The 66,001-nt window shown below is 48.5% G+C and overlaps 1 protein-coding gene and 2 pseudogenes across 1 annotated transcript; all 3 read right to left on the bottom strand.

Moving 5' to 3' along the window:
• Nucleotides 1-5,954: 5,954 nt before the first annotated feature.
• On the bottom strand, nucleotides 5,955-31,827 carry LOC133281902 (E3 ubiquitin-protein ligase RNF166-like). Its single transcript, XM_061477792.1, has 7 exons — nucleotides 31,806-31,827; nucleotides 31,203-31,383; nucleotides 29,015-29,171; nucleotides 22,459-22,571; nucleotides 7,542-7,656; nucleotides 6,929-7,036; nucleotides 5,955-6,020 (listed from the first exon to the last, which is right to left on the bottom strand). The coding sequence occupies exons 1-7, from the start codon at nucleotides 31,825-31,827 to the stop codon at nucleotides 5,955-5,957; spliced, it is 762 nt and encodes a 253-aa protein (XP_061333776.1).
• Nucleotides 31,828-50,935: 19,108 nt separating this feature from the next.
• LOC133281917 (piezo-type mechanosensitive ion channel component 1-like) lies at nucleotides 50,936-54,623 on the bottom strand (annotated as a pseudogene).
• Nucleotides 54,624-64,101: 9,478 nt separating this feature from the next.
• The window catches only part of LOC133281916 (adenine phosphoribosyltransferase-like), a 4,064-nt pseudogene continuing 2,164 nt past the window's right edge, over nucleotides 64,102-66,001 (bottom strand).

Genomic DNA, 66,001 nt, shown 5'->3' with positions numbered 1-66,001 from the left:
TCAGGGCAGGGTGTGGGTGCCGATGTGCGTCTTCAGGGTGCCCAGGCTGCCATACACCTGGGCACAATGCCAGCAACTGAAGCTTTGCCGTGGGAGCAGGTTGAGGGTATGTGTGTCCTTCGGGGGGTGGGGGGTGGGGGGGCAGGCTGCAGGTACCCATTGAAGCCTTTGATGCGCGGATTGACTCCACAACTCGTTAAAGTTGTAAAGTAGGTATGCTTTTTATTCAGTGCTGTGGCGCATGGGGGATAACTCCTCCAAAAGCATGTGTGCCTCAGCGTTGTTTCCCCTTTACATTTATCCTCTAAAGTTATACATATGCATGAGGTTGCACAACACGCCTATACATATTCATGTCCTATTCCCGCTTCATATTATAATGACCTAAGAAGTCCTTTGTGCATGCGCAGTGCCTCCTAGTGGTCGTGAGCGAGGGTCTCGAGATGAAGGAAATGAGTCTTCCTTGAGCCTGAACTTTTCACCTCTGGTCGTTATGCATGCTCCCCGGAGGCTTGGTCTTTGTCCAAAGCGCAGAACCAATTTCAGCCAGCCTAGGCATCCAAAGGACTGGAATCAAGTCACGATCCCTACTTCTTAACAATAGCTATGTCCTTATATCTAGTTCTAGCATACACGGAGGCGTCCAAAGGATGGGAATCAAGACACAGTCTCTACTTCTTGACAATAGCTATGTCCTTATATCTAGTTCTAGCATACACGGAGGCGTCCAAAGGGTGGGAATCAAGACACAGTCTCTACTTCTTGACAATAGCTATGTCCTTATATCTTGTCCTACCATAATCATGAGTGAGCAATGATATTGTTAAGCAAGCAGCCTGATTTATCCCCTTGTACATTGCAAGTATGATAAGCATGAGCAAGCAGTAACATTGTTAAGTGAGCAATTTGACCTATCCCCTTGTACACTGCAAATACCATGTACGATAACCATGAGCAAGCAGTAACATCGTTAAGCAAGTGGCTTAACCCCAACCCCTCTGTACATTTGTTAACCCTTTGCATCACCTTGGCGTTGAGGGGCAGCAGGATGGGGAAGCAGGTGAGGAGGAGGCCACGGTCCTGCAGGTGAGGAGGAGCAGGGGATGTGAGGGGCTGGTGGTGGCTGGGGGCAAGTAGCCCCCCACAGTCACATAATGAGCCACTGAGCACTGTGGGAGCAGGGAAGGGGGTTAAGAGACAAGGGATGACAGCCAGGCTGCCCACCCAGTCCCTGGAGCAGCCCCAGTGGTCAGAGACTCAGCAAGGACTCATCTGCACTAGGTGCCCCCTTTGCTCCCACCCCTGTGCATGACAAAATGGATGCACCCACCACAACACAGAGCTAAACCGGTCCTTCCCCCCCCAAAAGGGGAATCACAGACACGTCCAGTGCCTGCTGGAGCCCAGCTTGAACCTGGGTACCAGCTGACCTGGGGCTGTGTGCACCCTAAAATCTGGCATCCCCAGGGGCAGCATGGCCAGGTGCTAGGCACCATGGTGGTGAGCACCCACTGACCTGCTCCAATGCCCCAGCAGCACAGGGACCCCCACAAGGGTGGGTCAGATTTGGGGGTGTTGAAGGGGAGGGTCTCACACACCTAGACCTGGGAAGGCCCCAGGTAATCCCAATTCTCCCCTCCCACTCTGTCACTATTACAAGCATCTCTGCCCAGCTGGCTAAGCCACCCAGGACAGGGTGGAGTCCTGGGGTGCCCAGTGCTGGTGGAGCCATGCAGCCTTACTAGGGGTGTCAAGCTGGCTGTAGTTGGGGATGCGGGTGCTGGAGGGCTTCTTCACCAGGGCAGGGCTGTGTCACTGCAGGAACCAGCAGGCGCATGGGGCCAACCGCTACTCAAGGGCAGCGTTGGGACTGCCCCATTTCCCAGCACTGCCACCCCACAGCAGCCACCAGAGGGGCTGCATGGCCACACGTCTGTTCCTGTCTGTCCCCTCTGCCACAATGCCCTCCTGGCACCAGAAAGCCTCACAGGGGCTGTTTGGGGAGGGCTGGGGAGCAGATAAGCCCTGGCCATTGTGTCCCCAAGACCTACACTTGGGGGGACAGGAACCATGCTCTGGCCAGTGCCAGGACAAGGGTGAACCCTCGTACTCTAAGGGGGCATCAGGGACTGCTCCCAGGACTGGTCCAGCAGGAAGGGGGAATGTGGGTGCAGACTGTAACCTGACTGGAGGGACTGGCTATGCAGAGCCAGCCTGTGTCCTTGGAGAACCCCAGTGGGGGCTCAGAGCCAGAACACCTCCCCACGACACACAGAGAAGAAAGACCTGATGTGCTCTCCTAGCCAGTACCCAGTGCAGCTTTGGGGACAGGACGTGGTGCCAAGTGTCCTCCCTGCAGCCTCCCTTCAAGCACCAGGACCAGGCTGCCAAGGAGGGGGCTCAACTGCTGGCAGCAGCACACAGAGCTGGGGGTTTGTCATGGTTTAAGCTCAGCTGGTAACTTAGAACCATGCAGCCACTAGCTCACTCCCCCCTTTCCCCCCACCCCAGGCAGGATGGGGAGGAGAATCAAAAGAATGTAACTCCCATGGGTTGATATAAGAACAGTCCAGTAACTAAAGTATAATACAATATTACTACTGCTACCACTACTAAGGGAAATAATGAGGGGAAAGAATATAAAACTAAAAAGGGAAGGGAAAAAAAACAATCCAATAAACACAAGTGATGCACAATACAATTGCTTACCACCTGCCAACCCATACCCAGCCCGACCCAAGCAGTGATCTGGGCCTTCTGGGTGACTCCCCCAGTTTCTATACTGGGCATGATGTGCTGTGGGATAAGCACATACCCCTTTGGCTAGTTTGGGTCAGGTGTCCTGTCACTGCTTCCTCCCAGCTTCCCCTCCTCCCTGGCAGAGCATGAGACTCAGAAAGTCCTTGGTCGGAGTAAACATTATTTAGCAACAACTGAAAACATCGGTGTTATCAGCATTGTTCCCAGGCTGAAAGCAAAAAACACAGCAGTGCACCAGCTACTAAGAGGGTGTCCTGCATTTAGCAGTAGCAGTCAATTTTTCTCCTTCTTGGTAGCTGGTGCAGCGCTGTGTTTTGACTTTCAGCCTGGGAGCAGTGCTGATAATACCAATATTTTCAGTTGTTGCTAAGTAATGTTTACCCTGACCAAGGACTTTGTGAGGCTCATGCTCTGCCAGGGAGGAGGGGAAGCTGGGAGGAAGCAGTGACAGGACACCTGACCCAAGCTAGCCAAAGAGGTATTCCATACCACAGCACGTCATGCCCGGGGGGGGGGGGGGGGTAACTGGGAGTTACGCGGAAGGACATGGGCTTCTGGGTCAGACTCGTTTCTTGGAAGGTGGTATTGTATTCTCTTCCCTTGTTATTTTCTCTTATCATTGGTGGTGGTGGTAGCGGTGGTTTGTGTTGTACATTGGTTGCTGGACTGTTCTTGTCTCAACCCGTGGGAGTTGCACTCTTTCGATCCTCCTCCCCATCCCTCCGGGAGCGGGGAAGGGGAGAGCCCCGGGGTGGGGGGTGCCTCGATTGCTTCCAGCCCTGCACCACTCACTGGGAGTGAGTGAACAAGCTGTCTGGCTAGGGTTTAAACCACAACAGAAGGAGAAAAATGACTGCTACTTCTGAACCCAGGACAGGGGTGTTAGGGGATCCCACCCTGCAGGTTTGGCAATGCCTGGCTCTGGGATGAAACAGCATTGCCAAACCCTGGAGCACAGCTGTTGTCAATGGAAAGAGTTGACAAGATGGGGATAAAGCTGTAAATATAAGTCCTGTGTTCGGGGAAGGAACAACCCAGAGAAGCCAGGGTGTGTGCCACCCACCCCCAGCCCCGTTCCGCATCCTGAAGCCATGGCAGCAATGGCACAGGGAGGCCAGGAGTGGATGAAACTGCCTTTATTAAGAAACATGGTTTGCTACAAATATGTCATTGATTTGATTCTTCTTCAAAAAGTAGTATGTCTCAGTGGAAGTTCTAGATATGCAAAAAGTCACAGGGAACACACTGACAAGCCATGGTAGGATTCCTGGCATATTCCAGCCAGAGTGGGCAGAACCAGAGCTGACCCCATGGGAAGCGGGGAGAGGCAGGAGCTGCCCATGCAGCGCAGCGCCTGCCTGTGCTCTCACAGCCTGTGCCTTAAAGTGCTTTACAAAAGCAGCTCTTGCTACCTCTGCTCTGGTGCTGTAGGGCAAAAAGGAAGAGTAAGAGGAAGGGGAGAGGTTAATAGTGCTGTCCAGAGGCAGAGAGTTCCCTGCAAGTGAGAGCTCTGATGAAGGCTGCTCCAGGACACGGGTCCCAGCTAGGGATGGGACAAGGAAACCCTCCCGGGTCCCTTTTCGAGATGCCAGTGCTCTCCATCCCACCAGGGCCATTTCCTGGGCCAGGCAGGTGCCAGCAATGCTGTTAGAGAAGACCCCATCCTTTCTCACTATCCTGGCTTGAGGGAGGGGAGCAGAGCAGCCTTTTCACTGCCTTCTGCCAGGGGAGCAGATGGTCTCTGCATGCTCCTCATAGGGCTGCTGGCAGCACGGGGAGCTCACAGCCCCCAAACCACCCAGTATTATTTAAATCAAAAGTAAAAAACAGGACGGTATTGCTAGAGCAGAGCTGAAGCCAGGTCTCAGATAAACCACTTCTCTGAGCAAGGACATGCAGAGGGATTACTCTCCCACACCTCTTCCCTGTAAAGGGACATGGTGGAGACAGGTCACCAGGATGCTATAGAGCATCTCCTGGATCAACATTTGCCCAGGTGTGCTCTATTCCCAGGGAGAGACCTGGGAAAGGGAGATGCAATACCCTATTTCAAGGGGACAAGATGCTCAGCGTTGGGGACGGGATCCTGCACAGGCAGATGTTCCTCCTGCACACCCATCACCCAGACACAGCCTGGTTGCTCCACAGTGAGTGCCAGCACACCACAACTAACCTTCCTGTTTCTTCACAGACCAAAAACCACACTGCTGACAAGGGAAGGGAACAGCTCAGAAGTAACTGAAGAGGACATCCAAGTGTTTCCCACAGCCCCTGCAGAGTCCCACCCACCAGCCTGGGGTCTGGCTGCTGCCTCCCACCTGATTTCAAATCTAGAGCATGTTTGTTTGTTTTGGGTATTTTTGTTTTAAAAATAGACTTTCTTAATAATGTTCCATAAAAATACCCTTGTCCTTGGTGACAGATATTGCAGTGTGGAGAATAACAGCTTCTGTTCCCACTCTATAAAATGTGGAAAAAGCATCATGCTGATTAATGTAAAAAAATGCAAGAACTCAGTATCACAAGAGCCGGTACAAAATGAGGAAGGTGAGAGTTTCCCTGGATGCCGTCCCTGCAGACTCCTCTGAACCCATTGCTAGCATGAGGGCAACCATCCTGCCCTGGGATTCAGCCTGGCCTAGGCAGCAGCAGTCAAAGGAGGCAGCTCCTGCCTGCAGCACAGGGAATGGGACAGATCAATGTCTCTGGAAATAATCTGGTAGAGTTTAAAAACCAAAAGATGCTCTGTGCAGTTTTCTTCCTTTTCAAAAGGACATGGATGATTGCAGGTTTCAACTAGGGCATTTCTGAATAAAATGTATCCAAGTTTTATGTACCCATTCAATTGCAACAAAGAGCATGAAAACAAATGGTTCCAAAAAGCATCTAATAATAAATAGATCTATACACAGGTATATACTCCATATATGGGTATGAAATACCTGAGGAATGATCCCAGCCCTTTGAAACTGAGTCCACTCTCCTCCCTGCAGCAAAGTTTCTGCTCACTCAGCGGTCCAAGCACGATGCTAAGGAGACTCCACCTTCTTAAACAAGGTGGTATTTGCCCAGAGAGGAGAGGGAAGAGCAGCAGGTCTCCAGGGGGTTAATGAGCTCTGTGCCTCCCTGGTAGGAAGGCTGAGTGTGCAAAAGGCGACAGGGTGGTAATGGGATCCGTTGCTCCACAGTCACCCTCAGTTCTCAGAGAGTGACAGTGCCAGGGCCACCTGCAATGCTGCCTCCTCATCAATGTTATAGTCCTAAAAATTGAGAGGGATGATCAGGAGAAGTGGCACAGCCAGGCTGCAGATTCTCCATCAAGCAGCAGGGTGGACACAGCAGGAGCTCCTTATGGTACCACCAAGGCTGCAAGCCTCCCTCTCCTCCAGCACATGGGTCCCAGGAATGCCATGCTCTTTGGTGTGTCCTTTGTGCCCATGGTCCATCTCCATCCTGGAATCTGCCAACATCAGCCCTGCTCTTAGACCTGGTGGAGGGCAGGGATGAAACATGCCCACACAAGCAGCTGTGGCCAAAGGACAAAGCAAAGCCATGGCACTCCAGTTTGGGTTTATATGACACAATGATCACTCCCTAAGTAAGGATATTTCTCTATAAGTATTTGGAGATTCCTTTCCCTGACTTCTAATGGCCCTGCAATAAATGCAGGATGCTGACAAAACCTCCCCTCAGTCCCTGGAGCCAAGGCTGGGCAATCACACCCTCACTCCCGCTCAGGAGGGGTCAGCAGCTCCTCAGGTAGGGAGCCATGGACACCCCCCACATGCAGCAACCAGCCCCCCCCAAGCCCTGAGGCTGGGCTGCTCCTCTCTCACTGCTTGTGAAGCCCCAAAGAAAAGGGCTTTTGTGTTACAGATCCTCAGGGGAAGAGTTAAATGGAGCATGGGAAGAAACAACTCACCTTCATAGAGCAGTAACATTTTCCTCCTCCAGAGAGGTTTTCCTGGTGTGTTTGATGAGGACCAGCTCAAGCACCCCCAGGGCAGGTGGGGATCCCAGCCCCACAGCCGTGGGGGTCTCCTAATCAGGGCTACACATGTGACATGTGCCTCCCACAAAGCCTGAAGAAAGATCTGTTCCCCTCCCAAGGAGCTGCACAGTGGGTCAGGATGGAGGAAGATAATCTGGTTTCAGCTCACATACTCACCACAAAGGTGTCATAGGAAAACTTGTGCCTGTGGAGAAGGTGCTGGAAGAAGTTGGTGCTCTTGTAGCTGGGGTTCCCCCAGGGCATGGATGAGCAGACTGGGCACACCTGCAGCAGGCAGGGATGAAAGGGAACTGTGACCCTAGGGCACAGACCTTTTTCTGACAGAGGGGTGATATGCAGAGGATGTACTAAAAAGGGGGTCCCTCAAATCCCCAAGCAGATCTCTTGGTGCACAGAGCTTCTAGCATGTGGCTCAGGCTGCTTTTAGCCTGCTGACAAGTTACACATGTATGTGAGCACCTGAGACAGTGCCAGAGCTGCACATTCCCTGCCTCGGTCAACCCAGTGCGGATGGGGAGAGGAAATCCAGCACCACCCAAGTTGCAGGCACAGGGGGATGGAGGCAGCTCATTCTAGAAAGCCTCTAACAAAACAAACAGGCACAAGACACCACGTCCCATCAAAAGGGATCTAAAAAAAAACTAAACCAGCTGGAAACACAGCTCTGCATGCTGGTGACCTTGGTTGCAGCATCAGCTACAGTGTATTAGGATTTCCAGGAGTTACACTGCACAGAACCAGCTCCTCCCAGCACCCCATCATCACTCACCACTTTGTTGGGGTCATTGCGGTGGTTCTCCATGCAGTGCTTTACCAGATCCTGCTGGTCCAAGTTCCGGGCCCCACAGTATGGGCACACAAATGTCGAGCGATTGGGAATATTGCTAAAGAGAGCAAGGATGGGCTCTGATACCCCAGGTAGGCTGCTGCTAGAGGATGTAGGAAGACAGCTAGGAGGACTAAGGCATCCTTAGAATTAAACCTGGCGAGAAGGGTCAAGGACAGCAAAAAGAGCTTTTTCAAATACATGGCAGACAAAACTAACACCAGAGGCAATGTAGGCCCACTGATGAACGGGATGGGTGCCCTGGTGACAGAAGATACAGAGATGGCAGTTACTGAATGCCTTCTTTGTCTCTGTCTACTCTGCTGCAGGCAGTCCTGAAGAGCCCTGTACCCCTGAGACCTTAGATGAAGTCAGATCGATGGAGCAGTTTGCCTTAGTCGATGAGGATTGGGTGAGAGATCAGTTGAGCAATCTGGACATCCATAAATCCATGGGTCCAGATGGGATGCACCCGCGGGTGCTGAGGGAACTGGCGGAAGTCATTGCTAGACCACTCTCCATCATCTTTACCAAGTCTTGGGAAACGGGAGAGGTGCCTGAGGACTGGAGGAAAGCAAATGTCACTCCAGTCTTCAAAAAGGGCAAGAAGGAGGACCCGGGTAACTATAGACTGGTCAGACTCACCTCCATCCCTGTGAAAGTGATGGAACACCTTATCCTTGGTACCATCTTAAGGCATATCAAGGATAAGAGGGTTATGAGGGGCAGTCAACATGGCTTCACCAGGGGGAAATCATGTTTGACCGATCTCTTAGCCTTTTATGGGGAAATAACACGATGGATGGATGATGGCAGAGCGGTGGATGTGGTCTACCTTGACTTCAGCAAAGCATTTGACACAGTCTCCCACAGCATCCTCACAGCTAAATTGAGGAAGTGTGGACTGGATGATCAGGTAGTGAGGTGGACTGCGAACTGGCTGAAGGAGAGAAGCCAGAGAGTGGTAGTCTATGGGTCTGATTCTAGTTGGAGGCCTGTGACTAGTGGAGTGCCTCAAGGGTCAGTACTGGGACCAGTATTATTTAATATATTCATCAATGATTTAGATGAGGGAATTGAGTGTACTATCAGCAAGTTTGCTGATGACACTAAGCTGGGAGGAGTGGCTGACATGCCAGAAGGCTGTGCTGCCATCCAGCGAGACCTGGACAGGCTGGAGAGTTGGGCAGGGAATAACTTGATGAAATATAACAAGGGAAAGTGTAGAGTCCTGCATCTGGGCAGGAACAACCCCAGGTTCCAGTATAGGTTGGGGAACGACCTGTTAGAGAGCAGTGTAGGGGAGAGGGACCTGGGGGTCCTAGTGGATGACAGGATGACCATGAGCCAACACTGTGCCCTTGTGGCTAAGAAGGCCAATGGCATCCTGGGGTGTATTAGAAGGGCGGTGGTTAGTAGGTCGAGAGAGGTCCTCCTTCCCCTCTACTCTGCCCTGGTGAGACCCCATCTGGAATATTGTGTCCAGTTCTGGGCCCCTCAGTTCAAGAAGGACAGGGAGCTGCTGGAGAGAGTCCAGCGCAGGGCAACGAAGATGATTAAGGGAGTGGAACATCTCCCTTATGAGGAAAGACTGAGGGAGCTGGGTCTCTGTAGTTTGGAGAAGAGGAGACTGAGGGGTGACCTTATTAGTGTCTATAAATATATAAAGGGGGAGTGTCACGAGGATGGAGCCAGGCTCTACTCAGTGGCAAACAATGATAGGACAAGGGGTAATGGGTACAAACTGGAACACAAGAGGTTCCACTTAAACTTGAGAAGAAACTTCTTCTCAGTGAGGGTGACAGAACACTGGAACAGGCTGCCCAGGGAGGTTGTGGAGTCTCCTTCCCTGGAGACATTCAAAACCCGCCTGGACACATTCCTGTGTAACATTATCTAGGTGTTCCTGCTCCGGCAGGGGGATTGGACTAGATGATCTTTCGAGGTCCCTTCCAATCTCTAGCATACTGTGTGTGTGAAAGGACTCGATTGACTCCTTCTGTTATAAATGTGGCTCAAATAAATTGACGAGAGCCAGACCAATGAATCAAATTGGTTTATTGAGCAAGCGACAACAAGCAAAACAGCGCTGGGCGGCCGGGGAGTCTCCGCTCAGCCAACGGCATGCACCCACTTCCCCAAAGTCACAGGTTTTATACTCTTCTTCATCCGATATACGTGTCACCTCCTGGCGTCCTCTGCGTCTGTGTGATCTGTAGATAAGGGGTCTCATTCTGTCTCCCGATGGGTGTGGGGAGGAAGGCTCCTTATCTCCTTCGGGGTTTCATTCTGTCTCCCGTTGGGTGTGGGGAGGAAGGCTCCTTATCGCCTTCCCCATGCATTGTTTACTTTAACGGATACCCGCGGTCTATAAGCAACATGTCAAAGCACCGTAATTTTCCAGTAACTATTAAGCAAGCAAGTAATTCTAAGCAAGTAACTCCTAAGCAAGCAAGATTTGATTAACAAACAGGAAATTACTCATTGCAATCCCCCCTTTTTCTGTTTGCCATTTTGTTCATCAAATCTTTGGAGTGTTGCGTGGCTTAAAATTAAGACGTCTTCTACTGCAGATTCCTTATGTAGTGGCTCGTATTGAGCCCTAATGAGCATCAAGTGGGCAGCCTCCAGCCTGCTTTTTACAATTGCAATCACTTTGTTAAACACACAGGCTAAAAGTTAGTCTCAGAATTAACAATATTAAGGGCCCTGCAATGGTAGACAATAATGTAGTCAACCATGGAGAGTAATTAAACCGTGACTCATACCAACTTTGTTGGGCTTCTCGCTCCCTTTTTCTTTTTTCTAGTCCTTCTTGTAGCTTGGTCATGGTATCTCTTACAATTCCAGTATGATCCGCATACACACAACATTCTTCCTTAAGTGCGGCGCAAAGCCCTCCTTGTTGTAGGAACATTAGGTCTAATCCTCTTTGATTTTGTAACACTACTTTAGATAACGACCCTACAGATTTTTCTAGGGCACTTATGGATTGTTCAATTCTGACTAAGTCCTCATCTACAGCCATTCTTAAGGTGTGAAATTCTTTACTTTGTTTTACTAATGAGGCTATTCCTGTACCAACTCCTGTACCTCCCAAGATCATTAAAGCTGCTATCGTTAATGCAGTGAAAGGTTCTCGTTTAAACAGGTGATGGTCTTGGGCAGTCTGGTGGTCATACATAAAATTTTCAGGATGGTAAAGATTTCTTGGTATTATCATGACTTGGATACAAAAATCTGAGGAATCATTAAACAATTCTAGCGACAGGCAAGGGGTTACACCTATGTTTCAGCAAGCCCACTTGGCATTTTTGGCTGGTAATAACCACTTTGCTGTTTTTTTCTGTTTAGCAGCAATTGTATTAACTTCACATAGATGTTTTTGACGTTTTGGAATTTTTCCTACACATCTGCCCTTCCCAGTGACCTGAGCCAATGTTATCCCTTGATTTTCCTTTCCCCATGTACATTATGCTGGGTTAGAACCATTTACACACCTAGCCTTTGTAGTAACTCCCACTGCTTCATAAAAAGGAGGCTTTATCCCATAACATAGCCAGCAATGTTTGGTTAGGTTGCGATTGGTGGCATTTAACAACTGGTAACTAGCTTTCATTAATTTCCAAAGAAAGTTGTCTCTATGTCCTGGGTTCAGCAGTAGCAGTCATTTTTCTCCTCCTTGGTAGCTGGTGCAGTGCAGTGTTTTGACTTTCAGCTCGGGAACAGAGCTGATAGCGATGTTTTGGTTTGGCCAAGGACTTTGTGAGCCTCATGCTCTGCCAGGGGGGAGGGGAAGCCAGGAGGAAGCAGAGACAGGACACCTGACCCAAACTGACCAAAGAGGTATTCCATACCACAGCACGTCATGCCCAGGAGGTAACTGGGAGTTAGCCGGAAGGGCTGGGAGACTGCAGGGTTGGAGGAGGTATCGGTCGGAGCTTGGTCGGGCTTGGGGGGCGAGTTATCGGTCAGCGGGTGGTGAGGTGTTGTATTCTGTTCCCTTGTTATTTCCTTTATCATTATTATCATTGGTGGTAGCAGTAGTGATTTGTGTTATACCTTAGTTACTAAACTGTTCTTATCTCAACCCGTGGGAGTTGCATTCTTTTCGATTCTCCTCTCCGTCCCTCCGAGAGCAGGGGGAGGGCAAGAAAGGGGGGGAAGTGAGCGAACGAATTACCTGACTGGGTTTAAACCACAACACTCTATTACTGTCCTTAGGATTTTGAGTGTCATTTAATACGAGATTCATTGAGTTGTTGGAAATTATTGTGTCATTTTTAACCCCCACTTCATCTATTTTAGGAATTTCCTCTGATGGTTTTTTTCTGCTAATACATTATTAGGTCCTACGGGTTTAGGATCTTGTGGGATTGGTTCCTTCTTGATTAAAATGAGGCCCCCGCTATAGGCTCCTGGCTCCTTATATCATACCTCCCAAGTTTTCCCCATTATCCACCCTTGGTCAAAAGGGTTCGTTACATTAATCATAAGGTGCTGATAGTTCCCCAGTTCGATTCTCCCACGGGGAGCCAATACTACTCCTCCATTCCATTTTTTTTTTTTTTTCCAGAGGGGTGCATCCATAAGGCCCCCATTGTACCCTTAAAAACTTGTCCGGATTTACAGGGACCCAATCTGAGGCTATTGTTTCGCATCCCCAGTAGGCACAATAATATTCCCCGGGGTGATTACAATATCCTCTTCCTGGATTTGAACTTGGGCAGAAGTAAAATCCCACACAATCTAAACACGGGCTTCTAGGTACTAGTTGACAGAGGCTAGCAGTAAAAGTGGGCCCTCCTGATGTGGTTATACTTTGGACTACTTGTTGATCTTCCCATCTGTACAAGGTCCACTTGAAAGGTTGATGGACATATCCTTTTACCGAGATTAATGTCCATCCCCATATCCAATAGATGATCCAGAAAATTGGTGGGTTACCTCCTCTCATAAATCCGGATTTCCAATCCTTCCCTCGAAATTTGGTAGGGGTCTTACTACCTACCTGGCCCATCCACTTAATTTGCGCCTCTTTCCACCCTAAACTTTTGGTGGCTATGGTCCCTCTATATCCCCACCTTTGTATGCCTCTGCCTCCATTCGTTGCCTGGATCAGAGAGGTCGTTTTTTTTCTCGGCAGCAGTCGCAGTCTTCAGGGGCTCATCCATAGTTGAATCCTAATATCCTTGAGGGCAGAGTTTAGGGCTCTTGGGTATATGTTCCCCTTGTTCCAATCGTCTCCCCTTTTGGATATAGGTAGCCGCCCTTAAAGGCACTTATGAGCCCACCAATTTTCTGATTCTCAATAATCAATTTTTATTCCTGGTTTTCCTTTGTTTCCAATAAACTGTACTGTCTCCAGGGATATCTTACATCCTCGGGGCAATTTTTGAACAGTTGATCTTTCCGCTCCTGAGTCCACTAGGAACTCAACTTCTTGTTGCCAGGGACCCACTTTTAATTTTATCAAGGGCTCTGTTCTTTCTCGAGTCCCCAGCAGATAGAGCCCCTGACACCCCTAATCTTCCTTGAACATCTTCTCATCCATCATCCTCTTTCTACAGTCTTTCTTAACATGTCCTTTTCCTCCACAATACAAACAAAGCACCGTTCCTCGCTCTTTTTCCCTTGGAGGCCTCCGGGGTCCCGATCCCGATTGTCGGGATTCAGGCCCCTTCCTAGGAGGGGGTACCCTCTGTCCTTCTCTGACCTCTGCTACCAGCATTCTAGCCTGCTTCTTTTGCGTCTCCTCTTCCCTTCGAACATATACCTTCTGAGCTTCTCTCAGTAGTTCATCTAAACCGCGGTCCTGCCAATCTTCTATGTTTTCCAGCTTCTTCCTAATATCCATCCATGATTTAGCTACAAATTGTGTTTTTAGTAAGGCTTGCCCTACCCGAGTACTAGGATCTAGCCCTGAATAAAGTTGGAGATTTTTTTCTAAGTCTCTCTAACCATTCCGTAGGGGTTTCATCCTTTTTCTGGTGTCCACTGAAGCCTTTCTTAATATTTTGTCCCCTAGGGACAGATTCCCTTATCCCCTGAACTATGATAGTCCTTAAGTCCTGCATATGGCCTCTATCCATTTCATTTTGATTATTCCAATTAGGTCTCTGGAGGGGCCACTTAACATCCGCCGCGGGTCCTTGCTGATGTTGCTGGTCCCAAATTCTCGTTCCGGCCCTCCGGACCATAGCCCTTTCTTCTGCCGTGAACAAAATACCCAATATGGCCTGCAGTTCATCCCAGGTGTAAACGTTGGGCCCCAAAAACTGGTCTACTCGTTCTGCAACTCCCAGGGGATCCTCTAATAAGTTACCCATTTCCTTCTTAAAGTCTCTAACGTCTCCTGAGTTTAAAGGGACAGAGACATATCCCATACCAGGTTGCGCTCCTCCCATTGCAACCTCTCAGAGAGGTTATAGATTACCCCTGCTTTCCCTTGCCCTACTTTGGCTCCGGGTCACCCGCCTGTTCTCCTCGGGGGAACTAGGGGTAGTTTGGAGCTGTTGGAGGAGGAGAGGGCTGCGGTGGCGGTGGTATATAAGGGGGAGGCGAAATGGGGATTTCATCCTCACTCCGCGTCTTCTTCTTTGCCCCCCCTTTTCTTTCTTTTAAAGGATATTGTCCTGGTTTCAGCAGTAGCAGTCATGTTTTTTCCTTTGTGTTAGCTGGTGCAGTGCTGTGTTTTGACTTCTAGTTTGAGAACAGTGTTGGTGAAGCCGATGTTTTCGGTTGTTGCTAAGTGATGTTTACCCTGACCAAGGACTCTGTGAGGCTCATGCTCTGCCAGGGAGGAGGGGAAGCTGTGAGGAAGCAGAGACGGGGCGCCTGACCCGGGCTAGCCGGGGAGGTATTCCATACCACAGCACGTCATGCCCGGGGTGGGGGGTAACTGGGAGTTACCCAGAAGGACAGGGGCTTCCGGGTGGAACTCGCTTTCTTGGCCGGTGGTATCGTATTCTCTTCTCTTGTTATTTTCCCTTATCATTGTTGTAGTTGATAGTAGCGGTGGTGATTTGTTGCTGGACTGTTCTTGTCTCAACCCGTGGGAGTTGCACTCTCTCGATCCTCCTCCCCGTTCCTCCGGGAGCGGGGAAGGGGAGAGCCCCGGTGCGGGGAGGGGGCGGGGGAGACGGACACGGACCTTGATTGTTGTCAGCTCGGCACCACTCACTGGGAGTGAGTGAACAAGTTACCTGACTGGGTTTAAACCACGACAGTTATTTTTGGCGCCCAACGTGGGGCACGAGGGGTTGAGATAAGAACAGATCTGACTGGATTGATAGTCACTTGTCACAATGCTGATTTATTGGCTCTCAAGGTTTTTCCTCTTGATCTCACAGTTTCAGTATATCATATCCTACGTCCATCCGGTGTTTGCTGTATTAGTGTTTTTCAGGTGTGGGGCTTGGGCTAAGGTTTTTATCCCATTGTACTTTATGGTAATGACTTGTAATACAATAGAATCATTGATCATGAAACTGATCTGGCTTATGTTCCCAGTGTGGTCACCACCTTTATACTTTGGGAGGTATATGATGGAGGTGCTTAGCAATTACACATCTTTTTTCTCCTTCTCAGGTGCTCAACCTGTGAAGGAGACATCCTTTTACCCTCCTAGTCGTCCCCCCAGACCATTTACATTTGAGAGTTTTGAATTTTTTGAATGGCCTTTTAATGCTGTTGAGACTTGTTTGCTGATGGTGATGGGAATCACCATGCTAACACGCATACAGAGTGTGTTTTGCCCACTACTGATTTCAAGAGTTAAGCAGATTCAGGTTTGGGTCTTGTCTGGGGTTAAACGACGATGTAGGAGGACCGAGAGATTTTCCCTGAGGCTGGACAGCCATGAGTGGCAGGGTGTGTGGGATAGTATGGGCAAGTATCTAGGTCAGTGGGCCCCTCCAGTATTTTGGAATTTCACTACCGAACAACTGCAAAATCCAGAAGAATTAGTAAAACACTTAAATGAGGTGTGTGGTCATTCTGGCCATACCAGAGATGGACAAATCATGGCAACGTGCTGGGGCTTGGCCTATGCTTACAGGGCCTTGTTCAACACTATCCAGCACCTTCAAAAGGAAAAGAATGTCGGCGGATTTGAGGGCAAAGCGACAGTCACTACTCAAACTTTGGCTGCAATGAACTGCGCTGCTACCCCAGTGGCAAGTACAGCAGCTGCTCAAACTTCAACTGCAACAGACAGCGCGGTTACCCCAGCTCCAAGCACAGTAGCTACACCACCCCAGCAACAAGTACAGTCGCTACTCAAACCACAGTGATAATCACTGCAGCCAAACCAGAGGACCAATTCGTACCAATATCAGTTGCCCCTGTACGCAAGAGAACAAGCAAAAAGGAGGCAAAAAGGGTGAAGCGAGATGAAGAACCAATGAATTCACCACCCGGTCCAGAATCTGATCAGGAGTCATCATCACATGACGAAGAAGAAGAAGAAGAAGAAGAAGAGGTAACTTCTCGACCTCGGACCTCAACCGAGCTGCGGAATATGCGAAAAGATTTTACTCGTCAACCAGGGGAGCACATCATCACCTGGTTACTCCGATGCTGGGACAATGGGGCCGATGGTCACGAACTAGAAGGTACAGAAGCCAAGCAGCTGGGATCACTTGCTAGAGAAGGGGGAATTGACAAAGCAATTGCAAGAGAGAAAAAGTCCCTCAGCCTTTGGAGGAGGCTCTTGGCAGCTGTGAAAGAAAGGTTTCCGTGCAAGGACGATGTTACGAGTCGTTCGGCCAAGTGGACTACTATAGACAAAGGCATCCAGTCTCTGAGGGAATCGGCCATCATAGAGATGATCTATCACATCAAGCCGAATAACGGGGATACACCTATAGATCCAGATGAAGTTGAATGTACACGACCCATGTGGCGAAAACTTACACGGAATGCACCGTCATCATATGCCCATTCATTGGCAACAGTGACCTGGAATGACATAGTACCACTAACAGTGGATGAAATGGTTCATAAACTCCGAGAGTTCGAAGACAATCTCACCCCTTCCATCATCTCAGCTGTGAAAAAAACTGTCCCAGGACCTCGACAAATTGAGGGACGATGTATATGATTTATCCAGCTCCTCACGTGTACCAACACACATCTCAGCTATTAACAAAAGGCGTCCTATTGTTCAAGAGAGGAGATACAGAAGGTATACGCCACGGGGTACCCTATGGTTTTACCTGCTGGATCACGGAGAAGACATGACAAAGTGGGATGGAAAACCTACTTCAGCTTTGGAGGAACGGGTGAGTGAACTGAAGAGGGGAGCAAGGGCCAAGACTGATCGTCCCATGAGAGCTACGGCTTCAGTCTCTGGTGAGCAATTTCCCAGATGGAGTGGAAGAGCTGATTTTACTCCAGCTCCTGTGATAATGAAGAATAATCCCTTTCAACACGACTTAAGTGTCCAATGCTGTGACGACCATTAGAGGGGCCCTGCCTCCAGCCAGGTGGAGGTAGGGGACAATCGCATTTACTGGACTGTGTGGATCAGATGGCCTGGCACATCAGTCCCACAGAAGTATAAGGCTCTAGTAGATACCGGTGCACAGTGTACCCTGATGCCATCAAGCTGTCAAGGGGTGGAACCCATCTATATTTCTGGAGTAACAGGAGGATCCCAAGAGTTGACTGTGCTGGAGGCTGAAATCAGCCTGACTGGGAGGGAATGGCAAAAGCACCCTATTGTGACTGGTCCAGAGGCTCCATGCATTCTCGGCATAGACTACCTCAAGAGAGGATACTTCAAAGACCCAAAAGGGTACCGGTGGGCTTTTGGTATTGCTGCTTTGGAGACTGAGGAAATTGAGCAGCTGTCCACCTTTCCTGGTCTCTCAGAAGATCCCTCTGCTGTGGGGTTGCTGAAAGTTGAAGAACAACAAGTGCCAATTGCGACCACAACAGTGCACCGGCGGCAATATCGCACCAACCGAGACTCCCTGATTCCCATCCATCAGCTGATCCGTAGACTGGAGAGTCAGGGGGTGATCAGCAGGACCCGCTCACCCTTCAATAGCCCCATATGGCCAGTGCGAAAGTCTAATGGAGAATGGAGACTAACAGTAGACTATCGTGGCCTGAATGAAGTCACACCACCATTGAGTGCTGCCGTACCGGACATGCTAGAACTTCAGTATGAACTAGAGTCAAAGGCAGCCAAGTGGTATGCCATGATTGATATTGCCAATGCATTTTTCTCAATTCCTTTGGCAGCAGAGTGCAGGCCACAGTTTGCTTTTACTTGGAGGGGTGTCCAGTTCACTTGGAACCGACTGCCCCAGGGGTGGAAACACAGCCCTACCATTTGCCATGGACTGATCCAGACTGCACTGGAACAGGGGCAAGCTCCAGAACACCTGCAATACATTGATGACATTATTGTGTGGGGCGATACAGCGGAAGAAGTCTTTGAGAAAGGGAGGAAAATAATCCAAATCCTGCTGAAAGCCGGTTTTGCCATAAAACGGAGTAAGGTCAAGGGACCTGCACAGGAGATTCAATTTTTGGGAATAAAATGGCAAGATGGACGTAGACAGATCCCCACAGATGTGATCAACAAGATAACAGCAATGTCTCCACCAACTAATAAGAAAGAAACGCAAGCTTTCTTGGGTGCAGTGGGGTTCTGGAGAATGTACATCCCAAATTACAGTTCAATTGTAAGCCCTCTCTATCATGTGACCCGGAAGAAGAATGATTTTAAATGGGGCCCTGAGCAGCAACAAGCCTTTGAGCAAATTAAACGCGAGATAGTTCATGCAGTAGCCCTTGGACCAGTCCGGACCGGACCAGATGTAAAAAATGTACCGTACACTGCATCTGGGGAGAACGGTCCTACCTGGAGCCTCTGGCAGAAAGCTCCAGGAGAGACTCGAGGTCGACCCCTCGGCTTTTGGAGTCGGGGATACAAAGGATCTGAGGCCAGCTATACCCCAACTGAGAAAGAGATACTGGCAGCCTATGAAGGGGTTCGAGCTGCTTCGGAAGTGATTGGCACTGAAGCACAGCTCCTCCTGGCACCCCGGCTGCCCGTGCTGGGCTGGATGTTCAAAGGCAGGGTCTCCTCTACACATCATGCAACTGATGCTACATGGAGTAAATGGGCTGCACTAATTACACAACGAACTCGAATAGGAAATCCCAGTCGTCCAGGCATTCTAGAAGTCATCATGGACTGGCCAGAGGGCAAAGATTTCGGAATGTCACCAGAGGAGGAGGTGGTGCGCGCTGAAGAGGCCCCACCATATAATAAACTGTCAGAAAGTGAAAAGCAGTATGCCTTGTTTACTGATGGCTCTTGCCGTATTGTGGGAAAGCATCGGAGATGGAAGGCAGCTGTATGGAGTCCTGGACGACAAGTTGCAGAAACTGCTGAAGGAGAGGGTGAATCGAGTCAATTTGCCGAGGTGAAAGCCATCCAGCTGGCCCTGGACATTGCTGAACGAGAAAAGTGGCCAGTACTTTATCTCTATACTGACTCATGGATGGTGGCAAATGCCCTGTGGGGGTGGTTGAAGCAATGGAAGCAGAGCAACTGGCAACGCAGAGGTAAACCCATCTGGGCTGCTGCACTGTGGCAAGATATTGCTGCCAGGGTGCAGAACCTGGTGGTGAAGGTACGTCATGTAGATGCCCATGTACCCAAGCCTCTTTGGTATGGAGGACGATGGTTGAAGTATAAATATGGGGAGGCCTGGCAGATTGACTATATCACACTGCCACCAACCCGCCAAGGCAAGCGCCATGTGCTTACCATGGTGGAAGCAACCACCGGGTGGCTGGAAACATACGCTGTGCCCCATGCTACTGCCCGGAACACCATCCTGGGCCTTGAGAAAAAGATTTTGTGGCAACACGGCACCCCAGAGAGAATTGAGTCAGACAATGGGACTCATTTCCGGAATAACCTTTTAGATATTTGGGCCAAAGAGCATGGCATTGAGTGGGTATATCACATCCCCTACCATGCACCAGCCTCTGGAAAAATCGAACGGTACAATGGGCTGTTAAAAACTACACTGAGAGCGATGGGTGGGGGAACTTTCAAGCATTGGGATACACATTTACCAAAGGCCACCTGGTTGGTCAACACCAGAGGATCTGCCAACAGGGCCGGCCCAGCCCAGTCAGAACTTTTACATATTGTAGAGGGGGACAAAGTTCCCGTGGTGCATATGAAGAATTTGCTGGGGAAGACAGTCTGGGTTATTCCTGCTTCAGGTAAAGGCAAACCCACTCGTGGGATTGCTTTTGCTCAGGGACCTGGATATACTTGGTGGGTAATGCGGGAAGATGGGGAAGTCCGATGTATACCTCAAGGGGTTTTGATTTTAGGGGAAAACAGCCAGTGAACTCAATTGTATGCTGTTGCCTGCTGTGTAATGCTTTTATAGCCCATCAACTAGATGTCTCCAGGTCACCAGCGACTGGCCCTGACTTCCCTCCAGCCATCATCCCAACAGAGAATGAACTTGGAACATCATGGACCGAATGGACTCGGCAGCATTATAGGGATTGGTCCATGCACTAAGAAAATGATTTTTTCCTCTTGGTCTGTATGTATATGGATGTATATATGTGGGAGAGCGATGGTGTATTGAAAATGTGGGATCTGAGCACGACGTGAATGGTATGGAATAAGGGGTGGATAATGCCCTGGGTTCAGCAATAGCAGTCATGTTTTTTCCTTGGTGTTAGCTGGTGCAGTGCTGTGTTTTGACTTCTAGTTTGAGAACAGTGTTGGTGAAGCCGATGTTTTCGGTTGTTGCTAAGTGATGTTTACCCTGACCAAGGACTCTGTGAGGCTCATGCTCTGCCAGGGAGGAGGGGAGGCTGTGAGGAAGCAGAGATGGGGCGCCTGACCCGGGCTAGCCGGGGAGGTATTCCATACCACAGCACGTCATGCCCGGGGTGGGGGGTAACTGGGAGTTACCCGGAAGGACAGGGGCTTCCGGGTGGAACTCGCTTTCTTGGCCGGTGGTATCGTATTCTCTTCCCTTGTTATTTTCCCTTATCATTGTTTTAGCTGATAGTAGCGGTGGTGATTTGTTGCTGGACTGTTCTTGTCTCAACCCGTAGGAGTTGCACTCTCTCAATCCTCCTCCCCGTTCCTCCGGGAGCGGGGAAGGGGAGAGCCCCGGTGCGGGGAGGGGGGGGGGAGACGGACACGGACCTCGATTGTTGTCAGCTCGGCACCACTCACTGGGAGTGAGTGAACAAGTTACCTGACTGGGTTTAAACCACGACAGATATAAATTTGTCCTAGTCTCGGACCCTATCCATAAACTTGCATACTCGCTTTCCTCCAAACTAAATGGCTCCTTTGTGTTAACGTAAATATTTAAAGACTGGCAGATCCAGTCCTTAAAGGACCCAGATACGGTCCAATATAAATGATCACCTCTAATCTGTTTACCTCCCCAAACTTCCATACGATAATGTACCATTTTTACTTTGTCCTTACCCCGCCTAGAAGGGTAGTCATCCCAATATTTAATCATCAATCCCGATGGACTATCCGGTGGTATCTGGGGTAGCTTAGCCTTAAGCTCTGACCCCACCATGGAATGAGAAGGCTTGCTTTTCTTCTGTCCCATCTTCCGTAGTGCCTTCTCACACACACACAGTCTTTTTGCCTCCTGTTCGTGGCCCAGTCCCTCGCAGGAGATGGGAACCGCACTACTAAGGGGTCCGCACTTGCTTTGTCCTTAATTGGATGTCTCACACAGGCACACTCCAGGATACCCAACCCCGACCGAACGGGTAACCAGCCTATACTTTACGCACTCCTGCTTCTTCATTCCAAGCTTCGTGCATAAAGATTACGGGGTTGCTGGCTTTCTTTTGCTTGCTGTCGAATTTAGGATTCGTCGGTAGAGGGTATGGTGAGATAGCACCCAAGCAAGGGCCACTATACAGCGGGGTGCCTCCCCTGTGTGGGGCTTCGTACCAGATTGCCTCTATCCGAGTCACGGCACCAAAATTGTTATAAATGTGGCTCAAATAAATTGATGAGAGCCAGACCAATGAATCAAATTGGTTTATTGAGCAAGCGACAACAAGCAAAACAGCGCTGGGTGGCCGGGGAGTCTCCGCTCAGCCAACGGCATGCACCCACTTCCCCAAAGTCACTGGTTTTATACTCTTCTTCATCCGATATACGTGTCACCTCCTGGCGTCCTCTGCGTCTGTGTGATCTGTAGATAAGGGGTCTCATTCTGTCTCCCGATGGGTGTTAGATAAGGGGTCTCATTCTGTCTCCCGGTGGGTGTGGGGAGGAAGGCTCCTTATCTCCTTCGGGGTTTCATTCTGTCTCCCGTTGGGTGTTGGGAGGAAGGCTCCTTATCGCCTTCCCCATGCTTCGTTTACTTTAACGGATACCCGCGGTCTATAAGCAACATGTCAAAGCACCGTAATTTTCCAGTAACTATTAAGCAAGCAAGTAACTCTAAGCAAGTAACTCCTAAGCAAGCAAGATTTGATTAACAAACAGGAAATTACTCATTACACTTCCAAACCAAGCCAGCCATCTTCTGCTCAACTTTGTGATATCCAGCCATGGCAGAAACCAGCCCAGCCCATTTCCACCCCAGCCACAGGCTGAACCACCCTGGTTTGGTTGATCCTTCCTCCCACACCATGCTCTGAAATACAGGGCAGCACAGGGGCTAGATGCCAGGAGGGAAAGAGTGCTGATGTTTCTTCCTCCGACTTCTCAGGGGAAAGTAAACCGCATGATGGGATTTTAGGGCTTGCAAGGGACTAGAGTGATGGTGCAGCCTGCAAGGAGGGACATGTTTCCCTACCTGACATGTGGCAGTACCTGGGAATAGGATGGGACGTGGGGACAACTGGAACGAACTTAGGGCAGTTGGCCATCTGCTCCTGCACCTTCGCGCAGGACAAGACGTGAGAAAGCGTTTTTGCAAGGGTCACCTGGAGAACAAGGAGAGAAGAGACATTCCTGTCACCTTCCAGATGCAGTGCTAGAGCCTCTGCTACAGCTCAGAAGAGCAGTTTTGATCCACCAATGTTAGAACAAACACTGGTCTGTTTAGGACGACACACACCAGCGTGGAAACGCTACACCAGCCTGTTCTTTGTAGGACAGCAATTTGGGGCCACATGCTCACTGCATGTATCCCCAGAGGTCACACACAAACCACCCAGGTTGCATTACTGAAGCATTAGCTCCATTTCCTTTGCAAAGGAGGAACTGCTGACAGGCTGTCCTGGGTTCAGCAGTAGCAGTCATGTTTTTTCCTTTGTGTTAACTGGTGCAGTGCTGTGTTTTGACTTCTAGTTTGAGAACAGTGTTGGTGAAGCCGATGTTTTCGGTTGTTGCTAAGTGATGTTTACCCTGACCAAGGACTCTGTGAGGCTCATGCTCTGCCAGGGAGGAGGGGAGGCTGTGAGGAAGCAGAGACGGGGCGCCTGACCCGGGCTAGCCGGGGAGGTATTCCATACCACAGCACGTCATGCCCGGGGTGGGGGGTAACTGGGAGTTACCCGGAAGGACAGGGGCTTCCGGGTGGAACTCGCTTTCTTGGCCGGTGGTATCGTATTCTCTTCTCTTGTTATTTTCCCTTATCATTGTTTTAGCTGATAGTAGTGGTGGTGATTTGTTGCTGGACTGTTCTTGTCTCAACCCGTAGGAGTTGCACTCTCTCGATCCTCCTGCCTGTTCCTCCGGGAGCGGGGAAGGGGAGAGCCCCGGTGCAGGGGGGGGGGAGACGGACACGGACCTTGATTGTTGTCAGCTCGGCACCACTCACTGGGAGTGAGTGAACAAGTTACCTGACTGGGTTTAAACCACGACACAGGCAGAAACCCCAAACTGCTCTGACACCTTACAGGATTGTTCCTGGGCCACAGACAGGGAGTTACAAAAAGATCCTCAAACAGAAGCCAGGAAGCACATGAGCAGAGACACACCATGAATAACAGCTTTACAACCAGTCCCTGGAGCATCCCAAAACAGACTGTGCCAGGCAGGGCCAGGCCATGCTGCTGGTTCAGCTTCCCCATGGCTGTTGGGATTGCAGCACGTTAAGCAAGAGCTAAATCCTTACCCTCATTAGGAGCAGCAGAAGAGCTGGTTTGCCTCAGCCTCTTCCGTGTTGAAGGAAAACCTCAGCCTCCTTTTGAAGGCCCCCACTGTTTAATAATAGCTACAGTCTGCTGACAAAGGCAGCTAGGAGACAGTGCCTTCACCTCCACGCAGCCCCGCTTGCCTGGCTCACGGCAGCAGCCATCACACTAGGGGCAACACACCTTGCAGGTGCAGTTTGGGGACATGCTGAAAAAGGGACCCCATAATCCCAACCACTGATAGCAAGCAACCTTGTGTGGTTTAAGCCCAGCCAGAAACTCAGAATCACACAGCCACTCGCTCACTCCACCCCTTCCTCCGCTGGTTCGCAGAGGGATGGGGAGGAGAATCAAAAGAATGTAACTCCCACGAGTTGAGGTAAGAACACTCCAGTAGCAAAAGGTATAACACAAAACCACTACTGCTGCCACCGATAATAATAAGGGAAATAACAAGGGAAGAGAATACAACTGCTCACCACCCGCCAAACTAAAAACATCTGTGTTATTGTCCAGGGTTCAGCAGTAGCAGTCATTTTTCTCCTTCTTAGTAGCCGGTGCAGTGCTGTGTTTTTGATGTTCAGCCTGGGAACATTCCTGATAAAACCAATGTTTTTAGTTATTGCTAAGTCATGTTTACTCTGACCAAGGACTTCCTGAGTCTCATGCTCTGCCAGGGAGGAGGGGAAGTTGGGAGGAAGCAGAGACAGGACACCTGACCCAAACTGGCCAAAGAGGTATTCCATGCCACAGTATGTCATGCTCAGTATAGAAACTGGGGGCAGTTACCTGGAAGGGCTAGATCACTGCTCCGGTCGGGCTGGGTATCAGTCAGCGGGTGGTGAGCAGTTGTCTTCTTTCCCCTTGTTATTTCCCTTATCATTATTATTTGTGGTGGCAGCAGTAGTGGTTTTGTGTTATACCTTAGTTACTGGACTGTTCTTATCTCAGCCCGTGGGAGTTACATTCTTTCGATTCTCCTCCCCATCCCTCTGGGAGCGGGGGGAGGAAGGGGAAGAGTGAGCGAGCAGCTGAGTAGTTCTGGGTTGCCGGTTGGGTTTAAACCATGACAGCTCTTTTTGGCGCCCAATGTGGGGCATGAAGGGTTGAGATAACTACAGGCATATTGTCCTGGGTTCAGCAGTAGCAGTCATTTTTCTCCTCCTTGGTAGCTGGTGCAGTGCAGTGTTTTGACTTTCGGCTCAGGAACAGAGCTGATAGAGATGTTTTGGTTTGGCCAAGGACTTTGTGAGCCTCATGCTCTGCCAGGGAGGAGGGGAAGCCGGGAGGAAGCAGAGACAGGACACCTGACCCAAACTGACCAAAGAGGTATTCCATACCACAGCACGTCATGCCCAGGATGTAACTGGGAGTTAGCCGGAAGGGCTGGGAGACTGCAGGGTTGGAGGAGGTATCGGTCGGAGCTTGGTCGGGCTTGGGGGCCGAGTTATCGGTCGGCTGGTGCTGAGGTGTTGTATTCTGTTCCCTTGTTATTTCCTTTATCACTATTATCATTGGTGGTAGCAGTAGTGATTTGTGTTATACCTTGGTTACTAAACTGTTCTTATCTCAACCCGTGGGAGTTGCATTCTTTTCGATTCTCCTCTCCGTCCCTCCGGGAGCAGGGGGAGGGCAAGAAAGGGGGGGGAAGTGAGCGAACAAATTACCTGACTGGATTTAAACCAAGACAGTTCTTTTTGGCGCCCAACGTGGGGCACGAAGGGTTGAGATAACGACAGATTTGACTGGATTAATAGTCATTCGTCACAATGCTGATTTATTGGGTATCAGAGTTGTTCTTGATCTCACAGCTTCAGACCGTTGTAACTTACGTAGAGCCGGTATTTGCTGTGATAGTGTTTATCAAGTGTGGGGCCTGGGCTAAGGTTCTTGTCTCACTGTGCTTTATGGCAATGGCTTGTAATGCGGGCGGGCTCCAGCAGCAGGGCGGGACGGACGTGGCCGTGGACTTGTACCTGGCCGTCCGGCTGCTCTTCACCGTCCTGGTCCTCACCCTACTCTCCATCTTCGTGAGGCTGCGGGGAACTGAGGGGGAGCGGTCCCGGGAGCCGGCGGCTGCTGAAGCGGCCCGGGAGAGCGGCCCCGGCGACCAAGCGGCGGCGGGAGCGGGGCCGGAGGCCGCCAGGGGACGGCTGCCGGTGGAGGAGGCCGGGGCGGTCGAGGAGCAGAAGGAGGCGGCTGCCGAGCAGCGGGATAAGGCGGCGGAGGAGCCGAGCCCCGCGGAAGAGCCGAGCCCCGCGGAGGAGCCGAGCCCCGCGGAGGAGCCCAGCCCTGCGACGGCCGAGAGCATTCCCCGGCAGCCACCCGCCGAGCCCCAGGAGGATGCAGGAGACCACGCAGCACTTCCCAGCAAGGCAGAGGAGGAAGAGCTGGACTCAGGAAAAGAGAAGCCGGTGGTGGGAGAGCCGGCAAGCACAGCAGCTACACCAGCCCCAGTGACAAGTACAGCAGCATCGTTTGAGAGTTCTGAAGGCTCTGAATGGCCTTTGGGTATCCTTGGGACCTGCCTGCTGATTGTGATGGGGATCAGAATGTTGGCACACACACAGACTGTGTTCTACCCACAACCATTTTGTCTGATCTCAAAAGTTAAGCAGAGTCAGGTTTGGGTCTTGTCTGGGGTTAGACAACAATATAGGGGGACCAAGAGATTTTCCCCAAGGCTGGAGAGTCATGAGTGGCAGGGTGTGTGGGACAGTATGGGCAAGTATCTAGTCCACTGGGCCCCTCCAGTGCTTTGGAAGCATCGGAGATGGAAGACAGCTGTATGGAGTCCCCAGCAACAAGCTGCAGAAACTGCTCAAGGGGACAGTGAATTATTTTAAGCCTGGTGGGCCCATGGCACTTCAGGCCATCAGAGCAGAGATGCAACACAGAGATGGACTCATGATCGAGGAGTGGACTTAACAATGGACACTATTGCCCAGGTTATTCACGAGTGTGAACACTGCACACAGTCTCTCCTGCTCTGGAAGACTGTTACAAGAGATGGAGCTTGACATGGACCAGATGGACGCAGCAGCTTTATAGGGACTGGTCCATGCACTAAGATAAGAGTGCACCGAGATAAGAGTGATGGTATATTGAAAATGTGGGATCTGAGCATGACGTGAATGGTATGGAATAAGGGGTGGATAATGTCCTGGGTTCAGCAGTAGCAGTCATGTTTCTCCTCCTTGGTAGCTGGTGCAGTGCAGTGTTTTGACTTTCGGCTCGGGAACAGAGCTGATAGAGATGTTTTGGTTTGGCCAAGGACTTTGTGAGCCTCATGCTCTGCCAGGGAGGAGGGGAAGCCGGGAGGAAGCAGAGACAGGACACCTGACCCAAACTGACCAAAGAGGTATTCCATACCACAGCACGTCATGCCCAGGATGTAACTGGGAGTTAGCCGGAAGGGCTGGGAGACTGCAGGGTTGGAGGAGGTATCGGTCGGAGCTTGGTTGGGCTTGGGGGCCGAGTTATCGGTCGGCTGGTGCTGAGGTGTTGTATTCTCTTCCCTTGTTATTTCCTTTATCACTATTATCATTGGTGGTAGCAGTAGTGATTTGTGTTATACCTTGGTTACTAAACTGTTCTTATCTCAACCCGTGGGAGTTGCATTCTTTTCGATTCTCCTCTCCGTCCCTCCGGGAGCAGGGGGAGGGCAAGAAAGGGGGGGGAAGTGAGCGAACAAATTACCTGACTGGATTTAAACCAAGACACATATCTAACTCGCATTTTGCGATGCACCACATACACAATTATCCCACTCCAGTTGCACAATTTATTGTGACTGTTAATGAAGAACAAATACATATGCAGAATTACACAGTTAAATCCAGAAGCAGAACCACACACAATAAAAGAGCAGCAACATTTACAGATAATAATTGAACTAACCAAAATATACATTTACCAAAAGCCACCTGGTTGGTCAACACCAGAGGATCTGCCAACAGGGCTGGCCCAGCCCAGTCAGAACTTTTACATACTGTAGAGGAGGATAAAGTTCCTGTGGTGCACATAAAGAATTTGCTGGAGAAGACAGTCAGGGTTATTCCTGCTTCAGGTAAAGGCAAACCCACTTGTGGCATTGCTTTTGCTCAGGGACCCAGACATACTTGGTGGGTAATGCGGGAAGATGGGGAAGTCCGATGTATACCTCAAGGGGTTTTGATTTTAGGGGAAAACAGCCAATGAACTCAGTTGTATGCTGTTGCCTGCTATGTAGTACTTTTAGAGCCCACCAAATAGATGTCTTCAGGTCACCAGCGACCAGCCATGACTTCCCTCTGTCCATCATCCCCACAAAGAATGAACTTTGATGAAACCAGATGAATTCTTCGGTATCATCAGCAGGCAACGATCCAACACTGCACACAGCCTCTCCTGCTCTGAAAGACTGTTACAAGAAATGGAGCCTGACATCATGGACAGGATGGACTCAGCAGCTTTATAGGGATTGGTCCATCTGTGTGTGTATGTATATATATATATGAGATAAGAGTGATGGTATATTGAAAAATGTGGGATCTGAGCATGATGTGAATGGTATGGAATAAGGGGTGGATACCATCCTGGGTTCAGCAGTAGCAGTCATTTTTCTCCTTCTTAGTAGCTGGTGCAGTGCTGTGTTTTTGACCTTCAGCCTGGGAACAACACCGATAACACCGATTATTTTTGGTGTTGATCAGTAATGTTTACTCTGACCAAGGACTTTCTGAGTCTCATGCTCTGCCAGAGAGGTGGGGAAGTTGGGAGGGAGCAGAGACAGGACGCCTGACCCAAACTAACCAAAGAGGTATTCCATACCTCAGCATGTCATGCCCAGTATAGAAACTGGGGGCAGTTACCCAGAAGGATCACTGCTCCGGTCGGGCTTGGTATTGGTCAGCGGGTTGTGAGCAGTTGTATTCTCTTCCCTTGTTATTTCCCTTATCATTATTATTCTTGGTGGTAGCGGTAGTGGGTTTGTGTTATACCTTAGTTACTGGACTGTTTTTATCTCAACCTGTGGGAGTTACATTCTTTTGATTCTCATCCCCATCCCTCCGGGAGCTGGGGGAGGAAGGCAGGGAGTGAGCAAGTGACTGATGTTTCTGGGTTGCCAGTTGGGCTTAAACCATGACAGTTATCAGCGCTGTTCCCAGGCTGAAAGTCAAAAACTCAGCACTGCACCAGCTACTAAGAAGGAGAAAAATGACTGCTACTGCTGAACCCAGGAGAAACCTCCAGCTGTGGCACTGGCAGTAGGATATGTACAGGCAGCCTTCCTCCATAAGCTTTACCTTCTTGCTGCAGCCTCTGCAGGGAGCCTTGGAGGACAAAAGCTGCTTCTCCACACTGGAAGCCTTCTCCACCTTCTTGGGATCGAAGGGCATGTGGCAGAGTGGGCAGAGAGGGGATGGCACTTGCAGGCAGGGCTGCAAGCACTCCTCGCAAAACCTGGGGGGCACAGACAGTGGCTCTGAGCAGCCCAGGAGGATTGAGGTGGAGCAGAACCCCAGCCCCAGGGCACACCCATTTCCAGAGACTCCTGCACTCCCCAGGCTGCAGGGTAGCCCCAAAACCCAGGGATCAGCATCCCCACAGGGAGAACTGGGAGCTTGGGAGAGGGTGCAGGGAGGCCAGGCACTGCTGGGGCACAGGTAATGCAGCTGCTTTGAGACCTGAGGCTGGGAGCAGATTTGAACAGAGCCAAACAACTCATGCTGAGCATCCAGGCCACACAGGAATAAAGGCAATGAGCACATTAGAGCCTGGTTCTCCTCCTTTCAAGGTCCTTATGCCTGCAGGAGCATGGACGAGAAATCAAAGCAGTGGAGAGGAAGCACAGACAGGAACCCCCATGCACAAGGCAAAGCAGCTCAGTCCCCACAAAGTCAATGGTCATGGCATCCTCATCCCCTCTGCTGCCTACCCAGCTCACATCACAGAGAACAGGGGAATGAAATGCTGCTGCTGCGCCTCTGCTGAGGGACCCCTTGCCCCAGGTCCCTTTCACCACCCCCATGGAGCACCCCCAGCCCCAAACACGCTAGAAATGGGGAAGATCAAGATATCCCAGTAACAAGATGGGAAAGGAGGACAAGGGGACCCCAGCTCTCCATGGAAGCACTTTAGACAGCCTCGCTCCAGGTACCAGGGGTCATGGGAGCAGTGCAAAGTACCCATGGGGGTCAGGGTGGGATTCCCACCCAGGTTAGACCCCAGCCAGCACTGATGTGTGCTGGGAGCAGGGTCTAGGGGAGACGCTGGGGGCAGGAACCAGGTGTGGGCACAGAGGAAGAAGAGGGCTGGGGTGGTCAGTGAGGTAGGACCCTTGGGTGCACCCCACACCAGGTCCAGTTGGGGGAAAACACGGGGGGAAAAAGCAGCACCCAGCTCGCCAGGAGGGAAAGAGGTTTCAGGATAGGGACAAGGTGCCCGATGCTTATAGAGCAGCTGGAGGCCGAGCAGCAAGGAGGGATGCCAAGCACCAAATGGGGGGTGAGCTAGGGGCCCCAGTACCAGGATGAAGGGGGGGGGAGATGGAGGGTCCTGGGCTGAAGGGTGTTATAAAAACCTAGCCAATCTGTTTTAATTGATTTTTATTAATAAGAGAGACAATAAGCAAGCAGCGCTGGGTGTGCCGGGGAGTCTCCGCTCCGCCTGAGACACACACTGGGAACTGCTGGGGATAGTCTCTTATACTTTTTGGTTTCCCAGGCTTCTTGGGTTTCAGCCAATCCTGTTGTCTTCTTTTCCCGGGCTTCTTCAGCCAATCCTGTTGTCTTCTTTTCCCAGGCTTCTTCAGCCAATCCTGTTGTCTTCTTTTCCCGGGCTTCTCCACCTGTTGATGGGGTCTTGTCTCCGGGTGAAGAAATATTATGTCTATCACAAGTCTGACCGCCATCTTAGCCCCCATAAATTCCACTCCTTATGTGTCTATTTGTTCAGCGCACAGATTTCACAACCTTCTGTAACAGGACATATCTCTAAGTTACCTACCCCCCCTTTTCTAAGAACATTCAGGCAATTTAAACAATGAACAAAACATTTCTTTGCACAATATTGCGGTTGACCCAGGGGAATTATTCCCTTGCTTCTTCTTCCTCCTCACTGTGGTATTGACAGGGACATTTATCATACCCTTTGCACATAGCGCAATGATCACAAGGGATTCCTTCTCCACAAATTGCAATGATCACTCGGACCCCTGAGTTGCTGACACAAATCACTCTGATGTAACGCACAAGGGAGAGGGAAGAATGAGAATCCCTGCACCAGGCTTGGAGCTAAGAACAGGTGCTGAGGGGTGGGATAGGGGTCGTCGTGCCGTGATGGGGGTGTTGGCATGGGGGTCTCGGTACCAGACTGGGGGTACAGGGTGAGATGGGAGCCCCGGTACCAGGATGAGTGTTGGTGGTGGCGGCACAGCTGCCTCAGGCCCCGGGCGGGTCCCCTCAGTTGCGCCCCGCCGCCACCCCAACTCACGTGTGTCCGCATCCGGTGATACTGACGGCGCGATGGAAGACCTCCAGGCAGATGGGGCAACTGAACTGTGCCTCCAGTGCCTCGGCAGCAGGGGGCGACAGAGGGGACCTGCCCGGGGCCTGGGGCCCCTGTGCCGCCGCCGCCACCAGCAGGCTCCTGAACCTGGCGGCGGCGGGGGGATCTTGATGTCACCGTGCGTCGCCGCGTTATCACCATGCACCAGGAGCAGAGTGGGACGGGGCTGAACGATGTCATCACCATGTGCGAGGCGGCGGGGGACAATGGAAGGTGTGGGGCGGACACGGTGATGGCACGGGGCCGCTGGGATGCAGGGAGCTTGACCCGTGACCGGGTGCTGTCCCCAGTACCTCCTCGGTATCTTCCCGTGCTGCCTCTGGTACCTCCAGAGTACCCCCGGGTGCTACCCTCGGTAACGCCCCAGTACTCTACCCACTGTCCTCTGGTGCTTCCCCCGGGGTTTCCTCAGTAACCCCCCGGTGCTGTCTCCAGTATCCCTCTGGTATCACCCGGTGCAGCCCCTGATGTTCTCCTTGGTACTGCCCCCTGATACTGTCCCCCGTTGCGCCTCCAATACCCCCTCACCGGTGCCTCTCTGGTACCGCATCCCGTATCCTCCTGGCAATATCCCCGGTACCCCTGTAAGATATGGTCTCTAGGTTCAGGCAGGAACCATAGGTAAAGCATTATACGACCCCCATCTGTTGTAAAAGCTCAGGGTAGACACAGCAGTGAAGCAGCTATTTATTAACGTTTGTGCAAAAACGGGTGTCCTGGAAAGTAGGCACACACAGCAAAAGCAGAACTTTGATTTACATTTCCTACCCCGTCCGCAGGTTCCTTCCCTTGATTCCCCATTGTTTGGATACTCCAAGGTTTACAGCCTGTCTGACGTCTACATGCTAACTGTCCCGCCTCTGGTCACATCTCCGCTTCCTCGATTTCGAGCACCCCTTCCTCTTATTTATTTATCTCATTTTATGGTTTGATTTCATAACTGTCTGGCAGAGATGTGGTACCCAACTGGTTTAACCAGTCTGCACCTGCTTAGTTTCACAGGTTGTACAAAGACAGTATTCTTTTTAAACGCAGACTGTGTCTGTTTGAGTCATGGTATTTCAAACCCTTTGTTTCATTTCCTTAGCAACTTAGCCCCAGTCCTGAGACAAGGGGGGCACAAAATTACAAAATGAAATATATAAACCTTTAGAATCAGTTTTAAGTAATGTTAAATTTGATGGCTTTGTAACAGTAGCAATGGAAAATTACTGAAGTGCATGATATACAGGAAAAAATAGAGTACAGCTAGAGAACATACTGAGAATTCTTGTACAAGGTAAACTCTTGTAGTTGACGTAGTTTTAGGCCCTATGACCTTAGTACAAAATGAGTGTAAGAAAAGCAGGCTAGAAGAACAGGACGCAGGGATAAGGAGTATTTGGGAATGGCAGGTGTCCAGGATGGGATGCAGTTAAACTAACTGATAAGTAGGAGGATAGGAGGATTATTAAGTCTCTGGTGCTAACGAACCAATTAAACTGGTATGAGCATCTACTAGGCATGCTTCAAAGGCTGCCAGAAGTGATGAAGATTGTTGGAAGAAGTAAACGACCCTCAGAGACCACCACCACAATTTTGTACGCATGTGGGGAACTTTCTGGAAAATTATGTAGTCCACACGTAGCCTCATGAATATATGTATGCCCAGGGACTATATAAGGACGGCCTGTATAGCAATACAGGGACACACGTTAGGAGGAGCTATCCCCCGTGTCTCCCAGTGCCACAATAAAGAATACCTGCTTGTCAGCTTGAAAACTTTATTGGCAAGTTTGTTCCTGGAGTTTTCTCTGAAACAATTTGGCAACCCAGGTGGGACTTACTCTACTCAGCTGCAGGACCCGCTGAGGACAGGGCTCCCCTAGGGCCCTCGGGAATTTTTCCCGGAGGGACCCCTCAACTCATTCGGATCACTGCAGGAGCAGAAAAGGGCCATCTTCATAAAAGGCATTCTTTTCTTTTGTATAGTCTGTAAGGTGCAGGGGGCATCTTGCATAAAGACTAAATTGGTAAATTGCTTTGGTAAGTGTATTCAAGATTAGGAAGCCTTCCGTAAATTGAGATAGGAAATCTCATAGGTAAAGGCATATACCCAGCTGCTAGTGTCCGATTGGTATATACCCACAAGAAGCAGGGGGCATCTTGTGGTTTGGGTCCTACAAGACACAAAGGGTGTCTTGTGGAAATGGTTTTGGATCTTGTTATCAATATTGTAGCCAATTTTGGTTTAAAGTGTAAATTTTATTAAACTGAGTAAGCGATAGCAGATAAAACAGCGCTGGGTGCGCCGGGGAGTCCTCCGCTCCACCCAAAACGCGCACACGCGGTCCCTGGGAGGTGGTCCTTTATCTTTTTCGGTTCAAGGTCCCAGCCAATCCTGTCGCCCTCCTCACTCGGATGTTGACATGGCTCTTCCCCATTGGCTCCCCTTGTTGCAGGGGTCTCATTACTGAGAAGTTTTGGGAAGTTTCGAGAAGCTCCCAGAGGCTTCGAGAAGCGTCCACTGCCAGCCTCCTCACCGTCTCAGCCCCCGCCCCTCAAGCGTTGCAACAAGACACCACTTGGAGCCACCCAGCCCCCTTTTCTCTCTCACAATCCTGTGCAACAATACAACTGACCTCCCCCCCATTACTTACAGAGTACAACAGTTACAGAGTCAAAAAGGAGTATTGTTTCACATAACGACAGCCACAGAGAGCCTCCCTCCAACAAACTTCTTGATGAACAAACCCCACACACTACAATTCCCCCCTTTTTCTTTTCATCATTTTTGTTCATCAAATCGTTGTAACACATCTTGGCTTAACAGCAATGAATTTTTTTGTTCTACAGGTTTTCTTGCTCTGCCTCCCCGACATCGTATGAGGCTTGGGCTTTTATACTGACCAAAATGCACACTCATTCCGACACAGGTGGCCAGCCTGTGCTGGAAGAAGTGGCCAGCAGTATCTACAGAGGTCTCCAAGGGTTGATGTAAACCTGGACATACTTATATTTACCAACTTCTAGTACATGAGTATCACAGAGAAACTGTATGGGCTCCCCCTGTCAATTGCAAGAAAAAAAAAATCATAACATATACAGCTTGAGTGTAAGAGGATTTTAACGCATATGTGGTCACTGTTTGTCAGGCCTCCTTAACTATTTTGAGATCAAGAGCTTCCCACTCTGTCGGGTGGTTATTGAGTCAGAGTCCCAGACCCGCAAGCAGTGTCATCTTTCATCGGCGGAGGAAGAATGCAATCAGACTCAATATGAGTGATAAGCAGACTTCGTTTATTGATTCAACTTGCCATCTTTTATACTCTTACAATGATTTATGCCTACTAGTCAGTTGCTGATAGGCTGCAAGCCTAAAGGTTACATTAATATACTCTTCCTACTTGCGGTTTACTTGCGGTTTAACGGCAGGCTAACATCCTCATTCCTGAGAGGGCACTTCCTCAAAGTTGCTTATCATACTTGTCCTCAACCGAACTTGACCTAGGGTTATTAGCGGTCGGTACTTTTCCACTGCCACGTCAGTCTCGTAGCAGTAGAGATGTCAAGGCTGCTGAACCAGACTAGGCCGCAATCATCAAAACTGACTTTCTCGATACAGAGGGTCACCAGACCCACTGTGCCCTTTCTTTCTAAGCCATTCTCCAACACCACTCTTTAGCCCCCTGCTGTGTAGCAAACACAGGATATGCAAAGATGCCCATTGCAGAAAATTCCCCAGTAATGATCGCATCCTTGGTTACCCATTGTTACAACTGAGCATCTCCAGGGCCAGTGAGTCTGAGCAGACCGGCCCGGGAGACGGAAGAGTCAGGGTCTGGAAGCAGAGGATATAAATCTGGATCGGATTCAGGGGATTCGGGGGCTGATCCTGCGCCGAACTCGGGGTCTCCGTTGCTTGCAGCTGTGTCTTTCTTATCAGATGTATCTCGTTTGGTATGTAGCCATCTGCAGACCTGGCTCCTCCATAACTGAGTTAAATTATTTTTTTTTTCACTCTAGGGCATAGTGTGTTGGAAAGGCTCACAGTTCCTTTAAATCTCCCACTAGCGCATGATCTCTATTTTCTACTACGTGCTTCAAAATGGCACCGCAATTGATCTGGCGCCGAGGCACCGCCCTCTTTCTTTCGGATTCTTTGACATTTATCATGCGTATACCTTCTAATATACTTTCTCTGTCCTTTTCAAAGTCCCTACTTTCGGAACTGGGGTGGTGGGGGAGCAGGGGGTTACACCTCCTCCGCGGCACCTTCTGATGGAGGGGGAGAAAAGGAAGGGGGGGGGAACCCTGTGCTTCCGCGAGTTGGGGGAAACGAGTTGTAATCTTCCCCCGGTTTCAACCGACCGGGGACGTCTGTTCCTAGTTTCTCCGTTGCTACCGCGGCAGTTTTCTTTTCCGCCTTGTAACTTTTTATACAGTTTATTACTTCTCTCCGTGGTTTACCGAGTTTCTTTGCCGTTCAGGGCTCAGTTCCCCGCTTTTATAAGAAGCACTGTAATAAGTCCAGGGCTACCTCTCGGTCCATTTTCATGGCCAGCCTTTTCCGGATCGTCTTCTTCTGGGTTGTCCTGTAACCTTGGTCTCCGGATCGGCCTCCCAACGCAGCAGTGTCGGGTTCGCCCCAGCGGCGGACTCCTTTCGGTTAGTCCAAGCACCTGGGTCCATCACGCCACCGCAGCAGCATTGCCTGCACTCCCCGGCCGCTGCCGCCGGCGCCGCTCACTCGCCGTTCCGGGTCTCTGTTAACCGGGGCCCTGTATCCGGGTCCCCGTTAAACCGGGTCCCTGTATCCGGGTCCCCGTCGACCGGGGCCCTGTATCCGGGTCCCCGTTAAACCGGGGCCCTGTATCCGGGTCCCCGCTAGTCGGGGCCCTGTATTCCAGGTCCCCACTAGTCGGGGCCCTGTATCGGGGTCCCCAGAGACCAGGGCCCTGTAGTCCGCGTCCCTGTTCGGGCGCCATTTGTAAGTGGCGAGGAGAAGCAGACAGGCCAACCCAATATGGGTGATAAGCAAACTTCTACCGTATTTGTGACGCAGTTCACATATATATAGGAGTGGTATTCAGCCACTCCTCCTTGGCACAACAGTATTGGTTAGCCCCACACAGCTTCCTCCACATTCTCCTCCCATGTCCGGTTTCCGGTTACCTGTGGGGGCCACCCCCTGCCTTGCTTGCACAGTCCTCCAGGGCTCTATGGTCCTGCTCTTAGAGTCATTCTGCAACACATACACTGTGCCGGATTAGTACCATTTAGGCGTTTAGGTTTCTTAGTTACTCCAACAGCCTCATAAAAGGGTGGTTTAACCCCATAACGCAACCAACAGTGTTCCGTAAGATTTGTATTGGTTTTGTTCAACAACAAGTAACTAGCATGCATTAACTTCCAAAGGGGATTAATTTCAGGGGTTTCGTTAGGGGTTGGGTTATTCCCAAGGGTTTCATCAGGAGTTTGGGTGATTCGAGTAATCTTCATTTCAGGAGTTATCGTTATATTGTCTATTTTAGGAATTCTTGTTGTACTATCCATTGTTCCTTCAGCCAAATCATCAGTTAGTATCTGGTTAGGGCCTACTGGCAGTGGATCATTTGGGACCACTTCCTTTTTATGAGAATTAAACCACCCTTATCTGTCCCTGGTTCCGTATACCTCACTCCCCACACTCTTCCAATTATCCATCCTACGTCTTCAGGGATGGTGACATTTAAGAAGAGGTATTTGCAGTTTCCACGTCCTCCCCACCCTTGTGGTGGTCTGCACCCATATGGACCCCACTGAACCTTTAGGTACCTGTCTATACCACTACCCGCTATCCAACCAGGGGCTACAGTCTCACAACCCCAATAACTGCAGTAATATTGATTAGGGTAGTTACAATATCCCTTTCCAGGATTTGAACTAGGGCACATATAGAATCCCAGGTATTCCCAGCATCAGGGTCTCGGGACAAGCTGACATAGGGTAGCATTAAAGCTTGGTTCTCCCGGTGTTATTTGGGTTGCGATAACCTGTTGATCCTCAAATCGGAGTAGGGTCCACTTAAACGGTTGGTGGGGTTGGTAGTTCATTCCCTTAGCCCATGCTTGTGGTATACATATTATAAGTAGAATAAGCAGTATGTCTAGGATGTGCCAAAAAGGGTGGAATCTTTTCCATTTCTTTGTTGTTAATAGTTTTAGATCAATTATACCAATATTATCCCTCCAATTAGAACCTTGGATATACTTTTTATAAGGGACTTTCAAGTCCCTTTGGGCATTGAGGCGGTTCTTCCAGTACTCCCATGTAGCTCTAATGACAAGAGTCAGTTCTCCACAGTATTTTACCTCTCTACCTCACTCGTTGACTTGGTTGCTTCGAGCCACGAGGGATAACATCTTCTCGGTAGCAGGGGTAGTCTTCAGGAGAGGGAGTGCTATTTTGGGTGTTTGCCTCCGTTTACACAGTTCCCTTACCTGGTTCCTTTTGGAGTAATATTTTGATATATTCAATTTATAGATATAACTTAATGTATTCGATTACCACCATTCTCGGCACTCTTACAGACAACCGATTTCACACCAATCTCAAAATGTTATTATTGTTATTACATATCCCAGTCACCTTTATGTCCATTTAAACCTTCTTGAGGGTGACTTTCAGATCTCCAGGTGGGCTCACAACTTCCCAAGACTGGTCCAAGTCTCTGATAGGTCCTTTTACACGGCTCGCATGAGTCCAACCCTTCTCTGCCGTCCAGATGGCGGTTTCTGTGGTGAGTAAAACAAGATAGGGTCCTTCCCAACGAGGGATTAGTGGGGATTCCTTCCAAGTTTTAATTAGTACCTTATCCCCTGGTTTTATAGAATGAATGTGCATATTTAACGAAAGTCGTTGAGATATCATACCTCGTTTACGTAACTCCTCTCTTCGTTTGGTTAGATGAATTAGGTATGGTCTCAACATTATGTCTTCAATTATTGGATGTTCAACTGGCATTTCCATATTATAAGGCATACCATATAACATTTCAAAGGGAGAAACTCCCAAATCGGACCTGGGTTGTGTTCTGATGTTTAACAAAGCTAGTGGTAGACATTTAGCCCAGGAGAGTTTTGTTTCTATCATGATTTTAGTTAATTGTTTCTTGATTTCTCCGTTCATTCTTTCCACCCGTCCTGAGCTTTGGGGATGCCAAAGGGTGTGATACTCCCATTTTATGCCCAGTTGATTCATTGTTTCCCTAATTACCTTTGAAGTAAAATGCGGGCCTTTGTCTGAGTCTATGGCTTCAACAATTCCATATCTTGGAATTATAAGTTCTAAAAGAATTTTTACCACAGTTCGTGTCGTTGCCCGGGAGGTGGGAAATGCCTCTACAAAATGGGTTAGACGATCTACCATCACTAAGAGGTATTTGTAGTTACCACTCTTAGGCATTTCAGTAAAATCAATCTGTATTCGTGAAAATGGTCTTACAGCTAATTCGCGACCTCCTGGAATTGTTTTTCGTTGATGTTGTTGGTTTACCCTTTGACAAGTTAAACAGGATCTTACTATTTCCTTTGTTATATCATATATTCCTATACACATATACTGCAGGACAAATTGGTCGACAAGGGCTTGGGTTCCCCAATGTGTTTTTTCATGTATTCTCACCATAATCTGGCGAGCTAAAGTCTTTGGGACAACTTGTCTCCCATCTTCTAATTTCCATTTTCCTTGTTGTTCTTCTAGACCCATTTTAGTCAATTTTTCTACTTGAGTAAACTTATGTGCATCTTTTATTTTTTTCAGACTCCATAGAGGAGTTTGGCATTATTTTTACAACCCCCAGAGCTGCCCGTTTTGCCTCCATGTCTGCTAAATTGTTTCCTCTTATCTCAAAGGTTGTTCCTTTTTGGTGTCCTTTTATATGGACTACTGCAATGCTTTCATGTTCTCTCAGGGCCTGGAGGATTTGAATTATTAGCTCTTCATGAATTAAGCCTTTTCCTTGAGAATTTATCAATCCTCTTTCCTCCCAAATTTTTCCAAAAGTATGTTCTACACCATATGCATACTTGGAGTCTGTATATATCATGCCCTGTCTATTCTTCAATAGTTTTAAGGCCTGTAATACTGCATACAGCTCACATGCCTGCGCGGACCAACTGGGGTTCAGGGGTCCCGATTGCACAACACTGAAGTTTTTCCCGTCTATAATGGCATATCCTGACTTCCTTTTCCCTTCTATCACTCTTGAAGAACCATCTACAAAGAATTTTTCGCCTCCTATTAACTCTTCTTCCTCCAAATCTGGGCGTATTTTTACTTGTTCCTCTATATTACCTATACAGTCATGTGATAATTCTTGAGTAGGTTCCCCATATAAAAATTGAGTGGGGTTTTGGAGGCTCGTGCTTTCTAATTCCAATTTAGGAGAAGAAACTAGAATTCCTTCGTATTTGAGGAGCCTAGTATCAGTAATCCATTTGTCAGCCTTCTGCTGTAGTACTCCCCGAATGTTGTGGGGTGATAATACCTTTAATTCCCCCCAGAATGTGATTTTTCTGGCTTCTGCTACCAGAAGCGCAGTGGCCACCACGGCTTGTAAGCTTGTCGGCCACCCTCTACTGACTGGATCTAACAATTTTGATAGATATCCTATAGGTTTTTTCCATCCGGCCCAATCCTACGGCAAAACCACATACCCGGTACCCTTGTCTACATTTACAAACAAATAAAAAGGTCTTTTTAGATCAGGTAAACTTAGGACAGGTGCATTAACTAAATCCTCTTTCAGCTCCTGTAACTGAGCCTCGTCTGATTCGGTCCATTTTAATAGGCCATCCTTGGTTAATTTTGCATATAAAAACCTTTTTACTACAGTCTTCTATCCATTGCCTACAATAACCAAGTAAGCCAAGCAATTGCCGTACCTGTCTCTTAGTAGCTGGGGCTTTTAGAGATAATATACCAGTAACTCTCTCTGGATCTAGTTTCTTTGTTCCTTTGCTGAGCCAGTGTCCCAGATATTTTACTTCCTCTTCCACAAACTGTAATTTTGATTCAGATACTTTCAACCCTTGTAAACTTAAAAAATTTAATAATCTAATACTCTAAATACTCTATCGCTGAACATCCTCCTCTTGTGCTCCCGCTAATAACAGATCATCAACATATTGTATTAATGTCACACTACTCCCCTTTTCGTATTTTTGTAATATCTGCTCTAAGGCTTGTCCAAATAAGTTAGGGGATTCTGTGAAGCCCTGAGGGAGAACTGTCCACCTTAATTGCTGCTTCTGATGTGTCTCAGGGTCTTCCCATTCAAAAGCAAAGAAATCTCTACAATCCTCCTGTAAGGGACAAGCCCAAAACGCATCTTTTAGATCTATTACACTATACCAACAGTCTTTGGGATTTATTTTGCTCAGGATTGTATATGGATTTGCTACTACAGGGAATCTAGAAACTGTTCTTTTATTTATTTCTCTCAAGTTGTGAACCAACCTGTATTTTCCATCTGCCTTTTTCACAGGTAAGATTGGAGTACTAAAAGGGGACATACAGGGCTCCAACAGTCCCTTTTCGAGTAAACGATCTATTTCAGGTTTTAACCCCCATCGTCCCTCTTCTGAGAGAGGATATTGTTTGATCCTGACAGGTTTATCTGGGTCTCTAATTATTACCGAAAAGGGTTCGATATCCAATTTTCCTACTGTGTCAGGATTATACCATACTTCTGGATTTATCTTTTCTCGGTCTACTAATCGAAGGGGACATAATTTTACTTGCAGTTCCTCATTTTGAACTTCTAGACTAATTCCTAATTCTACCATTAAATCTCTTCCCAAAAGATTGTAGTCCGCCTCAGGTACGAGTAACAATGACCCCACCCCAATTTTAGAACTTGTTTCAAACATTACGTTTTGGTTATTCCAATTAGGTCTCTGTAGAGGCCATTTTATATCAGCTGCGGGACCCTGTTGGTGTTGTTGGTCCCATATTCTCATACGGGCTCTCCTGATCATATCCCTCTCCTCGGCTGTAAACAAAATCCCCAGTATTGCCTGCAACTCCTCCCAAGTATATATATATTAGGCCCTAGGAATTGATCCACTCTCTCTGCAACCCCCAAGGGATCTTCCAGCAAAGTCCCCATTTCTTTCTTAAATTCCCTAGCATCTGCTGAATTCAAGGGTATTGAAACATATCCCATTTCTGGGTCTGCCCCTCCCATTGATATTTCCCTTAAATGTTATAGCGGGGCTTCAGTTTGTTTCTTGCTTTTACTTCGTGTGACTGGTCCCTCGGTCTCAAAAGTATCGGGGGGTGCCTCCGGGTCCTCACACGGAGCACTTGGAATGTTATAGGGAGTCTCGGGTGGGGGCAAAGGCTGAGGTAGAGGAGGAGGAGGTATATATGGTGGGGGTGACATGGGAACCTCCTCCTCTGGCCCAGTCTTTTTTCGTCCCCGTTTTTCTTTTAAGGGGTATAGATTGGCTCTAGTCTCTGATCCGATCCACAATTGGGCATATTCACTTTCTTCCAAATCACAAGGCTCTTTTGAATTGACATAGATATTCAGGGCATGACATATCCAATTTTCAAAAGACCCATATACTAGCCAATATAGGTGATCAGTCCTAATCTGTTTATCCCCCCATACTTCCATACAATAATGTATCATTTTTGCCCTGTCTTTCCCTTTTCTAGAGGGATAATCATTCCAATACTTAATCATTAAACCTAAAGGACTATCTGGAGGTATCTGAGGTAACTTTAATCTCTCCTTAGAACCTCCCATGGGATCAGAACCCTTACTCTCTTTTTGTCCCATCTTCCAGTGTGCCTTGTTTTACTCAGTCTTTCATATGCCCTCTCCTCGTGGCCCAGTCCCTCGCGGGAGATGGGAACCGCACTACTAAGGGGTCCACACTCGCTCCGTCTGCACTTGGACGTCTCACTCATGCACACACCGGGATCCCAACCCCAACCGAACGGATCTCAGTTTCGCAATATACTCACGTCCTCGTTTCTGTCCTCTTTGTTCGGGCTTCGTGCACAAAATTAAGGGGTTGCCGGCTTCATCTTTTATCTGCTATAGAATTTTGGGTTCGTCGGTGGAGAAGCTGGCAGAATGAACCACAAACAGGGGGCCACTCCTGAGAGTGGGGCGCCCCCCCCCCCCCCCCCAGAATGTGAGTCCCGTCAGAATTTCTCCATCCGAGTCACGGCACCAATTTGTTATCAATATTGTAGCCAATTTTGGTTTAAAGTGTAAATTTTATTAAACTGAGTAAGCGATAGCAGATAAAAAAGCGCTGGGTGCGCCAGGGAGTCCTCCGCTCCACCCAAGACGCGCACACGCGGTCCCTGGGAGGTGGTCCTTTATCTTTTTTGGTTCAAGGTCCCAGCCAATCCTGTCGCCCTCCTCACTCGGATGTTGACATGGCTCTTCCCCATTGGCTCCCCTTGTTGCAGGGGTCTCATTACCGAGAAGTTTTGGGAAGTTTCGAGAAGCTCCCAGAGGCTTCGAGAAGCGTCCACTGCCAGCCTCCTCACCGTCGCAGCCCCCTCCCCTCAAGCGTTGCAACAAGACACCACTTGGAGCCACCCAGCCCCCTTTTCTCTCTCACAATCCTGTGCAACAATACAACTGACCTCCCCCCCATTACTTACAGAGTACAACAGTTACAGAGTCAAAAAGGAGTATTGTTTCACATAATGACAGCCACAGAGAGCCTCCCTCTCCCCAGAATTCTTGATGAACAAACCCCACACATTACAGGTCTTACTGGTATTCGACTTATTTTGTGGCTTGTTACAGTAATGATTTTGGTCTTGTGATTTTGGTATTGGTGACAGAATGTTATAACTGTGTTATTAATTGTTGTTTGTTTGATTGAATTTTAGTCTGTGTCTCAAGTGTTGTAACTGTGTGGAGTGTGTCTGTGGGATCCCGTGTGTGTGTGAATGGGAGATTGATAAGGGAAAATCAGCAGAGCGGAGAGATCTTGAAATAGAATAATTTAGGGTGCATTTTGGCACATTGGAAAGAACTGAGAGGGTCTCCTGGGGGCTTGGTAAACAAGAAAACATTGGTAAAATATTGTAACCAATGGTGGCCTTTGTATACTTTGGAAGATCAGGAAAAATGGCCTAAAAATGTAACTCTGAACTATAATACATTGTTACAATTAATGTTGTTTTGAGGGGGCAAGGAAAATGGGGTGAAGTGATGGATGCAGATATGTTTTTCACTTTAAGAAACCACTCGAAGTGACAGACGGAATGCAAAGTTAATATAGCTCCACCAGATTCCTTAATTTTGGCTGTGGAAAAGGACAGGAAAAAACTGAAAGCTAAGATGGAGAGATGTTGTTCAGCTTGTGATATTGGGGGAATGATGTTTAAAGTTAAAAAAACAGTAATCAGTGTCATAAATTGAGACCACAACGGATCATAATCCAATTAAAATTTTATTAATTATAGCAAGTAGAATATGAGCAAAAACAGCGCTGGACGACAGGGGAGTCTGCGCTCCGCCAACTGCCGTGCTGAGCAGTTCAAACAGCCCCTTTTTATACATCTCACTTCCGTGTTCATGAAGTAGTGGAGGTACTCTGCGCATGCTTCCGCTGTTGTTAGGGGGTCAACCTCTGCCTCCTGGTGATCCTTGAGACTGAAGTAAGAAGTTTTCCTCCTTTGTTCCATAGTTGACCTTTTACTCATATGTCCTTATATGGAGTTGTTTGTCTTATCTCCACCAGTTCCTGGAACATCTTACAGTTATCTTTAGTCAACATCTACTAAGCGGTACTTGGTTTAGTTTGTGTAAGCGATTACGGTTATCTTATCTTGCACAAGTTGTGTCTGGTGATTGTTTGAGTAAGCGATTTCACATCTTTTGTTGCCTAACCTTTACATTGGGCTTAACATAAATCTTAATAAACAATACCCTTATCCTTAGTTTCTTACATCAGGAAGATAGGTTGGAAAATTGTGTATCACAAGTAACTCCAAGAGGAGCACCCTCTGCATCTGTCCTATCTGATATTGGTAAGAAGGAAGAGATGTCTGTCACTGGCAACAAGCGGCGCATTCACATTCCGAGTTAAGAAAGGGTTAAACCAGAGTGCTGTTGCAGAGGCCGGTATTTGCAGCCGCTGCAGAGCAGGGTGAGCAATTGTGCGAAAATAAAAAAAGAAAACCAAGGGGGAAAGGAGGGGAGCTCGTGCAGCTCCTGTGTTTGATCGTTGGATGAGGCTGGGGAGGCAGAGGTGGAGGAGGGATGTCGGGCGGAAGTGGAGGAGTGGGCTCTTCTTCTATGGAACCGTATCTGTGCGCGTGCTATGGGGAGTTTGGATGTTGGAAACGAGACTGCCCTTGGCGGGGGGAGTGCCATGGGGTGGCTCTGGTGTCTGAATTGGAACAAGACTGACAGGGACCTGGGGAATCTACCCAAGCAGATCCGCTGGTTAAATTAAAACTAGGGACTAGAGGAAATAAAGTGGAATTTTTAGTGGATACAGGAGCAACTTATTCAGTCTTAAATCAGAGGGAAAAGAATTTGTTACTGGTGTGGGAGCTACTGGAAACCAAAAAAAAAAAATAAAGTCATTCTGTCTGAAACCCTTAGAGTACAAATTGGGAAAACAAATAGGAATGCATAAATTTCTATGCATGCCAAATTCTCTAAAATCTTTATTAGGGTGAGAAGCAACATATAAAGGCGGCAAAATGGAATTAAGAGTTAAAAACAATCAATTAATTGCAGTTTTGAGTTTATCTTTAGTTCAACAGAAGAGCAAACAGGAGGACCTCCCTGAAATAGAAGAAATCCTTAATCAGGTATATGTGGGAGTATGGGCATCTGAAGTTCCAAGTAAGGCAAAAAATGCTTTACCTGTTAAAGTGGAAATAAAAAAGGGGGCCTGCCCAATTAGAATAAAACAATATCCCTTAAAATTGGAGGATCAAAGTGAATTAAAAAAAAATGTGAAATTTTAAAACCTAGATTATTAATTGAATGTGAATTGGAATACAATGCTCCTTTATGGGCAGTAAAGAAATGTAATAGTAAAAGTTGCAGATTGGTTCAAGATCTCAGAGCAATCAATGAAATTGTGGAGGATATTTATCCAGTAGTAGCCAATTCATGACTTATTGACTAAATTGTATAATAATCCGAAATAGTTTGCTGTCCTGTATTTAAAGGACACTTTCTTTTGCTTACCATTGGTAAAAGAAAGCCAAAACTATTTGCTTTTGAATGGGAAAATCCTGACACAGGAAGGAAAACTCAATTAACTTGGATGGTATTACCTCAAGGCTTTATAAACAGTCCAAAGATTTTTGGCGATTAGTTAGCACTGAAACTAGAATCATGGAAGCCACCTACTCAGATGGGGACTCTGTTACAATATGTGGATGACTTATTAACTGCTACAGAAACAAAGGAAGAATGTATCCAGTGGACGGTGGAATTATTAAATTTTCTAGGACTGAATGGTTATTGGGTATCCAAACAAAAGGCCCAACTAATCCAAACCCAGTTTCCTACCTAGGATATGAAATATGAGGAGGACAGAGTTAACGAGAGCCCTGGAACTGGCTAAAGATAAAAGAATAAATATTTGGACTGATTCTAAATACGCATTTGGTGTGGTCCATGCACATGGTGCCATCTGGAAAGAATGAGGACTTTTGAACACACAAGGGAATCAAATTAAACATGCTGCAGAAATTCTACAATTACTGGAAGCTGTTCAGCAACCTGAAGAAGTAGCTATTATGTACAGTAGAGGGCATAAGCAAGGTGACTCTTACCAGGAAATTGGAAATAATGTGGCCAATTTTGAAGCCAAACGAGCAGCTGAACAATCTAAAGTCATGTCCTTAATCCCTGATGGCAAACTAACGATTGGGAAATCTAAACCTAGATATTCAAAGGAGGGTAGAAAATTGATTGGAGATCTCAAAGGAGAGGAAAACAAAGAAGACTGGGTTCAGATACCTAATGGGCGAATTATAATCCCCTATAACCAACTCTGGAAGCTAGTTCAGGAGTAACATAATAAAACTCATTGAGGTAGCAAGTCTTTGTATAAATACTTAGATGAACAAATTGCAGGAAGGAATCTATATACCATAGTTCAATTAGTGACAATGTCAACTCTGTCTCAAGAATAATCCTAAAATTGAAAATAGAAATCAAAGTGGTACAACTGGGGAGGAAGTTATCCGGGACAGCGCTGGCAAATAAATTTTTCTGAATTACCGAGAACGGGAGGTTACCAATATTTGTTGGTGTTAACAGATACTTTTTTAGGCTGGCCAGAAGCATTCCCTTGTAGGATAAATAATGCAAAACAAGTGATTAAAAATTATTAAATGAGATAATACCACATTTTGGAGTACTAGCAGCAATTTCTTCCGACTAGAGTCTCACACTTTAGTGCAAAATTGTTATAAGAAATTAGCAAAAAATTAGAAATTGATTGGCATCTACATGTTCCATACAGGCCTCAGGCCAGTGGGCAAGTAGAAAAGATGAACCATCTGATCAAACAACAGATTAGTAAAAAAGTCAGGAAATGAATTTATATTCGTATCAAGCTTTACCACTGGCTCTATTAAGAATTCGAACTAAACCTTGGTCGAAATAAGAGGTGAGCCCATTTGAAATTCTATATGGAAGACCCTATCTGTCCCATTTTAAAGGAGAAAGTCTTCAGGAAGTGGGAGAAGGCTATCTCTGAGAGTTTCTGGTCAATCTGGGAAAACAATTGGAAGAAATAAGAGAATATCGGGGACAAGAGCAAGAGGTTTGGATTATCCGATTCACCCTTTCAGATCTGGAGACTGGGTTTATGTTAAGAATTTTTCAGGAGAATCCTCTACAGGAGAAGTGGAGCGGACCGTACCAGGTATTATTGACCACCTTTACAGCAGTGAAGATAAAGGAACAACCTGCTTGGATACATTATTCAATAATAAAGAAAGCACCAGAGCCAGAGAAGACATGGCGGATCAAACCTTCAGGACCCTTATGTATGAAATCGTGTCGGTCATAATTTGGATTTATATAATAACTGGTGCACAAGCTTGGGACCAAAACTCATACCTGAAATTAATGCAGAATGTTACTAATGTTTTTAATCGTAGTGACTGGTGTGTGTGTGCACAGTTGCCTAAATCAGGAGAAAATACGGACCTTCCATTAATTGGAGTTCCAATTCCTAACACTGTCTCATGGACAAATCTGTGGGTGAACACTAGCAATCTACATCTGAGGGAAAGGTTAAAATTTGGGATAGTTAATCCTAATCTAGGTAATAAATATTATACCTATGCACAAAGATGTATTACACCAGGAATCAGAGTAAGAGATTATGCTTGTTTAAATGCCACAGGTGTAGAACACTATTCAAATTACAATTACACTATTAATATAGATGGTATTGTAGTTCAGTGATGGCCCGTTCCTAAAGGGAAAGGATGGTATTGGTTATGTGGAGAAAATGCTCATAAGACTCTACCCCCCAACTGGAAGGGGGCATGCACCTTGGGTGCTGTTTAGACTGGATGTAAGGAAGAAGTTCTTTACCTTAAGGGTTGTGAGTAACTGGAATCTGTTGCCCAAGAAGTTGTGAATGCTCCATCCCTGGCAGTGTTCAAGGCCAGGTTGGACAGAGCCTTGGATAACATGGTTTATTGTGAGGTGTCCCTGCCCATGGCAGGGGGGTTGGAACTAGATGATCTTAAGGCCCTTTCCAACTCTAACCTATGATTCTAAGTTACCCAATCTTACTATTATTGACATGTATCCTTCTGGGACCTGGATTAGAAGCTTTGCTAAACGGATTAAGTGAGGGTTTAACCTTATTGCTGTACGTAACACGGCATTTCATAGTTTTATAAGAGGGCTAATTCCATCTTTGGGAGTAAGTGAATTAGAGAAGGCAATCATAACTATCTCAGCAACCATAGAGGAAATGGAAAGTAAAGCCATTGGTATAATTCAGGTGGAACAAAAAGAGATAACTAGCCTATCTGAAGTGGTATTACAAATCCAAATGGCTCTAGACATGTTACTGGCATCACAAGGAGGGGTTTGTTCCATAATCAATGAAAGTTGTTGTTCCTATATAGATCAAACTGGCAGAATTGAAACAGATCTGGAGGAAATTAGGAAACAAACTATGAGGCACTGGAATAGGTTGCCAAGGGAGGTTGTGAATGCTCAGTCCCTGGCAGTGCTCAAGACCAGGTTGGACGAAGCCTCGGGTGAGATGGTTTAGTGTGAGGTGTCCCTGCCCATGGCATGGGGGTTGGAACTAGATGATGTATAGGTCCTTTCCAACCCTAATCATTCTATGAGTCTATGATATTTCATGAAATGGCCATGGATGATTCTTCCTGGGGTTTTGAAGAAATATGGAAAAAATTAACTTTATGGTTACCTAATTTCTCCTGGTTGAGGCAACTGGTTGCAGGAATATTCATGTTAATTGTTGTCGTGGTTTAAACCCACTCAGGTAATTTGTTCGCTCACTTCCCCCCCCCTTTCTTGCCCTCCCCCTGCTCTCGGAGGGATGGAGAGGAGAATTGAAAAGAATGCAACTCCCACGGGTTGAGATAAGAACAGTTTAGTAACTAAGGTATAACACAAATCACTACTGCTACCACCAATGATAATAATGATAAAGGAAATAACAAGGGAAGAGAATACAACACCTCAGCACCAGCTGACCGATAACTCGGCCCCCAAGCCCGACCAAGCACCGACCGATACCTCCTCCAACCCTGCAGTCTCCCAGCCCTTCCGGCTAACTCCCAGTTACATCCTCGGCATGACGTGCTGTGGTATGGAATACCTCTTTAGTCAGTTTGGGTCAGGTGTCCTGTCTCTGCTTCCTCCTGGCTTCCCCTCCTCCCTGGCAGAGCATGAGGCTCACAAAGTCCTTGGCCAAATCAAAACATCGCTATCAGTTCTGTTCCCAGGCCGAAAGTCAAAACACTGCACTGCACCAGCTACCAAGAAGGAGAAGCATGACTGCTACTGCTGAACCCAGGACAATTGTTTTAATATTGATTACTTGTGGTATGATACAAAGTTCCTTTTGGTATTGTAAAAGATCTGTGAAAAATTATGAGGATTGGAAAAGGAATGAAATAAAGCATCATGTAGAAATGGGAAATTATTTCAAAAAGACTTTATTCGATAATGGTAATATATAAAATGTTGCAAAAGAATTTGCAAAAGGACAGAAAAAGGGGGGGTTTGAGACAAGGGGGGCACAAAATTACAAAATGAAATATATAAACCTTTAGAATCAGTTTTAAGTAAAGTTGAGTTTGATGGCTTTGTAACAGTAGCAATGGAAAATTACTGAGGTGCATGATACACAGAAAAAAAAACCTGAGTATAGCTAGAGAACATACTGAGAATTCTTGTACAAGATAAACCACTGTAGTTGACGTAGTTTTAGGCCCTATGACCTTAGTACAAAATGAGTGTAAGAAAAGCAGGCTAGAAGAACAGGACGCAGGGATAAGGAGTATTTGGGAATGGCAGGTGTCCAGGATGGGCTGCAGTTAAACTAACTGATAAGTAGAAGGACAGGAGGATTGTTATGTCTGTGGTGTTAACGAACCAATTAAGCTGGTATAAACATCTACTGCATGTGCTTCAAAGGCTGCCAGAAGTGATGAAGATTGTTGGAAGAAGTAAACGACCCTCAGAGACCACCACCACAATTTTGTACGCATGTGGGGAACTTTCTAGAAAATTACGTAATCCACACATAGCCTCATGAATGCATATGTATGCCCAGGGACTATATAAGGACGGCCCGTGTAGCAATACGGGGACACACGTTAGGAGGATCTATGCCCCGTGTCTCCCAGTGCCACAATAAAGAATACCTGCTTGTCAACTTGAAAACTTTATTGGCAAGTTTGTTCCCAGAGTTTTCTCCGAATCAGCCCCAATACTGAAAAGCCCTAATATTACAAAACCTTAATATTGCAAAGCCCCTTCCCCTTTATGCAAAAGCAACACTGTTTCTCTCACAACAGCCAAGGTGCAGGGAGAGCCCCCAGCTCCTATTTGGTGTGGGCAGGGATGCTGGTACCCCCAGAGCAGTGCCCCCCCCGCCCCAGCTGAGCATCAGCCAGGCAGCCCTCAGCTTTGTTTTATTAGATATCTGTATAAATAAACCATTTGTATTAACAATAATAAAAAATAAAACAACAAAACCAAAGTCACAAGAAGTGTCTAGAATCCAGCTGGGGCTGCCAGCCCCCCCTGTCCCTGCTGGGGATGGATGGAGGGCCACTACCCAGGGCCCCCCATTCTGGGCTTGGGGGGCTGTTGCTTTTGAGTTCAACCTGGTTCCGGATGGGGCTGGGGAGAGCAGGGGTGAGGCACAGGCTTGCTTCTGTCCCCCCTTGCCCAGCAGCCAGGAGTACCCAGCGGGTGGGGATTCTGGCTCCTGTCCCCCTCCTCGGGAAGGCGTGATGTGGTCTCTGCAGGTCAGACAGTGTAAGAAAAACATCCTCCCTAAAAGTGAGCGCTGAGAGCCATGTGTCCCACTGCCTGCCCTGGAAGGATGCAGCCCCAGCTTGGAGGGCTGGTTAAGGTGGTGATGTCCTTTGGGGGGGGAAGAGCCCCTTCCTCTTTATTCCTTCTCCCGCATCTGCTTGATCAAGGTCTTGGGAAAGTGGTAGAGGAAGATGAGCTTGGCATAGAGCTCCTCCTCCAGCTCCAGTTCACCTGTCTCCTGCACCAGGAAGATATCCTGGCACAGCTTCAGGACGTGGTCCACACAGGGCAGCTCCTCAAACATGATGGAGTGCAAGATCTAACTGAAGAAACTCCACACAAACTTCCTGATCACCAGCACAATGGAGACGTACAGCCCCATGATACTGCAAGACGTGGAGACACATCCTGTAACACCCCCCACTTAGGGTGCAGCCGGGCACTCAGTACCCCCCATGCACCCCCTCCATATACCCATAACCAGCCAAGAAGCCAGGGGGGAGGAGGGGGCTGACTTTATCATTGAAGACCATGGGGAGGATGTTGCCATCGTGGTGGGGCCCTCTTTTGGCCATACCACCCAACACTCCAAGAAGCTGTCACCCCCTCAGCTGGCACCTGCATGTTCCTGTTTCAGCTGCACCTCCAAGTCCAGATAGCTGTCCTCCCCCTCTGCAGGGGAGTGACACTGTCAAGACATAGCACAGATGCTGGTGTGCCCCCAGCACTGATTATTTTTAGGGGGGGACACCATGGTGGGACCTACCTGGCAGCAGCTGCTTCACAGGGTTGGCTTCAGGGCCATTGGGTGCCCAGATGTATTTGGGGAAGAATTTGGGGACTTGCCTGCAAGAGAGTGAGGTGAGAGGGGCACTGTCCCACTGAGCATGGGGGTGTCATCCCTACACCCCCACAGGGATACTCACACGGGGGTATCACATGTGCCCTGCAGCAACTGGAACAGCTGCATGTGCTAGGGTGCACCAGGCTGCAGGCTGGTGGTGTGCTTGTCAAAGGTGCGCTCCACTGTCCCCTCCTTTCCCTGTGGGCAGCAGTGTGCGTGCCAGGGGGTGCAGGCAGGGCTGTGTGTGTCCCCCCCCTCATGCCAGCAATACCTCTGGAAGGTCCAGCTGAGGCGGAGGGTGATGTCTGTGGGGCTGTTCTGCAGCTCCTGCTGCATCTGCTCCTGGCTCGGGGGGCTGATGCTTCAGAGCGAGTCTGAGCTGCCCTCGATGCAGGCTGTCATGATGTCCTCATAGCTGTACAGAATGACGAACTGCATGTCCACCTGGTACCAGGGGGAGACATGGCTCAGAACCCACTCAAGGACATCCCTCATCCCAGGCACCTAGCAGGATAGAGCTGGGAAGATTTTACAAAGCAGGGAAGGATTTACCAGCTGTCTCTCAAACTCATTGGTGAGGGATTCATAGTCCTGGGGGGGTGAAGGGATGGGTGGATTGATGCTGGGCACTGAACAGCAGCTGTGGGGGGACAAGGTTCCATCAGCTGGGCAGGAATCCCTGGCGTCTGAGCTGGGCACCCCAGCACCCACCCCCTGCATCCTCACCTTGTACCCCTCAGCTTGAGTGTGACAGTGACACCGATGGGGTGATTCACAATGCCCATGACAGAGTGCACCAGCAACATGAAGAGCAGCAGGAACCAGATGATGGCCACAAGGAAGAGGATATGAGGCCCCCCATGGCGCTGCAGAGCTGTCCTGGTGTTGGTCACCCAGGCCTGATACGTGAGCTGGCAGGGGGACAGGGACTGTCAGCACACCACAGGCACTGCCAGCACCCCAACCCACCAGCCATGCTCACCTGGAAGGTGCTTTGCCTGCCTAGCCGTGGCTCCTCTGTCACCACCACCTCTCCATCGCTGTCTGACTTGAAAAGGAAGTATTCCCCAGAATTCAGCACTGCCAGAGTGGCATGGGGTGTCACAGCATGGCGGGCGCCATGGTGGCATGGCATAGCTGATGCCCAGGATGGCTCCACTGCCATCTCCCCAGGGCTCTCTGCCTAACACAGCACTGAGGACACCTGTGGGGATACTTGTTGGGGACATCAGGGTCAACAACTCATCTCCCACATCCCCAAAGCAGGGTCCCTCCAGCACCAGTGTTCAGAGGTGATGGATGCCGGTAACCCCAAACCCAGCCCAGCCACCCCCATTCCAACACCTTGTTAGTGTTGGGAAGCAGACAAGCCATAGTTAGTACCCTGCAGCTGAGCACAGGGATGGGGGACACCTTGCCAAAAGCACTGTCACCACGCTCCCTGCAGATGTTAGCAGTTCCCGGCACAGGGACCCTGCCGAAGGGCTGCACCCCGTTATGGCTCTGTGTTGGGGCAGCACTTGCAGTGTGGTCCAAACACAGCCGCCACCACCACTCCCTCTGCCGGGAAGGCTCCACCAGGATGCCGGGCACGGTGGAACCGCAGATGGGGGGCTGAGAACAGCCACGCCCAGTGCACCTGCCCCAGGCATGGGAGCAAGCCCGGGGAGGGGGTTCACTGCAATGCTCTGTGGGGCTCCACAGGGACAGGTGACAGGTCACAGTCACCCTGCTGTGCCTGCAGAGGGGTTGGGGGGATGGAGAGGACCCCCGTGGCTCTCACCTGGCCTGGCCTCATCCTGCCCCTCGGTGACACTGCAGGGCAGCTGCTCCTGGTGGTTCTTCTCCTGCTTGGGCCACATCCGCTTCATCCTGCCAGGCAGAGGCTGCTGTGGAGCCTGCTCCCCCAACCCCCCCTGGGGACACCCCCATCCTTCTCACCCACACTGGGATGCCCCAATGTGCTGGTGGCTGCAGGCATGCAGGTGCCCCCCAAAACCCACTCACTGCCACTTCAGCTGGGCCAGTGACTTCTCAGCTAGCTGGTGGGAGCACATGCTCTTCAGGATGCTGGCCTTGAACAGCGCAACACCCCTGTGGAGATGGGAACAGCAGGAGGGTGAAAGGGGGACACCCGCACCTTGGCACCCCTGCCGGGACCCCAATCCCACCTGGAAGCCTGCAGGGCATGGGCCTGGAGGTCCAGCATGACATGCAAGAAGTAGTAGCTGAGGAAGACGCGGCACTGGAGCAGGAAGAAGAAGCAGCGGATGCTGTCCCAGATTATGCCTGCCTCCTCCACAGGCAGTGAGCAATCATGGTCCTTGCTCATCTCCTTGGCTGGCAGGCAGACATGAAAGCAGGTCAGGTAGCAGCTCAAACCTGCACCCCCAAGCCCACCAGGTCAGACAGGGCATCCCCCAGGCCCCCACAGGACACCAACTCACAGTCATAGTAGCCTTTGACAATGCAGACCAGGCTGAAGAGCTGGATCACCCAGCAGAAGTTGCCCTGCATCTGCTGCACAAAGACACAGGAGAGGAGCTGCAGGAAGAGAGGGCAGAGTGCAGGGTTTGTGTGGGGACAGCAAGGGGAAAGCCTTGCCATCCATCCCCTCCCCAGGGAGATGGCCCCAAGGAGCAGCCCAGGGGCCATTGCATAGCCAGGGACTAGCAGCTCTCACCGACAGCATGTTTTTGGAGATGATGACAGTGATGTTGTAGAGGATGAGGCAGTCCCAGAGCACGAGGTGAGACCGGGCTGGCTTGAGCAGCATGGCGGTGCCAAAGAGGAGGAGGTAGAAGCAGGCCAGCAGGTAGTCAAGGCCAAAGAGGCTGATGCAGGTGGCCCCAGGGGTGAAGACCACCACCAGGATGAACCAGAAAAGGTAGCAGAAGACCACCACCTTCACCATGTCCAGGCATGACCTGTGGGACGGGGCACTCAGAGCAGGGTCCCTGTCTCCCCCCAGCACCCACATTTGGCACCACCTGGGTTTAGAGTGCAGTGAGGTGCTACCAGTCCCAGTATCAATCAGCCCCATCTTGGAGACAAAGTGCCTTATCCCAATCTATGGCATCCCAGTGCCCATGGGGGTCCTGCACCATCATCAGGGGTGTCCTGTGTGCAAGAAACTTGATTTTGCATACTGGGGATGGGGCTTTGTAATATTGGGGCTGGGGCTAAGTTACTAAGGGAATGAAACAAAGGGTTTGAAATACCATGACTCTAACAGACACGCTCTGTGGTTAAAAAGAATGCTATCTTTGTACAACCTATGAAACTAAGCCAGTGCAAGCTGGTTCTGGTTCTGTAGTTAAACAGTAAGTTGGGGTACCACATGTCTACCAGACAGTTATGAAATCGAACCATAAAAGGAGATAAATAAATAAGAGGAAGGGGCATACAAAATCGAGTAGGAGGAGATGTAACCAGAGGCAGGACAGTTAGCATGTAGATTATACGCGTCGGACAGGCTGTAAACCTTGGAGTCCGCAACCAATAGGGAAACAACGGAGGGAACTTGCAGATGTTAATGGGGGTTCCGCAGCTACTGACTAAAATCCTGAGACCATTTTTATAAGGTAGACCCAGTGAACTAGAGGGGGAAAAAGAGACAGAGGAAAAAGTAGGCACCACTGCAGCAACCAGGCAACTCTGTGCACAGACCAAGGTAAGAAAATTGGACTTTAAGTATTACCTTAGTGGTTGGGACATTCTGAGAGACTTGAGTGTGTGTGTCTGAGATGTACAAATAAGTACGAAGCAAGTGTAGAGTCTGGATCTGCATTTCTGTTATTCTGCAAGGGATACAGCCAGAGAAGGACTTGTTGAAAGGAAATCTTGGGAAACAGAATGGGGAATAAGAAGAGTTGGCCTGAGGAAAAGAGAGGGGATGAGGGGAATCATCCCAGGAATAACATTCCTCCAGAAATTCCCTTAGGGAGGATGTTGAAAAAATAGAAAGACATGTCTTGTTCTAAGGTCTTTTCCCTTAAGAAAAAGATGATACAGTACTGTTGTTTTGTATGGAGAAAGGAAAGTATGCAGCCACTGGCTGCTTTTTGACCAAAGTATGGGGCTGAGGAAACATATGTATGCCAGGCTTGAAATCTTTATGTAAATGGTAAGGAAACTTTCTCACAAGAAGAGTCTGATTATGCAGCATGCTTGGTATGCTGGGAGTGTGAGATGTGTAAGAGGTCTCCTGGGAGACTCAGGTTGGGATCAAGAGTGAAGCAGGAAGGAGAAATTCTACCCCTCCCTACAGTTCACTTGTTCCCCTTAAAAACAACAAACAAGAAAATGTATATAAATACTGAAGTACCTGAGGCATGGGATCCTCTAAAGAGCAGGAGTTGCAGCATCTGCAGTTGTGGTGGGTGCAGTGCCACTGGGCTCAGAGGAGCCGGCCCATGCACAGATCACTGCTGTGTGAGCGCAGTTGGGCATCACGAGATGATGACAAGGGTGGCTGACACAGCCTCTCTGGAAAGAGACCAGCTCTACACCACTGCCAGCACTGTGCTGGCACAAGAGTGCCAGGGTGGGATGCATTGGGCAGAGGGGATGTCCAAGACTGGTGTGGGGTGAGTGCATATGCCAGGTCAGATCTGAGATGCTTTTGCATGAGGCTCACATGGTGCCTCCCTCTGCTGCGGTCAGGCCAAGCCAGCAATCTGAATCTCTCACTTTCAGGAACAGTAAATTCTCTCACTAATCTTATGAAAGAGAAGGGGGGGGGGGAAGCTATAAATGACTTACAGTATTTCAGGGAAATTGTTTGGCTCTGCAGTAGAAAAGCCTTCTCCATAATTTGCTGTTTGTATTTGTGCAGTCAACCTGATCATATGACTGTACCCCAGCCACAGCTCTGAAACCTCTGCTCACCAGCAGCCCCATGCAGGCACAACACACTTTGCACACATAATCACACACACATGTGGAGCCATACATTTAATTGCACACATGTGCACATGTGATCACACAATCAGCCACAATGAAATTATTAAACTGAAGGATAACTGTTTCAGGAGTAAAAGGAGAGGGATTTTCAGTGAGAGGGATTTTCAGTTCCAGTTTTTGAAGACACTACCTTGAATTAAATAGCAAAACATTTCAAGGGCAATTCTTATACATTTCTGAAACAGGAAGCAATTTGCTAGGGAGAGATTTAATTGTACAACTAGGGTTAGAAATGAAAACTTACAGGGATCAAATTTTGGTTTCAATGTCTCTATTAACAGAACAGGATGAAGAAAAGACAGACCCAGTTGTTTGGGTAAAAGAGGGAATTTGAAACTTGCCTAGAAAAGACCTAGGGATATCCTCTTATGAAATGCTATTTGGACTACCTTACATGGGTGAGGTTGGTGAAGTTCTGCAGTTCAAAATCAAGGATATTTTTCTTAAGAACTATATACTGGGGATGTCATCTTCCTTGTCTCTTTTCAGAAACAAAAGACTACTTGCCCCAACTCCACAGCTGGAATTCACGGTTCATGCTATCTGACCTGGAGAGTGGGTCCTGATCAGGACCTGGAAGGACTCAAAATTACAACCAGACTGGAAGGGCCCATTTCAAGTACTGTTGACCACTGAAACTGCTGTGAGACAAGGGGGCATAAAATCACAAAATGGAATATGGAAACAATCAGAATTAGTTTTAAGTAATGTTAAGTTTGATGGCTTTGTAACAGTAGCAATGGAAAATTACTGAGGTGCATGATACATAGAGAAAAAAATAGAGTACAGCTAGAGAACATACTGAGAATTCTCACAAGATAAATCATTATAGTTGTGACATAGTTTAAGAAAAACAGTCTAGAAGAACAGGACACAGGGATAAGGAGTATCTTGGAACCACAGGTGTCCAGGATGGGCTACAGTTAAACTAACTGATAAGTAGGAGGATAGGAGGACTATTATGTCTCTGGTGCTAACGAACCAATTAAACTGGTATGAGCATCTACTAGGCATGCTTCAAAGGCTGCCAGAAGTGATGAAGATTGTTGGAAGAAGTAAACAACCCTCAGAGACCACCACCACAATTCTGTACGCATGCGGGGAACTTTTTGGAAAATGATGTAATCCATATGTAGCCTCATGAATATGTATGTATGCCCAGTGGCTGTAAAAGGACAGCTTGTGTGGCAATGGGGAGACACATGTTAGGAGGAGCTATCCCCCGTGTCTCCCGGCGGCACAATAAACAATACCTGCTTGTCAGCTTGAAAACTTTGTTGGCAAGTTTGTTCTTGGAGTTTTCTCCAAATCAGCTGTGAGGACTGTGAAAAAAGTTGGACACACTACACTAGGATCAAAGGACCAGTGGAACTCCCATCTGAAGACAGGCAGTGGCATATACAATCAACTTGAGAATCCCCTGTGTATTAAGATAAAGAGACAATAAGCATACAAGCCTGCTTCTGAAACTCTGGAAGAACCTTTATAAGATTATTTTGTATTTGCTGCATTTGCTGTGCTGAAAACAGCTATAATGAACTTGCTGAATTTTAGAATGGTGGTTTGGGAGCCAAAAAGCGATGAATGTGGCCAGCCTGTGGACACTACTGTTCCTCCATCGGTGGGGACGTGGTCTCCACCAAATAATCCTACGGTAGTAAAGGTAATTGGAATGAAAGATTTGAATTAGATGTTTGAAATAGAAACAGGATATAGAAATACAAATGCCTGGGTAGAATGGGTCAAATATACAGTGAAAAGTTTAAATAAAAGCAATTATCATGCATGTGCTTCAGGACGACCTACAGCACAGGTAATCCCTTTTCCATTAGGATGGACTCGAGACCAACAGGGAATGATGTGCAGAATTGCACTGTACCAGGAGAAGGCTGCCTGGGGAAACAAAACCTGTAAGTCCCTCTCACTCTTATTCCCTGCTCTGCTGGACAAGGACATTAGGGTGCCTCCTACTTTCTCTGCAGCATCTGGTAGCCATACAGCTTGTCTCTCATGACAGGGTGTGAATGCTACCAGGTATCTAGGAGAATTAGAGACATGTGCAGATCCACTAAATGTCACTGAGGACGATGCAGGAAACTACTCCGCTATAAAAACTCCCAGAGCAGACTTATGGTGGTACTGTGGGAGAAAAATCCTAAGGTCTACACTTCCTCTGAACTGGAAGGGATCCTGTGCAATTATTCAATTAGCAATTCCATTTACCCTGGCATTTGAGAGGGAAACAAACTCCTTGGGGCATAAAAAGAAGTATTTCAGGAACAGCCTTTGACTAAAGAATCAATATTGATTCAACTGGAGTCCCACAAGGAGTTCCTGATGAACACAAAGCTGGGAATCAAGTAGCAACAGGGTTTGAAATTTTTTGTGTGTGTGTGTTTTGGTGGGTTACAATCAATAAAAATGTAGATTGGATAAATTATATTTATTATAATCAGCAGAGGTTTATAAAATATACCAGTGTCCTGGGTTCAGCAGTAGCAATCATTTTTCTCAGTTTTAGGAGCTGGTGAGGTGCTGTGTTTGAACTTACAGCCTGGGAACAGTGCTGATAACACATCGATGTTTTTAGTTGTTGCTAAGTAATGCTTACTCTGATCAAGGACTTCCTCAGTCTCATGCTCTGCCAGTGAGGAGGGGCACAAGAAGCCAGGAGGAAGCAGAAACAGGACACCTGATGAAAACTAGCCAAAAGGGGTATTCCATACCACAGCACGTCATGCCCAGTATAGAAAGTGGGGGGAGTTACCAGGAAGGCCCAGATCACTGGATTCTCTCCCCTTGTTATTTCCTTTATCATTATTATTATTGGTGGTAGCAGTAGTAGTTTTGCATTGTACCTTAGTTACTGGACTGTTCTTATCTCAGCCCATGGGATTTACATTCTTTTGATTCTCCTCCTCATCCCTCGAGGAGAGTGGGGTAGGAAGAAGGGGGGGGAGAGTGAGCAGGCTGCGTGGTTCTGAGTTACCAGCTGTGCTTAAACCACGACAGTTCTTTTTGATGCTCAACGTGGGGCTCAAACCCAGAACCCAGAGATTAAGATTCTCATGCTCTAGCAACTAAGCTAGCTGTGCAGTGAAGAAAGATGAAGACCCAAAGCACATACCATGGGGGACAGCATCTGAACAAGAGTTATTAATACAGGAATCAGAGGAAGAGGAATAAGAACAGGTAACCCAGAGGCTGAACCAAGGACAACCAGGGACACAATAAGAGGAACTGCGGAACAATTAGATGCTACCAGCAGGATGGCATGGGAAAATAGAATAGTTTTAGATATGTTAGTGGAAAAAGGAGTACGCATAATGCTGGGGAGTAGGTGCTATGCATTTATTCCAAATAGTACAGCACCAGGTAGAACCATAACCAGAGCCTTACAAGGCCTCACAACCTTGGAGGAAGAATTGGCTGAAAATTCAGGAATAGAATCGTAGAATAGTTAGGGTTGGAAAGGACCTTAAGATCGCCTAGTTCCAACCCCCTGCCAGGGGCAGGGACACTTCACACAACCATGTCGCCCAAGGCTCTCTCCAACCTGGCCTTGAACACCGCCAGGGATGGAGCATTTACAACTTCCCTGGGCAACCCATTCCAGTGCCTCACCACCCTTACAGCAAAGAACTTCTTCCTTATACCCAATCTAAACTTCTCCTGTTTAAGTTTTAACTCGTTACCCCTTGTCCTGTCTCAGTCCTACCACTACAGTCCCTAATGAAGAGTCCCTCCCCAGCACCCTTATAGGCCCCCTTCAGATACTGGAAGGCCGCTATGAGGTCTCCACACAGCCTTCTCTTCTCCAGGCTGAACAGCCCCAACTTTCTCAGCCTGTCTTCATATGGGAGGTGCTCCAGCTCCCTGATCATTCGCATGGTCCTCCTCTGGACTTGTTCCAACAGTTCTATGTCCTTTTTATGTTGAGGACACCAGATCTGTACACAATACTCCAAGTGAGGTCTCATGAGAGCAGAGTAGAGGGGCAGGATCACCTCCTTCGACCTGCTGGTCATGCTCCTTTTGATGCAGCCCAGGATACAGTTGGCTTTCTGGGCTGCAAGCACACACTGAAGCCGGCTCATGTTCATTTTCTCATCGACCAACACTCCTAAGGCCTTCTCCACAGGGCTGCTCTGAATCACTTCTCTGCCCAACCTGTAGCTGTGCCCGGGATTGCTCCAACCCAGGTGTAGGATCTTGCACTAGGCTTGGTTGAACTTCATGAGGATGGCATCAGCTCACCTCACAAGCATGTTAAGGTCCCTCTGGATAACTAAGGTATAACACAAAACCACTACTGCTACCACCAATAATAATAATGATAAAGGAAATAACAAGGGAAGAGAATACAACACCTCAGCACCAGCAGACTGATAACTCACGCCCCCAGCTCGACCAAACACCAACCGATACCTTGTCCAACCATGCAGTACCCTAGCCCTTCCGGGTAACTCTCAGTTACATCCTGGACATGACGTGCTACGGTATGGAATACTTCTTTGGCTAGTTTGGGTCAGGTGTCCTGTCTCTGCTTTCTCCTGGCTTCCCCTCCTCCCTGGCAGAGCATGAGGCTCAGAAAGTCCTTGGCCAGACCAAACATTTGAGCAGTAACTAAAAACATCAGTGCTATCAGCACCGTTCCCAGGCTGAAAGTCAAAAACACAGTGCTGCACCAGCTACCAAGAAGGAGAAAAAATGACTGCTACTGCTGAACCCAGGACAACCACTCATTACTGTTCTCCAACTGGACATTGAGCCATTGACCACAACTCTTTGCGTACGGCCATCCAGCCAGTTCTTTATCCACTGAGTGGTCCATCGATCAAATTGATGTCTCTCAAAGTGAGTGAGTGGCTGTGTGGTTCTGAGTTCCCAGCTGGGCTTAAACCACGACAGTCCTTCATGACAGGGGGTGATAATGCAAGCAGTGAAGAGGATCTAGTAAACTTTTCTTGGCTTTGCTATATTCTCTTGAAGGTTTGATGCAGGTTTCTTTCATTAACTGGGCTCCGGTGGGGTGAAGGCAGGGTGAGAGGGCGACAGGCAGGAAGGAGTGAGAGAAGAAGTCACGAATTGATGTTTCTGGAGTTCAGGGCCTTGTTCTATTTTTAATGGAGAAAAAAATGCATGTCCAGCACTTGCTGGAAACAACTACAGGACTTGTCAATACATATTTATATTAAATATTTTAAATATAGCTGACTTGTGTTAACCCAGCTCTTCCTCCATGAGTTGCCTGTCTGTGTTAGCACCGTGCTTCTCCATGACAATTGGCACCAGCCAGCACAGGGAGGGAAGGACTGGGTCAGCATCCAGCTCCTGGAGAAAGAGTTACTGGAAAAAGTGAGTGTGGGTTTGCAGGTAACTGAATGCAGCCTTTGTAAATAGGCATTGCAGAGCAGCTCCCACAGGGACAGGAGCCAGCAGGGCTGGGTGCAGGGAGGCTTTTTCCCAAGGGAAAGCCCAGGCCACTTGGCTGAAGTGCCTTGGGAAGAGGGACAGAGAGGGTGCTGATTGCTGCAGAGGTGTTGGCCTGGCCCAGCACCTGGATCAGGTCAGTGCTTGCTGCAGGACAGGCAGTGTTGGTGCAGGGGAGGAGGTGGGAGCTGCCATGTTGGGCACACCTTACACTGCTTCCTGAGCCAAACTGCACTGGGTTTAGTGTGGGACTTGCATGGAAAGGTGACTGGCTGTCCTTCATTCCTCTGGGGATGACCATGCTGGTCCAAGGAAGCTTTCCCACCTGATGTGCTAGTTTTGGAGGCTGACAGCATTGGAAATCCTCCCCCAGCAGACCTGCCTAGGGAGAAGGCAGGCTCCCATCTTCCTCCTCCAGGACCCTGTTTGCTGTCCTGCAGGTCAGTTGGCCAGTGCTGCAGGAGATAACCCTGTTTGCAGGGAGGGGGTTTTAAACCTGGCACAGAGGCTGGAGGGATGCGAGGCTGTGGTATTGGCTACGCTGAATAGCTCTTACTGCAGTGGGGAGCTGGGTTCAGCAGCCTGCCCCAGGAGAGCTCCTGTTCTTCTGTTTGGGCCAAAACCCTCCCTCCTGCCTGGAAGCCACCCTGCACAGCCTTGTCTCTATGAGCAAATTACATCAACAGTTGCTCACAGCTTGCCCACTGTGAAGCACTGTCCCCATGTTCCCTGATGTCACTTCTTGGCCCCACTCACAGACAGCTCTGGCACTGGCAGGGCTTACCCTTGCTTCTACAGCACACAGCCACTTTTCACAGCTCTGGGGTGGAACTGATTTTTTTTTTTTCCCTTCTCTATTTTGCAGCAGGGACCCTCTCCTCATGCCAAGTATGTGTGCAAAGCACTGACTCCCTTGGCTCCATGCAGGGGTGGTGTTTCTCAGCACAAACCGAATAGCACTGTAGTGGCTTTTCAGGAAGTGGTGATAAAAATAGCTGTAAGGGCTGGGTGTACAGCATCCCCACATGCCGGGTGGGGAAGGTGAGCTGAGCTGCAGGGGCTTGGTCCCACCAGCACTGGGCACATCTACTGCAACCCAGCAGGACCAGTCTAGATATCCTCCAGCTCAAGCAGAGCAAAGATAGCTGAAGTGCTCAGTCCTGGCAAGTGAGTCCTTCCAAGGATTTGGGGTGTCAAGGGGAAGCTCACACCACAGCCTTTCTCTCAGAGGAAGACACAGGGGTAATTAATAGCTTCAGCTACTGCAAGAACAGCTCTGAGACAGTTTAGAAAAAATAAAAACAAGTAAACATTTATTTTACCAGTGAGTTCAGCCCCTGCTAGGACAGGGACACAGTCCCTAATGTTTTCAGGCATATGAGTTTTGGCATACTGGGTTTTAGCTACTACTGTGATCAAACTGCACCATGCTATAGGGAGCATCTGCAAACCCCAACACACAACTTGAATGAGACTGCCAGAGCTCATCTGCAAACATAACACTTTTTTCTTTCTTTCCTATGTCCTTATCTGTCACCAAACATCCCAACAAAAACAGGCTCCAAACTGGCATTGTCAACATCCTGATGGCCTAAGGATGCAGCAGCACATGGAGTCAGATAGGTTGCAGTAGGTGGGTAATCTCTGCTAACCAAAAGCTGCCAGCCCTGGCTGGAGCTGCAGGCTTTGGTAGGTGATGGACAGAAGGGAGGTGAACAGCCCTGAACTCGTGCATGACTTGCTGCCTGTCACCCAGCAAATTGCTCCTAGTTTTGCAAAATCCACTAAGGACTAATGGAAAGCAGATGGCTTCCATCTTGGTCTCTATCCCCTAAAACATTCAGGCTGTTCCTTCTTCCCAAAAGGATGAATTCCAAAAACTCAACACATCTTAATCTGTGCCTTGGAAAATTAATAGGACTTATGATTGTATAGTATCTGGCCAGGATGAAAACTGTAGGTTCCCCCCCTGCCCACCCCTTGTGACATCAAGAGTCACTGAATAAAGCCCTAAACTTGTGCACAGCTCCAGGCGCGCATTCCCTAATCCCTGCTCCTCCTTAGTTATACTGCAGCAGAAAGTAGAAAGGGATGGACTTGAGCTTTTCCGACACTTTCAGGAGTTTTAACTCTATGATCACCAGGCACTTCAGCCTTCAGCCTCTTCACCAGCTCACAGGCTGCATACATGGTACCTGCATGACACAGGTTGAGCAGAAACAGTCACTTGTGGAGCAGTGCTGAGGTAGACTTCAAACCCCACAGCTGCTCCCAACTCAGGTGCACGTGGGTTACACATGCTCTAACTCACCTCCAGTTGCAAGCAGGTCATCTAAAATAACTACTTTCTATCCCGCTTCCACAGCAGCACTCTGGATTTCAAGTTCAGCCTGCAGGGTGGAAAGAGTAGCTTCATTTTAGTCTTGCCTGACAGAGAAACACTTCACAAACTGCTAAAACATGGGGGAATGCAGATACGTCTTCAGCAAGATCAACCTTAACACTCAGCACCTAAACCCCCCCCAAAACACATACTCCAGCTACAGGGGATTTCCATGGAACTATATAGCAGGTTAAGTGATTGCTGGACCAGCTCTCTGGCACGTCAAGAGCCTGAACATTCATCAAGCGAGTTATGGTCCCATCAGGAAACCTTATCCCAGAACAGTTCTCCAGTGGGGAAAATCTCCTGTAATGCACTGGGCTGGAGCACTCTGCTTTGACAGTACCGCCAAGCCAGATCCAAACCACCACAGGCACGTCCTGTGTCAGATGAAGCCGTCCCATTCAGGGGTTGGCCCAACCAATCCTCATAAATAATGCCTGGGTTTGGTGTCTCTGCTGCTGGTCTCTGGCTACTGTTAGTTACCAGCAGTAGTGTGCTATTAGGCTTAAACCCTTGCTATGAATCAGGGAGGCTCCGGTGTTATGAGGTGGGCACTTGGTTTTGAAGCCATGCAATAAAAGGCATTTACTTATAGCACTTACTGGAAGAGTCGGAAACATTCTATGTTCATGCCCCTGAATTCAAGTCAATGAAAGCAATTTAGCACTAAGTCTTATCACAAATTGCCCCCCAAAAATCACAGCAGGGCTCATTGACACAAACTGCATGTGTGTGCCTCAGGGAGGGAGCTGCCATGCTAGGGTACAGTGAAGCTCAACGCTACTCCTGAGGCTTGTGCATACTCCTTGATGCCTGTAGCATCAGCACTAGCTGTGAAACCCAGCTTAGGGATCCCCCACTGGTTTTATCACCCTATCCCCTCACAAACACCCTCCAGCCTTGCATCAATCAGCCTGGAAACCCTCTTCTCCTCCATGGGCATTACCTGGCCATACTCAAGGGCATAGGAGATGGACTTGATTGGACTGGGGAGCTTCCCCTTTTTCCATATCAGCACAAAGCCAACCCCCAATCTCTGAGCCAAAGGAAGGCTTATGAGGAAGCCGTGGGAGTCCAGGCCTGGGGGGAACAGAGCAGCATGAATATGCAGACCAGAGCCACTCAATTGGGGGAGTCTTTGCATGATACCCCAGATTTATCCTCCCGTGTTTAGGGAGGGGATCGAGAAGCCATTTGCACTTACAGTAATTTATTTCTGTGGTTGAAAACACACAGTGTGCTCCTGCACAGCCTGTGTTCACCAAGATATGCTGCTGATGGGCTTCAGCAAAACAATCCCCCCATCAGCACATTTAGCCTCCCCTCTAACTCTTCTTAGAAATAAGCTTGGTGAAGCCCCAGTATCAGTTCAGCCACACAACCAGGGACTTTGTACTGCAGAGGGACAGGCTTTACTTATCATGAGGCACTTACTTAGATGAGGTTTGGTCTAGGCTCTTTGGGCTATCGCCCAGCCCAAGCACTGCCTTCCCAAGCATTTTTATTCTCAGCCGCTTTCATAGGTGTGCTGAAACACATTAGCACCACAAAGGCTGTTTCTGTTGGCTTGGAAA

Source organism: Pezoporus flaviventris, unplaced genomic scaffold (assembly GCF_033815535.1).
Source record: "Pezoporus flaviventris isolate CSIRO_AGI_PZ_B2104156 unplaced genomic scaffold, CSIRO_AGI_Pfla_v1 ptg000109l, whole genome shotgun sequence".
NCBI classification, from domain to species: domain Eukaryota; kingdom Metazoa; phylum Chordata; class Aves; order Psittaciformes; family Psittacidae; genus Pezoporus; species Pezoporus flaviventris.
Note: the sequence above shows the minus strand (reverse complement) of the source record. Positions and strands in the feature narration are given on the sequence as shown.

Coding starts and splice junctions, on each gene's coding strand:
- LOC133281902 (XM_061477792.1), bottom strand. CDS start 31,827: ATGCGGTACCAGAGAGGCACCG. Junction 29,172..31,202: donor ATCACCGGATGCGGACACAC/GTGAGTTGGGGT, acceptor TGTGCCCCCCAG/GTTTTGCGAGGAGTGCTTGC. Junction 7,657..22,458: donor ACGTCCCATCCTATTCCCAG/GTACTGCCACAT, acceptor TGCTCTCTTTAG/CAATATTCCCAATCGCTCGA.